At 42.4% G+C, this 72,089-nt stretch overlaps 3 protein-coding genes across 3 annotated transcripts in view; all 3 read right to left on the bottom strand.

The window, feature by feature from the left end:
* LOC310859331 (SERTA domain-containing protein 2-like) overlaps positions 1–8,907 on the bottom strand; it is an 11,579-nt gene extending 2,672 nt beyond the window's left edge. The window contains exons 1-2 of the mRNA XM_083765805.1: positions 8,577–8,907; positions 1–856 (exon numbers count right to left, since the gene is read on the bottom strand). The exon at positions 1–856 is cut by the window's left edge and continues 2,672 nt beyond it. Of these exons, the coding sequence (XP_083621931.1) occupies positions 1–852 (852 nt within the window). The 5' untranslated portion in view covers positions 853–856; positions 8,577–8,907. The remainder of the gene's footprint in view (positions 857–8,576) is intronic.
* An 11,935-nt stretch (positions 8,908–20,842) lies between these two features.
* LOC310859334 (ras-related protein ORAB-1) lies at positions 20,843–25,526 on the bottom strand. The gene is made up of 6 exons (XM_083765809.1): positions 25,347–25,526; positions 24,287–24,359; positions 23,596–23,691; positions 23,335–23,430; positions 22,436–22,567; positions 20,843–22,248 (listed from the first exon to the last, which is right to left on the bottom strand). Exons 1-6 carry the CDS (start codon positions 25,358–25,360, stop codon positions 22,051–22,053), a joined length of 609 nt encoding a protein of 202 aa, XP_083621935.1. The 5' UTR covers positions 25,361–25,526; the 3' UTR covers positions 20,843–22,050.
* Positions 25,527–28,944: 3,418 nt separating this feature from the next.
* Positions 28,945–50,005, bottom strand: LOC310859329 (actin-related protein 2-B-like). The gene is made up of 9 exons (XM_083765803.1): positions 49,882–50,005; positions 45,981–46,091; positions 43,231–43,446; positions 40,859–40,931; positions 39,278–39,414; positions 38,758–38,907; positions 32,950–33,095; positions 32,500–32,632; positions 28,945–31,557 (listed from the first exon to the last, which is right to left on the bottom strand). The coding sequence occupies exons 1-9, from the start codon at positions 49,927–49,929 to the stop codon at positions 31,387–31,389; spliced, it is 1,185 nt and encodes a 394-aa protein (XP_083621929.1). The 5' UTR covers positions 49,930–50,005; the 3' UTR covers positions 28,945–31,386.
* Between the last annotated feature and the right edge of the window lie 22,084 nt (positions 50,006–72,089).

Here is a 72,089-nt window from a genome sequence, read left to right as displayed (position 1 = left end):
GAACAGAATGTCGTCGAGGGCAAAGTCAGTCAGAAAGCCCGCTGGGGAGGAGGGCGTGTCCGTGGTACTGGGAGGAGGAAGAGGAGGAGCATGTTTCTCCATTGTTCTCTCCTCCTCCTCCGCATGTGAGTTCAGTCCAACCTCCTTCATGCTCACATCCTCCGACAGAGCCTGAGGCGATGAGGGGGTCTCGGAGGAGTTGTAGGGGGGAGAGAGCGAAGGGGAGGACAACGACGACGCTGTCACAGCGACGGGGCACAGCTCTTCGATCTCCTCCAGAGCCGTGGAGAAGCTGTCTTTTGGGGGCGAGGGAAGGGGTGCGGGGGGCGGTGGACGTGCGGAGTAATGGTGCATGGGGTGGGGCGAGGATGGAGGCAGGGCAAAGAACAGCGGGGAGTCCTCCTCCAGGAGTGAGGCGGGAGTAAGGCAGGAGTCCAGGGAGGAGAGGATGCTGAAGGAGGGAGGAGGAGGGAGGGGTGCCTGGCGATATCCTTCGTTGTCGCCGTTGACCTCGCGGCCGGCAGTGGAGGCAGAGCGTGGCGCGGCGGGCTGCACGGCGAAGAAGAGGGCGCGCACGCCTCCCCCTCCTTCCTCTTTGAACTCCTCGTGTATGTGGCGGACCATGTTGTTGATGAGGACGCGTCGCTGGAGGCCTGGATCCGGGCCAGCCCGTGGGCCGTACAGCTTCATCAGCGATATGTTGAGGACGGTCTGACGCTGCAGGGCGTACGACGCCCGCGACAGGCCCCCTCCGACCACCGCCACCGTGCCGGCCCCTGGCATGCCCACGATGCCCTCCTCCAGTCCATCCTCGTCCTCGTTCAGTTTCCGCTTCACCCCGTTACCCAACATATATCTGTGGAGCAGAAACAGGAGGGGGAAATATAGATCATTACTGTGTTCCACAGTTCCACATTAGCAACAGATTCACTGGTAGCAAAAATGTTCAGTAAAAGAAGTGACAACAACTCAACAAATTTAGATGTGCCCTTGGGCAAGGCACAAGTTCAACATTCGCTCTAATGAAGCTATTCAACCACAAATTGCAGTGTCACTGGGCTGCTCCCAAATGTGAAAGTTTGTAACTCTGTTAATGTGAATCTCTGAGCTAATATGCTTAGCAAATCTTTCCTGGGAAAGACAAAAGTTGAAATGTTGAAAAGCGAACAAAAGGAACTCATTGGATTTCAGTTTAAATGTAATTTACCACTTGGTGGTGGCAAGTACAGCACCTTAACAGACATTTGAATTGAGAGTTGATGGTGGTGTGTGTGGGGCAGAGTTGTAACATAACTAAGTTAATTTACTCAAGTAGTGTACTGTAATTCTAATTTTGAGGGTTTTTTATATATATTACTGGAGTATTTCCATTTTCAGTACTTTTGCTTCTACTCCACTACATCTCAGAGGCAAATATTAGACTTTTACTCCAATACAATTACTTTGTAGACTTTGATTATTATTACAAAACTCTCAGATCTGCTTTATTTTTATTTTTATATATATATACATTTGGGACATTCTGCATAATGAATACTCTCAACTTTTCGTACTTTAAGTAGCTTTCTACTTTTACTCAATTTAGAATGATGGACTTTTGTAAGAGAGTGCACCAGGAGGACAGGTTCGGGGGGAGGTGGGGGGTTTCTCTGTCAGCTGAATGGTTCCCATGTGAGCAGGAGTCAGCTGACCCTCCTGACTCCCTCACAACACAAGGCAACACGTGTCAACAGGACAGGAAATGGCCAAGCTTCTGTCCTTAAGTTATTATCACCCACAAGCCAGACCCCCCTCCCCCTGTTCAGGCAGCCAACATAGCCCCAAATAGACACTAATTAGCCCCCCATTTGAAAAGATATGCCAGGGACGGCTCAAGCAGTGATTCTCAACCCATTTAATTTCAAGGACCCCCAGTTTGTCATGAATTAGTCTACAGACCCCCATGTAATGGCATTTCTATCTCTGGGACCCCCAATTTATATTGTAAAATCAATGTTAATTTAACTCTGAGAGTGTACAAATGGAACCAAATGGACCCATTTGTACATTCTCAAAGTTACAGACCCATAAGGGTCCATTTGGTTCCAAACTATGATTTAGCTGGGGACCCCCTGGAACTCCATCAAGGACCCCTGGGGGTCCCCAGACCCCACTTTGGGAACCAATTCCCTACATAGACTGGAAACATGTAGGAAAACCACCCAAAATAAATTCTGATCTACACTCATGCTGTCCACATGGAAAATATACCGGTATATACATTTAGTTTAGGAATGCCAATTCATGAATGGCTTCAGACAGTAATTATCTGCTGCACATTTATTTTTATTTGTACAGTTACAGTCCACACCAGGGAGCTCCCCAGTACAACCACAGACGTCTAGAGACTTGTGTACTGCCACAGAAAGTCTTAGCATTTAAGCAACTTTGTTCAAAGACTTTCAAAAAGGATCGATTGCTACCGGAAACAATTTTCTCTGTATAGTAGATTTGTCTCTTGTTTTGTTTAGTTTAGTTTAGTTTTTTGTTTGTTTTCCATGTTTTTTGTATAATATTATTATTGTTATTATGCTTTAACTGTGTTGTATTATATGTATGTGGGTTTGTATGTGGGGAGGGGGGAGGGCTGTGGACGGGTGTTCTGTGTATTTTGTGAAAAATTGAAAATAAAAACAGAATATTAAATTAAAAAAAGAAAACGACTTTCAAAAAGGTTCAAGGTGTAGTTATTTGGAGAATGGGGATTTGCTCCAGCAACTTTCCATTCACAAGTCCATCTGTCTAACTTTTAGAAGAACAGTTTTTTTTAACTGAATTTATTTCATGCTGTATACTGTATTTATATAATCTTCATACCATGGCCAGCAGCCCTCAGCAAGTCAATCACAGTTCTTTCACAACTGTCTTACAACTGACAAAAATAAAATAAAAGTATGCAGCCAATGGCCAAGATAATAAAAACGAAACCTGTGGTAGACAGGGAACACAGCCTTTGAGCTGCTCCAAACTGTCATCTAAGACGGAACACACCTCTCCTAGAGTGCATGGTTTCAGCTCTGTGTGTAACTCTACCCCAGCAGCACGCCAATTGAGCAATCTCTAAAAGCCTCGCCTCTTTCAGGTGGTTCTGCGGTGAGTTGCCATCACCACACACGCAAAAAGAAGGAAAGGATTCCCCTGTAAATGTTTTATTTGGATGACATCAAAACAAAGTGAGAGAACCGTTTGTGAGCAACTCTTGAAAAAAAGAATCAATATGAAACAAATCTGTACAGGTGCATGCTTGCACATACACATGTGCAGAGAACGCACTGCTGCACTGGCTTGTTACTATGACGAATGTGGTCAGCTGGGAATCCAGGGTGAAAGAAAGTAGAATGGGGTTCTCCTGCAGCCAGTGCGGCTGCAGCTGATGCTGCAGTATGAAGATGAAAGGAGAGGTGAGAGGCAGATCCACGTGGTTGACTGCGTGTGCTGTGTGCGCTACACATACGGCCAACCATCCGTTTTGGGTAGTTCTGAAAATTCTTTCAATTTAAGTCCTAATCCTGATTTATACTTCATTGTGCGACATCACATCTGCTGCACATTGTGAACTTGAAGATCGTCTCTTTTGAGCGAGTGACACTGGTGTACGACAGAGCATAAATGAGGCATTACTCAAGGACATGTCCCGTAAGCACATGACAGCTGAGGGACGTATGCATTTGCTGTTGTGTGGAGCAAACCGGTTTTGATTAGGGGACGGGTACGCTAACCACAAGGCCCCAACAAGTCGCCAGTTGCATTTTGTGCTCATGCTAAAACGCTCCCTCCTCCTGCACCCAGTCTTTGTATGTGGGGGCCCTTCGAGGTTGCCATCTGCTGACACCGACTCAAGACTCAGGGGTGACATGGGGAGAGAGATGCACAGAATTATAGTACAGACTGACAATGTTGAAATCAACGGAAAGGAGAGGAGAAACAAAGAAATAGAAAAGAGCCATGGCCAGGTAGAGAGACAGAGAGATCGATGTAGCAATGGATTTGGACAGACTGGGGAAAATCTAAATAGGAATATATAGGGGTGGGAATAAATATGTGTGAATGCTTACTTATAGAGTGCTATTCACAACTTCATCAAAATGTGAATGATTGTATTTGATCCATTTCTTTTTCATTTTTTTTTATTGCTGAATAATCAATAACATCAGTTGATATCTCAAGATACCTGTGTTCAAGTGACGTGTGGTGAGCATTTAACATAATCTTGTCCTTTATTATGTTATTTCACTGTCATTTAACGTCTAAATTATTAAATGTGTATCGATTAATACAATAAGAAATCACACCCGTGTGAAGTGAGGGGTGGTCTTAGTGGATGGTTCTCTTACAGCCCTAATGGGACTTGGACAACATACAAAATCAGGCGCTGAGTGAGAGATTAATGAGGAAGACACTGAGTGGGCCATGGGAGTGCTGGGGGAGGGAGTGGTGCAGTGGACTCAGAAGCCACATACCTTTCCTTTGAGCAAACAATAAGAAACGGTGTCGTGTTACAACACCACTGCAAGCTTTCTTTTCAGCCCTTCACTGAGCACTACTGCTCAGCCAACCACTATCAGTGTTGCCATGTCTGCTTATTATAAGCGGATTTAGACGTGGTATATCCACTTTGAGTCAAATCCTATGCTTACGTAGGGTTATTGAGGAATCACAGCTCTGCAACATCGATCTCGCACTAGTCTTTGTTGATTTCTCAAAGGCTTTTGTCAAAATGTTTGAAATTCTTAAATTATAGGGTATCCCCGACAAAATGATCAATGCCATAAAAGTTCTATATACAAATACCTCAGCGACCATCCTTACCCCTGACAGAGAAACACCATCATTCTCCATCCTTGCTGGCATTCTCCAAGGCGACACACTTGTCCCGTTTCTATTTATTATTGTTGTTGATTATGTTCTTCGTATGTCAGTTGATACTATCAATGATAATGGCTACCAACTAAACCCTAGGAGAAGCTCTCGTCGTCCTGCTAAATACCTAACAGACACTGACTGATTACATCGCGCTTATCAGTCAATCATTGGAATACGCTCAGGCTCTTTTTCAGTCTCTTGAGCAGGCCTCCAACTGTGTTGGTCTTTATCTCAACAAGACGAAAACTGAATACGTAAATATATGCAAATCCAACAATAACCTCATTATAAAAACACTTAACAACACTCCTCTGAAACAGGTATTTGGGTTCATATACATCTTCTTCACAAAAGGACTTTCAAACTAGGAAGGGTATGGCCTGGTCAGCCTGCAATGACATGCATAAGATCTGGTCATCCCAGCTTATTAAGATGTTAAAAGTAAAAAATATTTAGGACGTCCGTTGAGCCGATTTTACTCTATGGCTCCGAGACATGGACACTTTCAAAGAAACTAGAGAAACGGTTGGATGGCAGTTATCCACCCATCGACTAATCTAATATACGGCAACCTTCCCCGTGTTTCTTCACTAGTCCGATCCAGAAGAACACAGTTTGCCACTGCTACAGAGCTGACAATGAGGTTATATCTTCCCTTCTTCTCTGGAGTCCTGCCTCAAAGCAGACAAGAGGTAGAAAACTGTCGTTCCCTGTCATCGCTAGGGACACAGGCATCAGTAAGCAGGAACTGGGGATGGCAATGATGGTCTGGCGTGATATTGTGAAATCCACAATCTCGACCGATATGTGTGTCCCTGTCTGTCTGTCTGTCTGTCTGTCCGAGTACCGAAATAGCGTTTGTTGACCACCAAGTGTCACTGTTGCATAGCCTAAGACACACACACACACACACACACACACACAGGCCAGGGAGGAGGGCTTGTAGAGTACAGTACTACAGCACGAGTACAGTACAGCACCACTCACTTCAGACTGGTCTGATGTTTTTACTTGTTTCTAAAGTGTAGTGGTTCTAAAATATTTTTTATGTCATGGACTCCGAAATGAATAGGCCCATGTATTTGTCCCTAACCTCCATCTGGAAAACAATTGTGCCAGGGAGAGAGCCCCGGACCGTATAGTATAGGTCTCAAGTCGCTTATTTTGGGGCTTGTTTTACTAGACCTGGTTGCTTATTTCTCTCACAAAATCTGGCAACACTGCCAGCCACTATACTACACTCAGCTGGCCCACAGCTTGTTGGCGCTCAAATTACACAGACAACTCCTCTGGACGAGTGCATGAGTCCTTCTGCCCATCTCTGGAGGTGCACGTCCCTGCCTGAACTCTCTGGATCTTCAGGATGCAGTAATTCACAAGAAACACACAGACAGCACTTCTTAATGTGTGCATTCTCCCCTCAGCACTTTGCCTTCAATGGCGTTGATACTGAAAGGTCAGGGTATCATATCATTATACCAGTCTTTTGTGGGGGAAGAGTGGCTGTTTGAAAAAGCAGCTGCCTAGAACATTCAGCAAGGCTTCAGTGTGAGTGGAGGAGTTAAGGAAGCATGTCTAGTGTAGAGGTTCCTCGGTTTTGGGGCATTTCATTCCTGCAATGCCAATTCCCAGGAATGCCTCTCTGGATTCTGTACCTTGCTTCAGTTAATTCTGCATATCCGTAAGAAAGCCAGACATGTTCATGTGTGTTTAACCAAGTCTCAGAAAAAGCACGGTCAGACTCAGGAGAACACATGCCTGGACAATATTCCATGTCCCTCAGTTATCATCTCAGATTTTGCCTTGATGTCCCACAAAACTACCTCCAGATTAAACTACAATGGTGTATTCCTTAAGTTAGCAATATGTCTAATATGCAGATGCAGGATTTTGAGTGTCAAAATTCAGGTTCTATATTAGAAACCAACAACCAAGAGCACTGGCAGCCCCAAGACGCAAGTCAGTAGGTTTAAATTATTGGGCCTTGTTTAAGTCAAATGTTGAGCTATTTTTAAACAGTTGCAGAAGGGACCCCTTCTGCAGCCAACTGGCTGAAATATTTAGGTAAACTTCTGCTCTCTCTTTCAGAAAGAAAAAAGAAAAAGGAACACTGTAGTGTTTACTGGAAACTGGGCCAGTTTGTGAAGAGAGTCAAGGAAGCTACGGTGGACTTTAGTCACTGAAATGGAATGTTGTCTGTTTGGTGCCACTGTGTGCACCTAATCTCTCTCTCTGCAGAGGAGATTGTTGTCTTCACAACACTTCAGTGTATTGGTGTAACTGGTGTTATACTGTGCTGTGGTCTGTGTACACAAGTCACTTCAATATCTACATCCATGCTCACCATTTTTTATATAAAATTAATTAAACAAAACGTTTTACATGACATTTTCATTGGTCAGCCATGCTAACCTTTTTCTTTTTACTGTACAGCAAATATCAAGGTCCCAACAGCATGTATGAATCCTGGTTGTTTGTACTCTCATGAAATATAAACCAGAATGCCGGATTAGGCATTGTTTTAGCTCATTTTAAAACGAATAATTATAAATACAAAAACAACATTGGATCAATGCATTACAGTGTCCTTTTTGTATGTGAGCGTTGTGTGTTTAGCGTATTCTACTTCTCGGAGAGAGACAGGACCTTGTTGCATGCAAGACTTTATGAACATCGTAAAGACCACAAAAGTAATGGTCCTATCATGATGAGGGATCACTGTAAGAACGTGTGTGAGACATTTTAAGACATCCCCTGGCCTTACATAATAATACTCACAAAGTAGCAATTGTACTACGAACACCCCCCCCCCTCCCTCTCTCTCACACACACACACACACACACACACACACACACACGTACGTCAGCTCTCAGTTACATTGCTGAGAGGCCCCGCCCACTCCAACTTTAAAGGTCTGAAATATTCTTGCATGCAGCGACGGCCTGCAATACGTGCTGCTCCACTCTCCCTTTCAGGACCTGCCAGGACCCCCATAACTCAGTGTGCAAATGGACCCGGGTCCATTTGGTTCTCTCAGAGAGTTGGCTACATATAGGCCTACCTGTAAGGGTCCATTTGGAACCCCCTCAATGAAACCAGATGGTCCCTGGACCCCACTTTGAGAACGAGCGCTGCTATAGCATAGTCACATAGTGAGTGACCCCTGTCTAAACCTGTCACAACAGCTGCCCCGACCTCCAGAGCAGCAGAATGCTCCAACAACATTAAGGCTGTGAATGTGATGGGGGCGGGGGGCGCCATCATGTCCCACTACTAACCGCCACCTGCCACCAAGTACTCAAACCAAACGGTTATGCCTGGGATACAACTGACTGCCTGGACAATGTTGAAATGTTATTCATTCTGTCTATAATAAAGGCGAGCGGCGCGCCACTTAGCAGAATGACTCGTTACAATGTTGTAACAATGTCACGACGGCGCGCTGCAGTGGAACAACTCGACAACTGACTTTGACTCTGATCTGATCAGCCCAATCGGCGACAATCTGCGACAAAAAACAAACAAACACATACGGTATAGGCTACTGTCTTATTTTCTATGCATGCCCGTGTGTGTGTGTGTGTGTGTGTGTGTGTTTTCGACGCCAGAGGGGCACGTGAAATAAGTCATGTTGTTGCATGTATAGCGGGGATATATAGGAGCCATAACTTACCACATGTACTTCGATCTTACAATCCCGCATCGGTGTCACCGAGACGCCGTCGGCAGCAGACGGGCTGAAGAGGGACATCGATTATTCCAAATGTTCACGTTTCTTCTCTCCCCCACGTTTCTTCCATTATTCCCTTATTTCCCCCTCAGCCAGAGAGAGAGCGAGAGTGAGCAGAGAGGTAGTGTAGTGTAGTGTAGTCGCAGTCGTCTCGCAGATCTGCACGCACAGTCACACACTCACGGCGCACGCACACATACAAATGGCGAGCGAGTGAACTGAAGAAGAGGCCGAGGAGAGGACAGAGATGACTGTGTCACCGCTCGGCTCGACGACGAGCAGCAGCAACCACCGATATGACGTCGGGTGGATCCTGGAGAGTTTCACTGGGACTGGATCTGCTGCTCCGCCTCGACAAGACCCGCCTCCTCTTCATTTACAATCCACAATACGAAAATATCCGATCTACAAATACAGTGATCAGCTGTAGATATAGGCTATACCAAATCAACTCAAGCCACCATAACCCACTTTTGCACTGAATATAGCGAATAATAAGCTAATATTCTTATTTCCCTAAATGTTCCCTGATCACAAACGTTCAATTTATAGAAGGCTATAATTAGGCTATTTGCATACAGTCGGCCTGGCAAAATAGGCTACAGTGCTCTCTCACTATACAGTAGGCCTACACCACTCTATCCGTATTACGTTATCGAGTACGAGTATATAACTGTACTTCTCCCGCTGAGAGTGAACAACCGCAACTATGCAAAGTATTCAAGCTATTCAACACTGGACATGGTAATTGCCAGAGAGAGAGAGAGAGAGAGAGAGAGAGAGAGAGATTCATTATTCTGAATACTTAACTGTACATTTATTATTGTTTATTTTATTTCACAGTGTGGAATAAACTTTTAGTTTTCCCATGCCAATAAAGACTGGAAAAAAAATCGGAGAACTAATTTATCCTACTTCCAAAGATATATCTTGGCAAGTAAATTGCAAAGTTTGTATAGCCTTATTGTTGTATAATGTTATGTTTTATCATTTTTATATGTTTTGACCCCCAGGAGGGGGGGGGGATCATTAAGCAACAATAGATAACTAGAAAAAGTGCCCTTCTGGGCACAGGTCTCCACCAGGATTTCTTCCTCAGCCTAGTGGGAATATGCGTGCACATGTGTCATCGCAATCGGACGCTGCGTTGAGGAGTTGTGGCGATTTGTACAAAGCGGGCTACTCCTGAAAACTGTAGGAGCCAATCGTGGCCAATCAGGATGGAATATGAGAAATCAAACAAACCTGCCTTGATCACATGACTATGGAGATCATGTGTACCGATTTGCGTGAAATTTGGATAAAATCTGAAGGAGTAATAATAGAAAATGTGTTTTACATATGTCGGCCTCCTGGTGGCGCTATAAAGAGCAGATGTGAAAAATTCCAGGCAAAGGTTTTTCCATGGCCTCTAGGGAGTTGGCATACAAAGTTATCCACAGATCCGTGCAGTTAGAGGTAAAAACACTTTTCAGGCCAGTTATAGCGCCACCTTGAGGCTGAGTTGAAATTGTTGATGTGGCATTTTGTCCTCGGCCTAGTGGCAATGTGGGTGCACAATTTCACGCAAATCACGCGATGTGTTCATGATTTGCAGCATTTTGTTTGAAACTGAGCACTCCTGTGAACTTTGGAAGCCAATCTTAACCAATCAGGATGGAGTGTGAGAAATCTGAAAGACCGGTTTCGTTGAATGGCTCTAGAGGGACTGTGTACCAATTTGCGTGATGTTTGGACAGAATCTGTAGGTGTACTGTGCAAAAACTTGTTTTGCACAAAGCGGCCTCCTGGTGGCGCTATAACAGGCCGTTGTGGAAAGTTTGGGGCAGAGGTTCATCGTTGGCATCCAGGGAGTGTGTGTGCAAAATTTGGCATCGACCGGGTTAACGGTGGCCGAGATTAGCTGCTCACGGACACACGGACACACGGACGGACGGACGGACACACGGACGGACGGAGTGCAAAACATACTCTCCCCACATGCCTTCGGCCTGGTGGAGACAACTAATAGATGTATGCAAAATCATTGGGAGAAGATAACTGGATAACTGGTGGCACTGAACGGTAGGCTATATAGCTGGTGTCTGTCTTCTTCTCCCAGAAAGCAAACAGGATGGATCATGAGCGGCTCGGCTTCTTGGTGCTCGGATTTCATAAAACGTTCATAAGCACATCATACACAAAGGATACGGCATCATCAGCAGTGTACACTTTCTACTGCTCTGCCACCATCCATTAAAGGATGTGTAACACTGGTGTCTTTCAAAATTGTCCTTGGAAATCAGGAGACCAAAAGGGGAGGGAAATGTAATTTTCCCACCTCTTTTGTAGGCCCGGTGTTTGTATTTGTTGTATTATTATTGTGTTAATTTATGCTACAGTATGTTGATGAATTCAATAGAACCACAATGGAAACAAGACATTTTTGTGTTATCCCTTTAGCTTTGATGTCATATAGGCTATAACTATATAATTGTGCTGTTTACATGATGAATAAAGTATTCAATCAATCAATCAATCATGTCACACGCACGCACACACACACACACACACACACACACACACACACACACACACACACACACACACACACACGCATGCACGCACGCACGCACGCACGCACGCACGCACGCACACACACACACACACACACACACACACACACACACCTGTGTCTAAAAGTGTGTGCGTTTTAGACACATGCTGATGCTTGCGTGTGCACATGTTTGTGTGCTGGGACGCTTATATGCTGGAAAGAGTGATGTGCCACTCTGAGGCATCTGTTTCGTAATGTGCTGGTTAGCCCCGAGTCAGGCAGAGCGTGACATAATTGCTACCAGATGGTCAGAATAAAAAGCAGTGGACTTTCCAACACTATAGCAGCTGATCCCTTTCAGATGAACATAGGACATAAAAGATATGGCACATCCCATCTGTGGCTGGATGGCTGAATGTGTCATATATACTACTAGACAACAGTAACCCCCTTTAAAGGGACGTTTCATGTCAGTATTCTGTATTATCTACCCGCACACTGCCTATGAGTTACAGTATATCATCAATATGTCCACCTCAAAACCTCAGGTCAACTTAGTATACAGACATTCAATAAACATAGACCACTTCTTTTCTGGCTGAAGAGTGGGTTCAGGATCCTTATATGCCTTTTCAACTTTAACCATATATTCCTGCAGTTATTATTAGTTACAGAAATGTGGGCACTTGCGTCCTGTTCTTCATGGGAGCATTTCTACAGTTTGTTCTCTCAGACCTATGTTACTTAATTCCCTCAGCCTTATGTTCCATCCCTATAAGCTTTACTCTCAGGGACCTCCATATTTTATTATGGCTGTAAAACCCAGACAGAGAAGTGCAGAGATTTGTTTGCCCAAATCATCCATGAACGGTGGTCCCTAGCTGAAGACCCTGACAAAGTATTTTTTTAGGGGTGCTAGCCCCTCCAATCACGCATGGCTTTCTGAAATTAGGTAATGTGGCAACAACATCTATGGACCTTTTATATTTGTTTTGGGCTATCAATCATGCTGTAATTTTTTGCCAGCCAAGTCTATGGACTTCATTGTTTATTTAGGGCAGTAATGACAGATAGACGTCATCTCACTGATATAAATACATCTTGTAATACGTATATTTCATTTTAGATTTTTCACGGACATGAAAAGATCAACATGCGCTCCTCACTTCAGACGAGTGTGATTTTGGTATGTGGTCAGGTTTAGGCCTGGCTCAGGGAGGAGGACACCCCTGCCATGCAGTCCACCATGGGCACTGTTGGAGGTGCGACAGGACCAAGGCCTAGTGGGAAGTCCACCCCTCTGTATGAAATAGTGGATTTTTGAGGGGCTAGCGCGTGCCAGAGCCATCTAATAGAAGAGTTGAGGGGGCAGAAAACAGCCTGGTCACGTGGTTCATGTACTCGCGTGAGCCCATAGACTCCAATGCATTCCGTAAACTTCCGGTTGTCCCTATGTGGAGCCTTCAATTAGGGACGAACTAATAGAAGTCTATGTAGGAGAGCCGCCATTGGACTGGCCCCATGAAGTGAACGGAGTTCGCGTAACTCTGTATGGCATTAAGACAAAATGGCTATCAGCCAACACAGGGAGGCTTGCAGAACCTTCACTAAAACAGCCGGGACAACGCTCCACCCACATGTTCCAGACTCTTCTCCCTTCTGGCTACAAAACTTGGAATGAACTTCCCATTGCATCAGAACTGACTAACAATCTTCCGCCGTAGTCTGAAAATTCACCTCTTCAGACTTCATCGTAGCCCATAGCACTTGCCATAGAACTTTCCCTAGACTCGATGACCATATACAGGCTATATGCAAAGGCTCAACTTATGTAATTTATTTATACATTTTATGTATAGAGCGTCGCAGTCCCGCCCCCTACCAGGGCCCAGGAAATGATTCCCTGTTCATTTTCCTCATAGACATTTCAAAAAGTATTTATTTAAAGACCTTTTAAGCCTCGTACAAAGCCAACTGGAGTTGTGAGAAATCATGACAACAAACAAAAACTTTCGGGCCGAACAAATAATTAGAAAGAAGAAGAAAACGGCAGGTTACACTTCTTTTCTTGTTTTTCTTCTTTGTAATTATTTGTTTGGTCCAAAACAATGTTTATTGTCATGATTTGTCACAACTCGAGTTGGCTTTGTACAACGCTTAAAAGGTCTTTAAAGAAATACGTTTGGAAATGTCTATGAGGAATGCATTGGGAACTAGAAAAAGTGCCCTTCCGGGCACAGGTCTCCACCAGGTTATCCACAGATCCGTGCAGTTAGAGGTAAAAACACTTTTCGGCCAGTTATAGCGCCACCTTGAGGCTGAGTTGAAATTGTTCATGTGGCATTTCGTCCTCGGCCTAGTGGGAATGTGGGTGCACAATTTCACGGAAATCACGCGATGTGTTCATGATTTGCAGCATTTTGTTTGAAACTGAGCACTCCTGTGAACTTTGGAAGGCAATCTTAACCAATCAGGATGGAGTCTGATAAATCTGAAAGACCCGTTTCGTTGAATGGCTCTAGAGAGACTGTGTACCAATTTGCGTGATGTTTGGACAAAATCTGTAGGTGTACTGTGCAAAAACTTGTTTTGCACAAAGCGGCCTCCTGGTGGCGCTATAACAGGCCGTTCTGGAAAGTTTGGGGCAGAGGTTCATGGTTGGCATCCAGGGAGTGTGTGTGCAAAATATGGCATCGACCGGGTTAACGGTGGCCGAGATTAGCTGTTCACGGACACACGGACACACGGACGGACGGACGGACACGCGGACGGACGGAGTGCAAAACATACTCTCCCCACATGCCTTCGGCCTGGTGGAGACAATTATTTCCTGGGCCTGGCGTCGTCATGATAGGGGGCGGGACTGTGACGCTGTACAGTTTTTATACTGTTAGACAGATGCTAGGTTCTGAGCTTCTTGATGAATATCTTTATGTATTTATTTATGTATCTCCCGTCTTCTGGGAACCCAGATTACAATGTGCATTACATTCACCCATTCTCTCACAGACAGCCAAGGAAACCATGCAAGGTGCATGGTTCTGCTCATCGGGTGCAGTTAAAGTATCTTGCTCAAGGACACTTTAGCACAAAGCGAGGAGAAGCTAGGGATTGAACCAGGAATGTTCCGATTCCAAGACGGCCACTGTACCTCCTGAGCAAAGAATAAATAGAATAAAAAGGAAAATCTGAAAGATGAAGGCCAACACAGCATTGAACACTCCTTCCCCACTCTCCCACCACAAATAACGTACATAGTTTTGTATGAATTGTATCTGATTGGCTATGCTAAAGAGGTCTGACTCTGATTGTGATTGAAACCAGACATGGGGACTTTACAAGACAGTTTGATGCCTGTTCTGTTTCATAATAAGACATGACTGACACGCAGTATTATTTACATTTACGCTGTTGTCCAGAGAAGGACCACCAAGATTGACAATTCACTTTTTGCAGACCCCTTTCTTACGCTTTCAAGAGCACAAGAAGTCAAGATGGCCGCACTGGGATAAGGAGTTGACTGGATGTGTTTCAAAGATTGACTCATCCACACTGGGCATCCATCCATCACTGTACTGTATTTTCCCTTCTCATTTGTATCTTCTGCCTGGTGTACCCTTGGAACAGCATTCGGTATAGTATAGGCCTATTGCAATTCCCTTTATTAAAAACTATAACAGTGCCCGTTGGGGGTGATCAGGTGTGATCAATTGACTAATAGAGGGCGAGGTCGCACATCATTGTGGTGATGTGGAACGTGCACGTGTCAAATGCAAGCCCCAGCCAGTTATTACGTCTGTGTCCCTTTTATGCCCATATATGGAGTTCTTTGTCATGCATGCCCAAATATGGAGTCTATGCAGATGTCAGACAGCATCGTGATGTCAGAACAGACCAGCCTGGGAAGGGGCTGTGTCCAGAGCCTGGGCAGATGCCTTTTGTGGCGTTTCTGGTCAACCGTGGGTCCGACCGGCCGACAAGGCCGGGCACTGCACTCCCTGTGGTGGTGTGGAACGCGTGTGTCGAATTTCAAGTCGGTGAGACGTTGATCAGGTGTGATCAATTGGCTAATATTGGGCGATGTCGTGCAGGGGCATATTGCATATGTACATATGTGGATGACGTAACCAATTTGAGTTTCAAACTTATAGGACACTTAAAAGATTTAGAACCCGTTGTAGTGGATATCTGGAATGGGATTTTTATATAGACAACTCAGATGTTTCAATAACTTGGTTGAGGTAAGTTGCACGCTCTGCTCACGCACAAGTAGGCCATTCATGGACAACTTGTGTGCAAAGCGCAAGTTGGCAGCTCGACAGAGTGCATTTCTACTAGTTAGTGCAGCCGGGAAAAACTACAGTTCTCAACAGGCCCACCTGTCCATTCAAACTCTAGATGGGCCTGCCCCAAAGTTATTAGTGCAGCCGTGCCCAGCAGCCGGTGAAAACTAGAGTTCTCAACAGGCCCGGAAATTAAGGCCTGGCCCTACCTGGGCCCTCATCAAACCCTGTACACTCAAGAGAATGTCCCCGCTACCACCCTTAGTAGATCCCCATATACTGTATGGAGCTGACCTGTTCTGACTTTCCATATGTTGATCTGACCTCATCAAACCCTGTACAGTCAAGACATGTTCCTTATATGGCCAGTACAGAATTCATTCCATGTTGATCTGACCCCCCATGCCAAAGAAAGAACCAGTGCTCGCCCAGCAGTCTGCCGTCAACGAAGCGGATGCGTGCACGCAAGGTTGCTTCTCGCCCTCAGGCGTCTTACTGGTATATAATATAATAATATATGAAATTGTTAATTCAGTGTTGCAACTATGTGTTTATTATTATTATGATATAAGAACAGATTAACTGTGATTTGTGACACGTTTATGATCACACAGCAGGCAGGCAAGCATCTTGACTGACAGTGACCATGCTCAGTTCAGGTGGTTGATTTGTTTCATTTGAAATGTGTTCATCCATCCAGTGTATTGGTGCACCAGGGCACAGCCCTTTCATTATCAAGTTTGTTGACACAGATCAAATGAAATGAGCATATCCAGATTCCAGTCTCTGTGTGATGTCCTGTCGACAGGTTTGAGAAACCCGAGAACCAGAGCAGAGATGTATCATCATCATGTCATATCAATACATGAAGCTTCCCCTAGACGTTATACAATTACACCCAAATTAACGTAGTATATAGTTTACGATGTTTGTGCTTCTTTTTACTACAGTAAGTTAAATGTTTTATCAAACTGAATCTTCTATTGCCACAGACAACAGTTTCCTTCAAACCTCAACATTCTTGTTATGACGAGTTAAGTAGGCTACTACAGGTCAAGCTGCTGTACGCCAGTCGCCATGTGGATAAATTGGTTATTTCAACGCTGAAAGGTTGAGATATTTCCTTTTATGACCAATGAGGTGAATCACTTTTAGTTGACCGGAGTGATCAGGACTCTCCTGTTTTCACTCACTAAAACATATTGTTAGGGCGCAGTCACACAGAACTTTGATTCTGCCTATGAGGGCGGATTTGTGGATTTCTGAAAGCAGAAGAAGAAAAAAAAGGTAAATTTTTCTCTAACTCCTTAGAAAGGAGGTGAGAGAGAGAGAGAGAGAGAGAGAGAGAGAGAGAGAGAGAGAGAGAGATAGGCCAGTCAATGATAGAATCATGATAGTCAGATCAGTAATATCGGTACTAAAGAGGAAATAATAGGAAACATCTGAGTCCGAACCACACAAGTAAGACTCAAAGACCTAATAGACTCAACTGACTCAACACTGTTCCAACATTGGTTACTCGGGCAACCAATAATCTGCTGTATTTTAAATGGACTCTCCTTTACATACCCTACACATTAATGATGTGATATGATATCCTATACATTCACATTGTTATCTATTTTCCATGTAGTAGTATTTTGAAACAGCTAAACAAATTATTTATTTTTCCTTATTCCAGACTTTACAGACCTGTAAAATCCTGTCTTGCAAACATTCAAAACTCATTATGATGAAATCAAAGAAGGTAATATTGCATGGTGCTAACAAAGTACTGATAATAGAACTAAAAGGCTGCCATGGACATCCTTAAACTGAAAACAGCATCCTCTTTTGGGGCAGTAAGGAATTGCCATTGTTTATGAGCTGAGTAAATACTCTGGGGGAATGTATAAAAATGTAGATTACATAAACACTTGAGTCAGCTGTAAAAAGGGCTTCCCCTGCTATTCTAACTGTAAAGTCATTGCCAACCACACATAATGAGATGTCTTTTGTTTGTGCTAGTTTTGCCCTAGATAACCTCACTGAAGAAAACAGGTGTCAATTTAGTTCAAAAATAGTTTGTAAAAAGGGGTTAGGTTCAATTCATGTTTGGAGTGAAGGAAGCAGAGTACATCATCAAAAAGGTAATATTCTGCTGCAGCAAATGACACAAGAAAGTGTTATTAGCAGTAAAAGTATGTTGCTTTGTGGAATTAAACAAACTTGAAGACAAACGTACACTATATTACCCTTGAACAGATACAGAACAATGTAGTAATAATAGTTATTTACTATGCAAGTACACAGCTTTGAAAAATGTTGTAGCTCATAGTAGAGATGTAGGTAAAATGGACCACTGCAGTACTGCCAATTGCTGCAGTTTAAGCAGGCGGTTCATTCTGCTGTGTGCAGTCCACACTGATTCAACTGTGTGCGCTAGCTGCTGCACACTTGGCTATTGTGCACCAGGCTAAATGGGACCCGTCGTCGTTAACCAGGCTCATTGCACCCACTGACACCCCTCAGGCTATTTGACATTGTTGAAAATGTAAGCAACATACACATAACATATGTGTAGCATATTCCCAGGGCAAAGAGTTACAGTCCCCATGAGTCCTGAGACTCAACCGGTTTCTGTAGGATCTGTGTCCATCTTACACCAGTCAAATCAACGTGCCTATTTGTGAAGTGTGCTGCACACTATTGTCTGGGTGAACTTCACACATGGACTAATAAACCCCCTTTCTCTTCTTGCTCCCGTAATTCCCCCTCCCCTGCCTCCCACCTCTAGGGCTTCTTCAGCAGAGCGGGGGAAAGGCTACAGCTTCTACAGCTGTCACAGATGCTTTCCCCCTGCCATTGCCCGGCAACCAAGAACAAATAAAGCCAGCAAACAGGCCTGTCTCCCCCCCCCCATTGCGACATCATCACCACCTCCCACTCCTCAAAAAACTCACATCTAACTAGCTGTCCCCTGCCCAGTGCCCACTGACTCAATGTGTTTTGTTTTCACTTAAGCAAATTGGGGTTATGCCTTGAGAGAGAAGGCTGCTGCTGTTAAACAAAAGGCCAACGCAACCTCACACTGCCCTTTTAATGTTTTTTCCTTTTTTTTCTAAGCTTGACATAATTAGAGAGGGCTAGTAAAAGGGTGGATGGGTGCAAAAGTGAGTTCTTTATTTTGCCCAGGCCTAATCTGTTGGTCTCTGTTGGGTTAGGCTGGGGCCGATTTATAGCAGCAAGCGCCCTGCATCTACACATGGCTGCTGACAGGGCCAGATGTTAAAACAAGCTGACACACCACAACCTCAGGCTGATCTAGTAGTGAAGGTATAACAGATTCTACAATTGAGGTCACAGACAGTGCTCATATGTCGACCAACCAGGTGAACTTTAGTTGATTATCCATACTATGGAACAAAATGGCAAACTAAAGAGGGGACTCCCTCTTTCATGGTGTTTCACCTTGATTGCGTCTAAACAGTGGCATGGGTTCTTTGAATGAAAGGGGCCGCGTCACCCGCGTGTGCGGAAATCCGTTATTTGTCAGTAATTTGGACTATTTGGGACGGTTCTGGCACGGTTCTATAGTTACTTTGGCCAAATATATATATACCTACTACAAGCTCATTCATCAGCAGCATCACATGTGCTGCAGTGCAGAATGTGAAAGAAAACTTTCATAATGGTTACAGTCAGAGCACGGTAAATATGTTTTGGCCTAAAGTCTTGTGTATATTCCTTATGTCCAGGTTGGTGGTGTGGTGTTGTTATATTTTTCACATAGTACGTACGGTTTTGAGGCAGTTTGAGGGGGCTCCCGACGGCCGGCCGGCGCTTTCTTCTTCCATCACTGACGGGAGGATGAAACGACGGCCGGCTGCCAGGGGGACCTGTGGGTTTACAAAACCCACGAACCCTATGCAAAGTATGCGTCTAAACACTAACATTTCACTTCACTAAAAGTCTAAAACAATGCCTAAACCTAACCCTAACCTCACAAACACTATGCCTAACCCTAAAGGCCAGACCGCACCAATGCAACTAGTCGCAAAAAACCATTTTAAGGCCAGTCCACACCAATGTAACTCCTTACAACTGCCATTGGGGATTCCAGGTAGTTACATTTAAGACTGGCCTTAACCTAAACCTCACAGAAATTATGCTTAAACCTAACCTCAAGGCCCTACAACACAGGAAAAAGAGACTCTCCCAAACTAAGAGCTTTCATTTCTTGTAAAAAAATGAATAAAAATTCAAAACATTCTGCATGGTCTTGAAGGGAACGTTTAATCATATACTGCCACACACAGCAGTTGCATCAGGACTGAGGAAGTCAATGCTGACCTCTACTGGCAGATAGCTTATCAAATGTATTTTTGGCGATAGCTTTTGGTGTGTGTAACACAAATTTAGTCCTAACACAAACATTAAATGCCATTGAAAATGAATGGACACTGGGGGCACGGTAGTGCTGTTGCCTCACAGCTAGAAGGTCCTGGGTTCGATTCCCGCTGGGGACGCTGTGGGCGAGTTCTCTCCTCCATCAGTGACAATACCCGAGGTGGGGTTGGCGAAAGGGCCTTTCTGTGTGGAGTGTGCATGTTCTCCCCGTGTCCCCTAGGGTAGGTACCCTCACAAAAAACATACAGTAATCCTGGTCTCTGAACTACCTCCCCCTGGCCAGCCGGGGCACCCAATGGAGGGGAAAGTAACTGGTCAGAATAACATGTTCCTTCCACGTGCTTCGTCCGGCCGGGGAGACTCCCGTCAGGTGATAAGAAGCAGCTTGGCATAGAAGGAAGTCTACTGCCCCCCCAGGTTGGCAGAGGAAGTGTAGCACCCAGGATTACATTCGATAATTGGGTGACACAGTGGGTGCAAAAATGGGTTCACAAAATCGTGGGACAAAAATTAGATTAAAAAAAAGACAGTTTTGAGTGTTTGCCACTCAGAAATTTCAATGTTTTGCATAACACAAATATTGAAGACGAAGGTGAGGACGCAAATTCTGATTGATGTACGATGATAAGAGCACCCCTCACTTCACACAGGTGTGATTTGTTTTCTTTTTTGCTACACTTTAACTTCACTGCTCTACTGTGAATTACACTGCATACAGCCATAAAATATGCTATGCAGCTTATCAGGCTGATTAAACAATTAGAGGGAGAACGTTTTCATTAGTCTAGATGGCCACGTTGTATAAAAGGTCAAAGGCCCAGTGTAACTAGTTTTGTGCAATAGCACCCTTTACCGGAGGCATGAGAATCTAGGGCAAAGATCATCATTCCTCACAGCTTATGGACGTAGAACACAAAAAAGGTGGCTTTGTGAAAACAAGGGCCATACTGAAGACTGTAAAGCAAAATGTGCAAAGCCGAAAAGAATGCCAATACAACTAATGGTTATCAAAGATCTCCTTCATTGTTTAATAGTAGACATTGTGCCACAAAAATGTCATGTCTGCAGCCACAATTCATGTGCCAAGGTTAAGAATTCCAGCTATATATCATGTCATTCGTGTCACTTCTCTACAGAATTAGCAAATTCTTACATTTATGTATAAATATATACAGTTTCTAGATTATTCTGATAGCATGGATGGCGATATTTTTTTCCCCTGCTGTGCTGTTGGTTGAGAAATATTCACAGAGGAATACACATGACCGACATCGCGCCTTCTAATGTAGCACATGCTTACGTCGTATCATTTATGCCAGCAGAGCACACACGTAACCTAATATATACAGAAATTATGACTAATACTATCATACAAGGTCAATCCTATGAGACATAAGAGATATTCAATATTGTGGGCATATAGGGGATATGCCAACAACAGTGCACCAAAAGGCATAATATTTAAAAGTCCTGCCAACAAGGCACTGGCAATTGATCAGTTTTTAAGGGGCAATGGGGGGTACCATTGTGAAATTGGACCACATGACATAAAAGGACATTTGTGAAGTTTTTCGCGGTCTTACAGTGTGCAATATTCACTCGCTTAACGACTGCATTCCAGATGCATTAAGAGAGCATGTAATCGGTTCTGCTAACATGCATGATGCTGGTTAAGCATGTGCTTCATTTGAAGTCCTTAACTAATTCATCTGAGGAGATTCAGGCTGAAGTCATGCTGTTACACACAGCAAAATAAAGAAAAAGACAACCATGTTTAGAAAAGTGACTCATCTACTAAACCTGAAGGAAAAGAAAATGAAGAAAAGCTGTATACTTGAGATTTATCTTGATTAGTTAACATCACACTAGGCTGTTAAAAATTGCTGTATACATTTTGAGCCTTGTTTCCAGTATGTGTGTGTGTTTCAGTAAAGTATGCACAAAAATAGCCCAGTGGGTTCTGTGAATGTAGATGGGCTCACTATTGCTGATCCTGTCTGGAACAGTCTTTTTTTTTGGGGGGGGGGGGGGGGGGCTGCACACACAATTACAACTGGACCCACTCAAAAGTCTTCCCTCAGTTCTTCTGTGTTTCATTCTCTCACTTTCTCTTTTCATTTCTTACTGTTGGTTTCTCTATCCTTGTGGATCATGGATAACGTTTGAGATCGGTTATTGGGCGGGTGGGAGTGTGGAGTGTGGGGTTGCCTCAGCAGCAGCCGCCGGAAGAAGTGTTGACCGGCTTGCTCTGGATCTTGATGTTGGACTTCTCTGACGCGCCGGCCGTGGCTCCGGGCCCCATTCTCTTCTTGATCTCAGCCGCCATGGTCATGAAGGCTTGCTCAACATTGGTGGCGCTTTTGGCGCTGGTCTCCAAAAAGGGGATCCCCAAGTTGTCAGCAAATTCCTTATTAAAGAGAGGAAGGAGGCGATGCTGATCGAAATGTTTTAAAGCCAGAGTTATACTTTGTCGTGTTCCGGTGTCGCACAGCGAAAATGGCAGGCCATTGTGAAGCAATGGAGTGAATCTACAGAGAAAGTGTACAGGAAACTAGTGAAATATTAACCAACCCACTGATGTGGTGTCCACTTACCTTAGCTGTAGTATAATCCACAACTTTCTTTGTTGTAAGGTCACACTTGTTTCCTACTAACAGCTTGTTGACATTCTCGCTGGCGTAACGGTCGATCTCCTGTAGCCACTGTTTCACATTGTTGAACGACTCCTGAGTAAATAAAAAAGTTGGAAGACAATCATCTGTACAGTTGTATTGAACGTGCTTTCAACCAAACATTTAACAGCAATGTCCTAACCTATGTCCCTATGTCCTGATGTTTAGAGTACCAATAGGGGGTGCTGTTGCACCACTCGCTTCAGACTGGTCTGATATTTTTAACCCATTCTGACCGGGCACCCATTTTGGTGTCGGCATCATGTTATGCTTTAGCTATTGTAAAATAGCAGATCTACAAGCTCGTATCGCGCCACCGAGTGGCGCGATACGAGCTTGTAGGTCTGCTATTTTTTTTAAATCGAAGAGCGACTGACATTTCTAGAATCTGATCTCAGGTCAGAATGGGTTCATCAGACCAGTGTGTGTCCGGCGGAAACCTCGTATGAATCTGATCTCAGGTCAGAATGGGTTAAGGGGATATTCACTTGAAGTCACGGACAGCAACTATAGGTTTGTTTTTCTTTTAAGAACTTCATCTTCAAAATAGACGTCTAACTAAAGTTATATACTGAAGCACTCAGTTTTATGCTTGTATTAATTATAAATGTGATGTGCTCAACTAAAAAAAGAAACCTAGAAAGATTACTGGTTGATGTCTGAAGGTTAGTTCAATTAAATTAATGCATTATTCCAGTTAGGGAATTTCTAGGGGTTTCTAGTATATAAGTCAAACAGGATCAGAATCTAAGACAAATACATCCACATTTTTGAGTAAGAAGTTACAATCAGGGAACGAGGACAGAGGAAGAAGCACTGACCTGATCTGTGACATCATAAACTACAATAATGCCATGAGCTCCTCTGTAGTAACTAGATGTGATCGTCCTGAACCGTTCCTGACCGGCTGTATCCCACTGTGAAACAAAAGTTCAAATGCAGAAAATGCAATCGCAAAATTACAAATAGAAGAATTACAAGAAATGACAAGAAAATTAAAGTCCAGAATCAACTTATTTTGTAAATATACGGCTGGTTTTCTTTGATTTAACTATAGGACCATTTCACTGGAGTGTACTTACTATCTGAAGTTTGATGGTCTTTCCATCTAACTCTATGGTCCTGATCTTGAAGTCCACACCAATTGTACTAATATAGCTTTCTGTATACGTGTCATCCTACAGAGGGAGAGAAAAAGAAACATAGTTCAGTGGTAGGCCTGGGCGGTATCAAGGTATTATGATATACCATAATCAATGGTTTTTCAATACCTTGATAAATTCAGACACTCCTGGATATGTAATCACTAAAATATTGCCACATAGCTTTATCTTGAGATTACTCCAATTACAGTATTATTAGCCAAATCCACCATCACTGTTCAATATCCGTCTGGTAACAAGTGTCATCGGGACAACCAACCAAGATATGCTCAATCTATGGAAGAAGGGTGCTTATCTATTCATCCATAAGTATTTAAAACCAGCAAGAATTGTCCAAATAGGTCCGCATATGTGAAATATCAGAGAGGTAAAGTAGAACATGACCTGTACTTTCCCTGACCGGCAAGTGTCCCTGTCAACCCCTGACTTATTATGTGAAGTGGTAGATAATAATCTTGAGTACTTGAGTACTATCTGTCTGACATGGTAGATATGATATGTACAGGGAGTGTTATCAACTATCTGTTGTTGATGTAACCTTATAGCGCATTATGCAATAGTGACATTTCTACCATGATGCTTATTGCTTACATTACATACTAGTACTTACTGCAAACCGGAGAAGGAGACAAGACTTTCCAACACCAGAATCGCCAATCAGGAGCAGTTTGAATAAATAGTCACTGTAAAGATGGGAGTAAATACCTCAGGTTGGTGTTACACAGATATTCTGCAGTACTTCTGCTATATCATAAGCACTAGTCACTAATTTGATTTTTATAAGCAGCTTCACATAACTCGTTTCTCTGTATGTATGCATGTATGCGCGCGCGCGCGCACACACACACACACACACACACACACACACACACACACACACACACACACACACACACACACACATGTGATAGATGGAGTTTTTGATGAATTGAACAATGTGGACCCTGTTGTAAACAAGTGTAATGCTTAATTGGGTCGTCCACTCACAGTTGACAGTCTTTGTATTGAGTTTGTGCTTAAAATGTACTGTAAATTCTACAAACTGTTAATAAATATTTCAATCAATCAATCAAAACACACAATGCTCAAGTGTAACTAGCTCTGGTCTATAGCCTTACTGCCGTTGCGACGGCATTAGAGCTATGGATCAGGGCTAAAGTGTAACCAACCTACACTCTCAGTCTGTAACACACTACCTTCAAATAAGTTATTAAGTTTTCTTAATTAATAGATATCAAAATGAAACAGTGGCATTCAATGTAGGGGACCACCAAACTATGACTGTTAACTTTGATGATGGCTGAAAAGTTGTACTACTGATTTTAGCTCTTCGCTGGGTGACATGGTAAATAAGAAACCCTGACACGTCCTTAGCCAGAAAGTTTGATACCAAAATATAGCCAGTGCCACTTAATTCATTATAATAATAACACATGCTGGTCAAATAAGATATATGACGCTCACTCACTGTCATGACAGTGTACTGTACACAGTCACAGCCCTACCCAGCCCATTGCCCAGCTAGCTAGCACAGGAGACAAAGCAGCTGATGTTCATTTTACAGTAAACTGATGCTAGCTCAACTGGCTAAAGGCTACCAAAATGCTAGCTGAGCTAAGCTGACAGCTCCTCAACCTGTCATCGTCGCATACAATAAATGTGCCACTTACTATTCGGGATTCATCGTTGACTACACACGATAAACGGCAACTATTTTTTAGAGACAGCTATTTTCCTCGTAGAATAACCTTTAAAGCTCGTTGTGTAATCAAGAAAAGCTATCGTGTTCTTTATGTAGTTTTTTAGTTTTGGTCAGGAACTAGCTAAACTAGCTGTCGCGTCGCAGCCAGAACAGCATAATCGAATCAAATATGGCTGCCTGTCCTACCAGGAAATACCAACAAGACTTCTGGCTGGTGGGTATTGTAGTCCAGTGGTTATCAGTACAGTCAGAGCATTCAGTGTACACTGTACAGTATAAAGAAGTGGTTTTCAACCAGTGGTCCGTGGAACACCAGTGGTCCTTGAGGGGGTGCACGGTGCAGGTGGTCCCCAGCTAATAGATGGAGTTTTAAAAGTGTAAAATGAAACGAAATTTTACACTCTCATGAGTTGACTATTGTTAAACTATTGTTATTAATGCTCTGTGGCTCAAATGCTGAATAATTAATGGAACTTGGTATGAAAAGGGTTGAAACCACTGGTATAGATTATTCACATTTGTAAAGTATCAATACTGCATTGTAGAAGTCCTGAATTAAAATCAGATTATCACCACGGCATGTCATGATGTAGTTTTCGGTGGTCACCTTATCATCTATGAATTGGCCTTTAGTAGGCTATCAAAATGTAGGCTACTTAATGTACCCAAAGTATAGAAAGTATACTCATGCAGAATATCCCATTCCCGTCCCAAGTTTGTATCAAATTATTATTATAATAGCAGATCTAGACTAAAGATTACTACTCACAATTTAATTGTCGCATTGTGGTGCATTTAGCTTGTAGTCAATTATGTGCCTAAATATTTTAAATTGGTTATTTATTGGTTATTGGTTCATTATTGCAGAAGTGTAAAAACAGTACCAGTATATCACCAGTAGGTGGCGAAGTATCACCAGGGGAACAGAGTCGTGGCCAAAAGAACCCTGAGTCCAGCATGTGAGTATATATACTCACATGCTGGACTCAGGTTTCTTTTGGCCACGACTCTGCAGGCCTACATTTACAACTCAATACAAAAGCTGTTAACTGTGGAAGACACCATAAAGCATTACACTTGTTTACAATAGGGTCCACCCTTTTCAATTCATCAGAACATATAGAGACGTACAAATATACACTTTATCATCATAAAAGGGAAAATCTGGGAAAATAACATAAACAGTGAGCGGAAAAGGGTGGGGGAATTCAGATTTTACGGGTGCCAGTTTTGAATTGCAACCGTCCGTAGGTGCCCTAGAGAGTGGTTTTGAAGGAGTCAAGGGATTCACATGTCTTAACGACTGTTGGTAGGGCGTTCCACATTTTGGTGGCATAGGAGCGAAAATAATTTAGTCCCTTGTTTGTGCCGAATCTCACACATGGTTTGTGGGTGTGGACTTCGTTGACATTAAGGAAGTATTTAGACGGGTATATCTTAGTGGTGTAGCGAATCTTGTGGACCAGACCCATTGCAAGATGCTGTACTCTGTCAACCCTAAGCCATTCCAGCCTGTCAAAATGGTCAGGGGTGAGGTGGGTTCGGGGAGTGAGGCCAAGTAGTAGCCTGACCAGTTTGTTTTGGGAAGTCTGGAGCCTTGTTTTAAGGGCCTTTTCAGTCAATATTGACCTCAGAGCTCAGACCCTTCTTTGAACTTGTTTTTAATTCTGCCTTTGTTCTTTCCATTTCATAGGCATGCCCTGCTACAGCTTCTTGTCACTGCACATTTGAGAAAATAGATTAGGCCTTGGTGTAAGCCCTCTATCTCTATAGCTTGTACACCCATGTCAAAATACTTTCTTAATGTCAACAAATAATCACAACCAGAGGGAGTTCATCAACCCCATGCAACCCAGATTCAGCTCAATTTAAACAAGGGGTTACATTTATTTCGCTCCTATGCCACTAAAATGTGTAACGCCCTACCAACAGCCATTAAGAAATGTTAATCCCTAGACTCCTTCAAAACCGCTCTCAAAGAGCAACCTATGGGTGGCTGCGATAGGCATCCCTATTCAGGATGTTTGTACAGCAGCAAGCTGGTCGCCCCTTTCCACTACTATAACTGGATGTGGTGCAGTCTGAAATGGCTCATGCAGTTTTAGACGTCGCTTCCAGGTAAAGGGTGGGTTGGGTTGGTCGTCACAGGTGGAAAACTGTGACATATAGGGCGATTCACTGAGTGAAAGAGTTTAGAATAGCTATAGGTTACTTCAGTAGCCCCAGTTATTTAAACGAATGAGCGAGTTGATTTGCCTGAAAGACTACCCTTCTGAACTAAGCAGAAGCCAATCTGGTTGACATGGAATGACCCGCCTGGCATGAATGGGGCTTTTATCACCTCGGGGGAGGGGTGAACAGCATGCCAGGGCGGGCAGAAGTCCCGACCAATCTGTGTTTGTGCACCTCGCTTATACGTTTAAATAACTGGGGTTACTGAAGTAACTAGAGTTTCATTGTTATATAGCCTACATACAGAGTGCAGACAGTGAAGGGACTCTAGACCAAATGACAGACCAGTAGTCACCATATAGAAAAGCAAAACCATACGAAATACATCACGACAACCCCTAAAGAAAATCTGAGAATTTGACCTCCGTTACAAGGAACCTTTTTGCCTGCTGTTTAAATGCCCTCAAATTTCTTGCCAAGTTGGGTTTAGTTTCCAGGCAGTTCACTGAGTAGCACCTAGCACCTACTGTAGCCTACTTTCCAAAGTTATACTTTTTTTTTTTTTTTTTTATAAATTTTATTTAAAATGTCTCTTTCTCTGCATTGGTTAACTTCCTCTCAACCTATCTGAAATAAAGGCAATAAGGCAACAACAACAAAAAATTTAGTTCCATGGCCTAACGCAGTATCAACTTGGGGATTATTGATATTAAAAAGGTTCCACTGCTCTAGTCACTATTCTTTGACTTTTATTACTATGAATATTGCACTGCGTTGGATTATGTCCCAGTCAGTGAATAACCACATGCAGTGGTGGAAAAAGTACTCAATTAGTACTCAATTATTTACCCTGAGTAAAAGTATCAATATTGCAATATAGAAGTATACTGTACTGGCATCAAAATATACCAAAAGTAAAAGTTCTTATCATGCAGAATGTGAGTTTTCAAAATGCATAGAAAATATTTTATGTGACGCAAATTGTGAGTTTTATATTTCAAATAAAAAAGCCAAAGTGTAGGGCTGAAGTGGAGCAATGTTTTGTAATAAACAAAATCTATAAATTAACTATTAAATAAACGTTTTCAAATAGTTTAGTAAAAACTACAATATTTGCCTTTGCGATGTAGTGGAGTTTATAAGTAGTATTGAAAATAGTCCAGTAAAGTAAAAGTACTGTACCGTAAGTGACTTTACACCACTGACCACATGTGAATGAATCATCTTTCTAAACTCTAAACTGTCTTTCGAACAGTCCCAAGCGGTCAGTTTTTATAGCAGCTCTGTTAAACCTCAAAGATGGACACACCCCTGAAGTTAATGAAATGTTTTGTATGTGGAGATGTATCTGTATAACTTACCTGTGATTGAATATCACAGACTGGAATACGAGATATTTATAAATCACTTTGCTTTATTTAAATCAGCAGTCGGCAGGTATGCTATATGAAAAACCAAAACAAAAGGACAACCACAAATAAGATCAAGCTATAATATCTGTACTTGGCACTGGATGACCATCTTGTCGAGAGGAACACACACACACACACTCCAAAATACATGAGCCAAAAAACAGAAACCGCAAATACCAGCTTACATGGTCTCCATGACACAACATTATCACAATTATACACCAAACATTTGTAATTCCAAAACTTCAAATTCACCTTCACTAGAGCCAGTGAGTGAAAATTCATGAGAACGAGAAAGAAAAAGTGGCATGTTCCAAACAGAGAAAAAAAAAAGATTGACCGCATCATTGACCACATTCACACGGCAGCCATTTATGACATCAGAGCATTCGATTTTAAGAGCAAAATGTCCATCCGTTAATATGGTCAATTACATTCTGTAAGAGCATCTGTGATGACACTAATCCTAGCACCATGCAATCAACTCCTTCACTTTCCAAACAAACAAAAGTATTAAGAGATCCTTTTAGTCTAAAGATTACTTCCATTTGAAACATGGGGGTTGTTTCTTTAACATCTGACCTAGGGCCATCAAAATCAACCTCCCCAAGAGTAGGTTGTGAGCGGAACAGCTGTCCCTAAATCAGTTATTACGGGCAGAAACATAATGTGCATCCAATGGCTGTGGCGATGCTTGATTTGTTGACAACTCTTTTCTCAGGGTGCATAGAACAATACACTACAAAAACAAACATACAAGACAGTAAGACATGAATAACAGTCGCTCACAGAAAGGCATAAACTGGTCTCCTTTAAAACAGAAAATCAACAACACATCAGCCAATTATTAGGAACAAAGGGGTAGGCGGTTGCCACTAGAATCTCATTGGAATTAACTCATGGCCTATAGCTAAGCCCCTCCCCAAACTGCTATGGTCCAATCACAGCTAAGCATAACATGGGCCAGACATACCTCTCCACCAATAGTTTTCCTATATGATAAAACATTATTTAAAAAAATAAACGTCACGCACATATTTTCCATTGAATATGGCAGGCCTTGTTGACGGATTTGGAAGAGATTTTGAAGGTCTGGTTCCAAAAATGAACCACGTGTAAAATCCATATTTACATTGGAATGAATGAGCCCAGCTGGAAGGTGTCCAAGTGGGAGTGTCTAAGTGGGAGAGGGCGGGGCTTAGCTAAAGGTGAATTGTGAGGGAATGGCAAGTGTTCTGTTAATCAAGTCCACCATGAGCCATGGTTCATATATTTGAAACTCAATGCAGTGGAGTACTCTCCTTCCATTATTCAAAAAAAGGCACCCTAAACCAAAACATTAAACATCTTCAACCTTAACCCATAATAGGTTTTCTTGGTCGAGTTAACACATACATACCCTTCATTAACAAAAAAATGAATCACAAAATCAAGAAAATTCTAGAGCATCTGCCCTCAAAGTTTGAATTGCATCTTTGAGTTGAAACATTTCCAAACTCTGCGGTGAGACAAGCATGTACCCATCCATAACAGAAATACAAAAAAAAGGTGCAAGCAAGGAGCCCAACAAAGAAAACCTAGGGCAGTAGGGGGAATTCAAAAAATCTGCCTGTCAAAACCAGATTTTAGGTCAATGATAGGCTACACAGCGACTGTCACTACAGTATGTATAAACACATCACTGGTAATCATAATTATTGACTTCACAGTGAAATCCCAGGATGACATTTTAGACAAATTAGAAGGCCAGACAGAAACATTTCCCATGCAAGGTGCATTTAAAAAAAAAAAAGGGCAAGAAGAAAAAAAAACAGTGTAAAACACTGTTATACAATACTGCAATACTTTTCTTCACAATATACCGTTATTTTCTTTGCTTGTAGAAAAAATATTTTAAGTTTTAACAGGTTGATGTTTTATTGCCCTACATGATGATTTGATCTTTTATTATATATCTTTTTACTTCATGAGTCATAACACAACAGTTGGCAACTTGGCATATATATTGTAGTACTAAACTGCAATACCATTCTTTCGTGTTCAAGAAATGTAATAATTAAATCGGCAGCACATCTGCAATATGCACTCCTGAGGACATGAAAACCTGGTGGTCGACGGTCGTAGCATTTAAATCTTCCCTCCCAAGCCCAACACTATCTATCCAAACTATTCCACCCGCAATCCTGATTTACGCTCAGCTGTGCCCCCTCATTCCTCTACACACAGCTGGGTAGAATCTAAGAATAGAGTGAGGTACAGATGAATGTCCGCCAACCATAGTGCCGTTGAGCGATGTCTAAATGATTATCAAGACAGAGAGTTTGGAATTGTGAATGGAGACATAGATGGGAGGCAGGGCAGGATGAAGAATGGCAGGGTGTGTGTCTCTGCATTTGGGAGGGGTGCGGGGGGACGGGGGGGGCTTTATCTAACAGTCACCCCCAGCTTTTCCAGCACACGAATCCCCTTCTCCTGGTACTCCTCTCGCGTCAGCCAGAAGTTGTCCTTGTCTTTCATGATGTCGGCCAGCACAGCCCCGCCCAGGAAAACCATGTGCTTACGTCGTGGGGGGTCTTCAATCCGAATCTTGAATTTCTGCAGATAAGGAGAGAGAAAGCGCAGCATTATAGGAGGAGATAAGAAGCGTTAGACTCTCTCCCCGTATCCAAGAAGCAAATATATTATTGCTTTATTTATATATATATATATATATATATATATAAGGTTCTGTGTCATATATAAGGTTCTGTGTCAGTTCTCCATCAGATACTTCATCTTCTCTTTTATCATGTCTTACAGTAATTATATATTTTTGTATTATCTTTTCTTTTCTCTAATCATGTCTTACAGTAGATAACCAAGTATTCTAAACATGTTGTATTTATTTTATTTTTTGCAATCATATATTTTGATTCTTATTTCTTTCTTGTTGTTCTGGATGTTTTATTTGTGTCTTACATAGGTAGAGGCCTCGTATACGCCCCTTGGGCTTTTTGCCTCATCCTAGAACCTTCCATTTTCTATATTTGTATGTTTATTGCATTAATTTTTATACTGTGCTAAATAGATAAATACAAAAATGGCTTCAAATGAAGTACACAGCCTCATAGGGATTGGCCTTTCAGAACAATTAGATATTTGTTAGTCCAGTTGACAATTAAAAGATGTGGTCATATTGACACAGCTGTTAAATCACAGATTAAATTATAAGCAACAAGCCATCTAGTGGCTAATACAGCTACTACACCATAGAACAGGGGTTCTCAACCTTTTTGACTGGGGACCCCCGGGAATGCTTTGACCATGCTTCGCGGTTAGAACTGAACTTAAAGACATGCATTTTGGGTGAGCTGATTCAAAATTCGGATTCCTGGAAGGCCTCTCTCTGCCTCAGCGGCCAATTTTACACACAAAACAGGAACATGTGATGAAAACGTGCAGGGGGAAATTAGTGGAAACAAACCTAAAATCCAGAATTAAATAAATACTGAACAGATTCAATTTAAATGTGTAATGTATGAGGATCCCTGAGCCTACTGAAAGTTTGTCGACATCTCCCTTCAGGACACGCTCCAGGTAGAGCTGTTTGAGCTCCCTTTCCAGTCGAGATGGCAGACCAGGGTACATGGTGGAACCTCCGGACAGCACTATGTGTTTGTAGAACTCAGACCTGGCCACAGACAAAGGCTGGTGTTAACTTTACACACAATAAGGAAGAGGGAAGTGTCTCCTCGATGGAAGGTTTAATTCCAAATACAATAAAGTACCGGTATATCCATTTAATAAAATACAAAAGTGGGTTCAAATAAAATAAATTGACTTCAAAATTCAAACAGTGTTTTTGAAATACTAGTCTTTCCTTCCAGCATTCATAGCACTTTTAATTTTGTCGACTAAGACGCCTCATAGCATACCTGATACTCATCCATAGAGCGTCCCTCAGCATACTGTACCTGGTATAAATATATTTGACCCCTCATAGCCTACCTGGTATCAATGTCTGCAGCATGGATGGTGTTGAAGAGCAGCTCAGCCACGCCCACCCCCTCCACGTTGATGAGATGGGGCTGGAACAGAGCCTCGGGAGCTTCGAACCTCTCCCCACCAAGTTTAATCACTCTGCCGTCGGGAAGCTGAGCACACACGCACGCGCACACACAGCCCCACACACCCACACACATCCAAAGATTCTTAGGTTAACACAAATGAACTATTTTGATCAATGCAGGTGAAACCTGTGGAGGCCTGGTCGAATAAAACTACATTTCAGTGGTAGGATGCATCTATATGAACATTTTCATGTCAAGGAAGGACAGACACCCAAATCTATATGTATTTGTCTGCAGACCCCACATCTGAATACCGTATATTACCAAATAGTAGCCCGGGCCGTTAATATGCAAAATCGATTCGGACCCCGGGCTGTTATAAGGAGCCGGGCCGTTATTTGCCATAGGCTGTTATTTATTTTTGCACCGGCCTGCACAAGGCCATTATTTGGTTTCAGTATATACATACAGTAACATGTAGTGCAAATATTGTTTGGAACTGGTATTACCGTATTAATAATAAAAAAACAAAGCTACAGTAGGCTACATACAGTAAAGCGTTTACAAGTATACTGTACAAAACAACATACTATTACTAATACTGTACAGGGTTCCTACCGCCATGAAATTCAGTGAATTATTTTTTATTTTAAAATACAGGCATAGAAAAGCTAATTTGGAATTAAAATGTTTAGGTATCATTTCATAAATAACAACCTAACAATATAGTTACTTTATTGTCTCCACCAGGCCGAAGGCATGTGGGGAGAGTATGTTTTGCACTCCGTCCGTCCGTGTGTCCGTCCGTCCGTCCGTCCGTCCGTCCGTGTGTGTGTGTGTGTGTGTGTGTGTGTGTGTGTGTGTGTGTGTGTGTGTGTGTGTGTGTGTGTCCGTCCGTGAGCAGCTAATCTCGGCCACCGTTACCCCGGTCGATGCCAAATTTTGCACACACACTCCCTGGATGCCAACGATGAACCTCTGCCCCAAACTTTCCAGAACGGCCTGTTATAGCGCCACCAGGAGGCCGCTTTGTGCAAAACAAGTTTTTGCACAGTACACCTACAGATTTTGTCCAAACATCACGCAAATTGGTACACAGTCTCTCTAGAGCCATTTAACGAAACCGGTCTTTCACATTTCTCAGACTCCATCCTGATTGGTTAAGATTGGCTTCCAAATTTCACAGGAGTGCTCAGTTTCAAACAAAATGCTGCAAATCATGAACACATCGCGTGATTTCCGTGAAATTGTGCACCCACATTCCCACTAGGCCGAGGACGAAATGCCACATGAACAATTTCAACTCAGCCTCAAGGTGGCGCTATAACTGGCCGGAAAGTGTTTTTACCTCTAACTGCACGGATCTGTGGATAACTTTGTATGCCAACTCCCTAGAGGCCAAGGAAAAACCTTTGCCTGGAATTTTTCACATCTGCTCTTTATAGCGCCACCAGGAGGCCGACATATGTAAAACACATTTTCTATTATTACTCCTTCAGATTTTCTCCAAATTTCACGCAAATCGCTATACACTATCTCCATAGTCATGTGATCAACACGGAGCGGCACCATTTCCCATCTTCCATCCTGATTGGCTAAGATTGGCTTCCAAAGCTCACACGATTCGTCCATTTCGAAAAAAGCCCACAAATCACAAACACAGTGTGCAATTTCCGTTAAAGTATACACGCACATTTTCACTAGGCCGAGGACGGCATGCCACAATTTATTCCTCAAAATCAGCCTCACGGTGGCGCTATAACAGGCCAATTCCTGTTTTTAGCTATAACTGCATCGATCTGTATACAACTTATGTATGCACACATGGAAAAACATTGTACCTGCATCCCTCCAACACGAACCTCCGGCCCAAATCTTCCTCAACAGCCTGTTATAGCGCCACCATGAGGCCACAACCTGACCTGCCCTGGTGGAGACCTGTGCCGATTGGCACTTTGTCTAGTTACATCTGTTCTTTTTTCCATGTTGTCTTGCTTGGGGGGATTGATAGCATACAATATCCTAATTAATGCATAGGCCTGGAAATGGGGTAAAAATACATTTGGAAATGTTGTAGAATATGAATTGTTACAAAAATTATTGTGGGAACTAAACTTGTGGGACTGTAGCAATCTCAATGCTACCAATACTCATCATCCTCCTCCAATTTGTGCATCAATATTGTACAAGACCTACAAGCTCACAACGCACCGAGGCTCGACGCATTGTGAGCTTGTAGATCAGCTATTTCTTTGCACACCGGCCACGGCTTTTTGCACCGGTCTGCACCTGGCCATCATTTGGTTACATACAGTTCCATGCAGTCATCTTTTTTTAGTATGGTAAACAATAAACATTGCATGCAATGCATTTTGATTTAATTGTAAGAGGGAGCGTATCAACACACAGGTGTAACCACTACATGTTCTGATTGAGCATGGGGAAGCAGCGGACAAACACATGATTTCATTATAAACTGTAGGCCTACGTACCGGTAGATTTTCACCCAATGAAAATTTACACTTCACGGATTATAAGCCATTTGGAATTAGAACAATCGGTTGAAAATTGACCGAGAATAACACGATTTAAATATCAACTTTTTTGTTGCGCCGAGGACTTGTTGCGCCGAGGTGTTTTATAGTACTATACTTGTGAGGACCTGGCTGGCGCACGCCGCGCACCGAAAAGGGTTCATCTGCACGCTCACAAAGCGCTGTCATGCAACACTTGGAGCTTGTAGATAGTGATAGGCAGTGTTGGGCATCGTTACTTTCTAAAGTAACGTCGTTAGGTTACTGGATTACTGCCCATGAAAATAATCCCTTACCGTTACAGATTACCTTCTGAGAAAAGTAACAAGTTAGATTATTTTCCGTTATTTTCCGTTACCCGACAATTAAAACCCATTTTTAATGCTTGCGCAGGTTGTTTACATTGTAGGCTATTAGGCTACTGCCTACCGTCATTGCGCCGCATTATTACGGCCCTAATTAACTCTATGGTTAAAAACGAGAATGATACACACCATGAACTGACCATAGAGTAGACAATATCCCCTTTACAGCTCTCTCTTTATTAACGACTATAATTCGCCACAATCGCCAGTCTATACACGTAGGACTGGACAGAAAGGCTGTTGCGCTGCGCTCCAACCAGCCAACAGCGCACATGATGCCCTCTCCACGGCGCGCACCGCGGCGCATGAACAACACCACCACCACCACCACCGTGGACCCACGTATGAACTAGATAGTTTATAAGAAATGGCACGGCGGCCATCCTTGCAGGCAGTGACAGACAGTAACGGAATGAGAATCCTGTAACCTGTTATTTGGGGGGGGGGGGGGGGGGGGGGCATTGATGATGAATGTTACTATGAAACTTAAACAATTCATTAAACTAGTACTCACCTAATGACGCAGCCACGGAGGATCTACCATGTATAACGTAATTCCAAAGTGTTTAGCCTACATTGTTTAAGTCAAAGACGCATGCGGTTTTAACTTTGGCTTAAAGCATGTTGTTATTATTATTCCGCATAGAGTATATTCCACCACCACCACCGGCACTGTCATAGTAGCTGGCTACAACCGAAACAACTTCCTCTTCCTCTTCAAAATAAAAGCTACTTGTAACAATACTTTTATTTCTTAAGTGAACTTACAGGATGTAGTAGACGCAGGATGTATAGTAGGCTATACTGCTGCGCATTGGGGCTTGGGAAGATAAATCACACAGATATGAAGGCAGGAGAAATAGACTCCGGGCAGTTGGGGCTTTATTATTTTTAAATCTTGCACACAAAATGAACAGGGACACATTATAGTAACGGGACTACTGTTTTGGAAAAGTAACTAAGTAACTAACTACTAAATTGCAAAACCAACTAGTTAGTTTATTCCGTTACCAATAAAAGTAGTCCCTTACATAACGCCGTTATTAATAGCGCCGTTACACCCAACACTGGTGATAGGCTACACGGATGACAATAAACATTACACAGAATATACACCACTTTGCATTAAAACAATTGGTTGTGCATAGGAGGCACTTGTGAAACTATAGCCTAGATTTAGTTTATGGAGGACTGGTGTTGCGCTGTTGTGAAATGATCGAGTGGCGTGCGGAGATTTGCAAACTCAACACGGTGAACACGCATATAATAATATAAATGAGGGCTGAGGCTGATTAAGTTAGCAAATAACGGCCCATGGGCCGTTATATAGAGGAGGGCGGTTATTTGATGGAGGCGGTTATTACACAAAATGGTGTCGGAACCTGGGCCGTTATTTGGTGCTGGGCGGTTATTTGAGCATGGGCTGTTATTTGGTAATATACGGTACATATGAGAAGATATGTGTTAAACGTTTTAAAGATTATTCCACATTCTTCTAAATATTTAATTGCGCACCATGTCACAGCTTCCACAGCTTGTGGATCGGCTAGTATAAAATAGGGTTAACGTGATAAACCCAAGTAATTTGTGTAAATGGCACATCATAACCATCAACTGTCCACTTTACTTCAGCACTGCATACGACCGGATGCTAAAATAGTCCATTTCAGTTCAATAAATAATACCGCCACTACTCCGTTTCCCCCTCTCTCGTAGTTAAATGACGACGACAACGCAGCTTCAAGTATTGGCTGAAGGCTCTATGATTTGCATGTTAACAACACAGTGATGGACACACCAACTGCATCATTACGTTGTGGTATGTACTTGACAAAGGGTTGGTCAATCGATGGACATAGAGTCTACAAGACAAACCGTGTTCCAAGTCAAATTAAAGTTTCCCTTTTTACCTCCTTTATGATGAATCCCTGTTCTGTTCTTTGGCTATATAGAAGTGTATATTTGTACGTCTCTAAATGTTTTGATGAATTGAACAAGGTGGACCCTCTTGTAAACAAGTGTAACGCTTTATTGGGTTTTATTGGGCGCTTGAAATGTACTGTAATTCTGCAAACTGTTAATAAATATTTCAATCAACCAATCTTTCTGGAAATGCTTTGCACTGCCTTGTGGTTTCAGATGGATACTTGGATAGGCCTGCTTACAGATGGATAGGCCTTCAAAATTAAAAGTAACACACAACTTGCATTAATAATTGTTCTTTGCTTCAGCACTGCAACCAGTTTTCTATGCAGTGCCAATGTTTTCATTTCTATGTATATTTAAACTAGGACCTAAGGATGTCATGTTTTCTTCGACTACAACCATAAGGGCTGTTCTGTGGCCATCTAGAAGCAGACAATGTATTTTGACACGGTCAGCTGCATTAAGTGTTTCTGTGTTGGAGGCAGGGGCCTGACAGTGCGTCTTTCATACAGACCAATGGGACAGTATGTGGCAGACAGCATAAAGGCTCCACTGATGGCTCCAGTTTGCACTCCGTAGAGGAAATCCCGAAAACGCCACGTCAGCATGTGAGGCTAGGACTCTGGCCCACACAGGAAATTATGTTACGGCTAGACGTAAAGCAGTGAGGGGCTTGGAACTTGGATCCTTCCCATCCGTCACCTTCCAAACTTAATTGGGCTTTATGTATAGAATACCAAACTACTCACTGCTCCATCGTGTTCCGTTTTTAAGCTTTCTAGTGAGCAACATTGGATACAACCCTAACTCTACTTCTGCTCTGGTCTAATGTAATGCATACGCTGGATAACTCCAATACATTCCAAGCACACGGCAAGTACCCCCCCCTCACTGTGACCACTGTAGGATGAGAATACTGACCGTGTAGGACTCTACCAGCACCGTGGTCTCCAGTGCCAACTTCTGCTCCTGCTCAATGTTGTAGCCCACGTAGCAGAGCTTCTCCTTCATCATACGCACCGTCTCGAAGTCTGCCGAGTGGTTGAATGCGTAGCCTCGCAACAACAGCAACTAACGCACAATGCACAACAGGAATGCAGTTGTGAAAAGTACTTTGTACTTTGACAACAAATGTTATACTGTAGTTAGTAGTAGTAGGTCGGTTCCGTTAATTGAAAGCAAATCAAGAAGTACAATGCATATATTTGATAGAATCAGTAGAACAGACCAAAAATGTGTAGGCTGAAGCCATGCCTTATTGTTCCTAACCGTTAATGATCAAAGGCAGTGCAAGTGCAATTATTGTACCATGAGTCCCAGTATGTAGGGTACAATGTGTGTCAATGGGCTTCCTGCATTTATGTTCTTAGATTTATGTGGCTGAAACAAGAGATGTTGGCAAGATATGTTGAGACTGTGAGGGGTATCAGACTATCAGTACCTTGATGAGGTAGCGAGTGATGTCCCTTCCTGCGATGTCTAGGCGTCGTGTCAAGTGAGGGAGAGAGAAGCCCTCGTACACGGGGCAGATGTGGGTGACGCCATCTCCGGAGTCCACCACAACACCAGTTAGTAGACCTAAAAACAACAAAATTATGTCAGAACAGAAACATGAATGGTGCATGTATTCAGCACCTTTATCCAAGGTACATTACTTCACACACATGCCGTCGGAGGAATCGATGCAAGGAAACAACCTGATCATCAGGAACAGTTAGGGGTTCAGTGACTTGCTCAAGGACAGTTCCGACACTAACCCAGGGGGAGGGGGAGCATGGAATCTGGAGCCCAAGTGGCCGCTCTTCCACCTGAGCCACTGCTGCCCCTGTGAGTGGTTCGCCACTTTCCATACAGCTTAAGCTATCACTTAACCCATTTTGGGCAGGAAACCCTTTTGGTGTTTTAAACATCATGTTATAATTTAGCTATTGAAAAATAGCAGATCTACAAGCTCATAGCACACCACCGAGTGGCGCTCTACGAGCTTGTAGGTCTGCTATTTTTGAAAAATCGTAAAAATTTGGCACAAATCTTTGAATATATATTCTTTCAAAGTGAATGTTTTTTAACTCGGGTCTAAATGGGTTCCTTCATGTATATCAATCTGAGATAAACATGCATGCAAACATGTCACCAGGATGTTCTCACTTGCAAAGTATGCTTAATTTACAGTTGTGAGATTGGCTATTTTCTGTGAGCGAAATACAATTAGAGTCAGAGTAGAGCACAGCTGCACATCTAGTGGTTTGCTGTGTTGCTCAAGGGCAGTTTGCCCATACATAACTGAAACCACCAATTCATTCTCCTGATTAAAGGCTCGTGAATTGAAGAGAATCATATCTGTGTTCCTCTTCCAAACCATTACACAGCTGTGTTTACCGTTTAGTATAATACCAAAACACTGAAACCCTTTATCTCATAAAGACCGCTATAGAACAAATCATTGTACTATTGAGCAGAAATCTCAAATAGATGCCCCATCTGTTCAACTGGGAATGCGGTTAAACTGGAGAAGCACCATCAGGGTTAAAGGTTACACTGCCTGCGACACTGGAATTGAAACATCCACTAATTATTTAATTATTTAGTCACAAGCTCTTGTTGCTTGCTTTTCATTGATGAAATATTCATAAAACTCACTGGCCATGCACTTTCAACCTGGTGTCCCTATTTTGGGTTTTTATAGGCGAAGATTTTAGTTTGCAGATCGGCTATTTGAGCTACCTTTGTGTCACACACAAAAGTAAAAAATAGGGCATTCATTTATTTTAAATAAATAAGAAGCAAGCAACAATATGCTTTTTTTGCTGTCAACTTCCCAAAGGGACAAGGTTAAAGGCAATAAATTGTGGTTATTGTTTTCGTTATCGTTTTTATGTAAAATATGTATCTCTTATCTGCAATAACCTTCTCTACTTTTACAAAAATGTGATTAGGAAAACAATAATAATTCTAAAGTAATGTCCCATACTCCCATTACAAGTAGCATGTCTAAAGGTGCACAATGAGTTAGTGAACATACCTTGAGCGTAGAGAGTAAGGACTGCCTGGATGGCAATATACACGCCTTGGAATTGGTAGGTTTCAAACATCACCTGACACATTGGAAGAAAAATAAATATGGATCACAACTCAGCGCCACCTGGTGGTCACCAGTTTAGGCTTTGAGTGCCAATTCTCCCATTATAAAGAAAGAAAGAATTTGTAATTATATTATGCATGTAATGTGCACGTCATCACCTGTACACCAGATTAGAGGAATTTTCAAAATATGGATAAAAAAAAAAAAAGAGAATATAAAATATTGAATTCCCACGGGAGCACGTCTTGTCCTCCGTGGCATCCGGTCCATAATTGGCAATTAGACGTCTTGACGTTTTTGGCTCTTAAAACTGTTTTAAGCATGGTTCATTATTGTTTATTTATTCTATTGTGTATGAATTCTGTAGTTCAATCAACATGTTCAAGGGAAGGAAATGCTATGATAAAACTAATAGTATAAAAAATATGAAAGTATATATAAACAAATATACTGCAGTAACTTATCTAGATGAAAAAATAGTATCAGCATTAACAAAGATATCTCCGTCATTAGACTTAAAGGGATATTTCACTTTATTTATTTATTTTAGCTGCCCCGGTGCATGGTTTCCTATAGAAACCCATTGTAGCTTCAAACTCCATTTTAACCATGATAGATTCATCGAAAACACCTGTCCTTTTTCATGGTGACATGGTGATACTGCCCTCCTAATATGGGAGTTTTTTGAGTGGTGCAACCACTCCAAGGAACAGCAATGTCCGTGTTCACCTATGTATGTGACGTTCACCTATGTGTGTGACGTTAACACACCAGTATGAGTACCAGTAGGGGCGCTGTTGTGCCATGCAGAAACAGAGAGAGAGAGACAGTGCTGCACTGTTGCCTGAGAGAGAGAGAGAGAGAGAGAGAGAGAGAGAGGAGAGGAGGGGGGGGGGGGGGGGGGGGGGGGGAGAGAGAGGGGAGTTGCACCACTCGGTTCACACGGGTGTGATTTTTTATTGTCCTCCGACCTCCTCCTGCTCCTTATTCTTTTCCAAAACAATTATTAAAAATAAATGAAAACAGTAAATGAAAAAACATGGCCCCTCACGTATTAGGAGGACACTATGAGTCAGCAGAAAAAAGGTTTTCGATCTATCATGGTTAAAATAGAGTGTGAAGTTACAATGGGTTTGTATAGGAAGGGGGCGGGCAGTTCAAATGCATATCAAATATCTAAATAAATACTGAATCAAGCAACTTAAAAGCCAGAGTACATGATGAAATGACCAAACGGTTTTTTGAAAGTGAAATATCCCTTTAATATAAGTTAATATTTATATGCAAGAGTTACTGCAGACTCTTTAATAGTGCAAATGTTGATAGGACTGGTACAGTATGAATCATTAAAACGTGACCTCCCTCCAGTGAGGTGGCTGCTTCCACACTGCATTAGTCAAAGTGAATCGTGGTTCCTTGGCACTGAACTAAGCAGCAGCAGAAGTGCTAGTGGGGACTGAGGCACTTTGGAAAGGAATCACCCATGATAGCAGAGATGCGAGACATATGGCATTGCTGTGTGGATTTATGAATTTGAAGAGACTTTATATTAGAAAAGTGGTGTGATCTTTTTTTATTTTATTTTTTAAGGGAGAGATTCACACCCCGTATTGTAAATGCTGTGGTTTAATGGCACAGTTTAATAGACATAAGCTCTAAAAGACTACCCGATTATAGGTTTCATGATCTAGACACTTTAAAAAGGTAGTATCAGGCCATCATTCATACAAGAAAGCGACGCTAGGCTGGGAAGCGAGTCACGCTTGATAGTTCACATAATATGATTTCTTGCCACTTTCTGAGTGGCAGCCAGTGGGTGTCGTGAGTGGAATCATTTTTCTGGGTAAACAGTTCCATGCAGAGTTCAGTATGCTGTGAACTACAATGCATAGAAAGTGGAAGCGGATGTTAAAGCATATCGTGTTGAGTCATCAATCCTCTTATCTTTTGTCTTACAGTCAGACACCCTGTATGGCGTAAGTCTTACGCCATACTAAGGCACTTACCATCTCTTACGCCATAAGAGATGGTAAGTGCCTTAAAAGGTGTTTCTGTTGAAAAGAATCACGGCCGTGTGAAGTGAGGGGCGCTATATATATATATATATATATCTTTTATGACGTAATTATCAGACAAAACAAACATTAAACTCTGTCCATGTCAATGGCGTTTTTAATGTTTAAGGAAAAACAAACCTATACCTCAAATACTTGCAATAAGTGTTGACATCCATCTCCACTATTCATCCAGACTATGTCAAATTAAAGTTATAACATATAATATTAACAATTATTAACAATATTAACACAAACCTCAATGATCTTTTCCCTGTTTTTGGTGGGGTTCATGGGTGGCTCAGTGAGCAGGATCTTACAGTTGGGCGACTCGATGTTGAGTTTCCCAGGACCGAAGGTGTAGTCCCACAAGTGCTTCATGTCGTCCCAGTTCCTGACAATGCCGTTCTCCATGGGGTAGTTCACCTCTAGCATGGAGCGCAGCTCGCTGGCCTCATCCCCGACCATCAGGTCCTGGTAATAAGATCAAGAGACCGTCAGCCGTGGAGCCACCTCAGACTCTTAAATCTGTCCTGATGCTACGGTTTCTTAATTTTGCACTTCACTCAGATACCTGCTCAGTCTAGTCAGGACAATTTGAGAACCCATCGTCAAAAGTTAAATAAAAAACAATTCCTTTGAATTTTTCTGGAAAGGAGAGACCCCTTTTGTGATCCCTCCTGAGGTTTCTTACTTTTTTTTAATTTATAATTTCACCCCAAATGTTTTTCCTGGGGACAAGGGAAGTTGTGTTTCCTTTGGGCCTGTGAAGTCCGTTTAAACTGGTAAACAGTGATTAAAGGCTATACAAATAAACTTTAGTTGATTAAGATCTAACAGAGTGAACATTAACAACACTCATTCAAAGCAGAAACAAGACAAATTCCATGCCATGACAGAGGCAAGAGTTGTTTAAAAGTCAAAAGTATCACGTTATATTTTCTGACTGAAATTAGTCAATAATAATGATGCATTATTAACACATCTGCATCTAGCATAAATTGTTATAGAGAAACCAAACTCTTGAGATGTAAAACTACAAATTTGTGTACCAAACGGAAACATAACGTATTTCTATTTTGCACATGTGCAAAGGAGGGAGATTAGAGTACGCAATTATTTTGTACCCTACCCCTTCTTCTCATTAGGCCATTGGTTGGAACTGGTTCAGTTTCAGTATATTGGGTTATTGAATAATGGACTTCAGCATGACAGTGAAATCCAGTCTATCTTAGGACCAGGCTACACGTATATGGTTCCTTAAAACGGATATTTTCGTCCTCCGTTTTAGAAAAATCCCTGACCATACGACAGAGATATCCAAGTCTACACACAAACGCAGAAACGCATTGAACACAGGATAAAATCACTGCAGTAGCAGATTTCAATTGTAGGCTATAAATGATAGACACTTTACCATTGCTCTGGCGACTTGGCAAGTCCTGCACAGAAAATAGCAGAGTCAGACCTATAGAAGAAGTGTCCACAACCAACTTGTGAGCTTGTAGAGTGGCTATATTTTCGAGGTGTATAATAAATGTCACGTTATAATGTAGGCTAATAAAAGTTCACACGCGCGCATTGTTGGCATGCAGGCGCAGTGACAAATGCAGTCAAGGGTGCGCCCTTTATTACCTAAACAGGAGAGAGCCATATGCACACGGCGACCCACTGTATACTTTCTTCTCACCATTCACACCTCTCTCTCTCTCTCTGCACCCCATCTCTCTCCCCCCATGACCATTGACCATAGTTTCACATGGCTATGCAGCACACCTATATATTGTTCAAGCTTCGCACTCTGCACCAATACAAATGAAATCACCAGTCTGCACTGGACTAGTAGGCTGATATATTTATTATTGGATGCAGCAAAGCAGACCCTTTGCTCGCTGCAGTTGATGCAACGTTTTAAAGTTGTTAACAGTGATATATAAACATGAACAATTGGATAGAGTCTGTGTAGTTTCCATGCAGGCACAAGCTGCATTTCTCACCTAATTATAGTAAAAATGATATGCGCTAATAAGCGGTGACATCATTGTTTCTCAAAAACTCTGTTTCGCATGACTACACAGATCCACTGATCGGGATATTTTTGAAAATCTTCACTTATTTATCCGTTTCCAAAAACCTGTGTTTGAGTGGCCGAAAACGCTGTTTGCATGTGGCTGAAAGGCCCAAACGCAATTTTTTTTTTAAGCAAAAGATCCATATACGTAGCCTGGGCCTTAATGGGTTAATGATTCCAGTCAGAGCCTAACCGATAATTACGAGATCACAAATTAATCCCTGCAAAAGAAAATATACTAATACTCAACTCAAAAGGTAATTGCTAAAGAAGTAATTGCTACTCATGACACCGACTGCCATTTAAGTACCCAAATGTTAGAATATGTTAAGAAAAAGGCAGATTGACACAAGACAATTTACACAACACATGTTCTCTTTGATAGGCAAAATCCTTCCTCTTATGTATGCACACACCAAAATTTTAAACACAAACATGTTGTCACTTACCATTTTCCTGTTATTCTATAGATTTTTGTAGGGTGAGAGATGAGTGCAGGAGGGCAGATTAATAGGCATGTAATAGGCATAATGAAGAACAGTTTACAATTGAACACATCACTTCCACTCAAGTGGAATTGTGCCATAGTACACATATATAGCATAGTAGTAAAGATGTATAGTTTATATGTATAGTGTATGTATAGTTTCACTATATAAATATTCCACTGTTACTTTCTTAGCTTACGCATGTTTCATGATAAATGCTTTTTATGTGATGTATTCCCATGCTTTGTTCTTGCTTAAATGTAAGTCGCTCTGGATTAAGAGCGTCTGCTAAATGCCTAAATTGTAAATTGTAAATTGTAATTTGGTTGCCGGCTCCGACGCACCTGTCCTTGTAGGTGTGCACAAGGCCTTTTCGCTACAAAATATATCAAATAAATGAAGAAAAAAAAATGCATTACATGACACCAGGCTGGGATAGGTAGGCTTACCTTGATTTCGATGTTGCCAACTTTGGCTGTGGAGCGAATGATTGGCCTGCCAACCAATGCAGGGAAGATGTGCTCTGGGAAGTTGGAGCCTGCATAGCCACACTTGACAAACTAGGAATTGACAAAATATGACGTAACGTAAGTAACTCTAGAATACCACAAACATTCTGTTGATTAAAATAATTATAATAATTTAGGGTTGCATGCAGATATCCAACATTCATCTGCATGCGAGAATATTAAAAGGCACCATCACCAAGGAAAATCTGCAGAAATAGGTTAAGAAAAAAAAAAGAACGTCAACAGATAAGGTCACAAGACAAGACACCGTACACTACAGTAGGCATTATAAACAGCAAATAATGGGTCACAGCACCACCTTTCACCCTACTATAATAGGTATCAAAAACTAAACAGCAACATCCTATTGCTATCACACATCAATATATTGTGCTCGTCAGGGTGAAGGGTCCCCACTCCACATATGCTCATTTTGGGGGGCCGTGGCCTGAAGGGTTTGGGATCCCTTGCACGACGACACTACACTCCGGGACATTACAGATTAAAAAGGAAAAGAACATTACACTCTCATCCCAATGGGCAAGGCAAGTTTGGACTAATTTGTACATCCCTCAAAATAATTAAATCAACATATTTAACAATAATGCCTACACTGATCAGTAATAGCGAAATTGTGAACGGTAAAGCGTGCATTTATAGAGATAGCACTTTTATCCAAGGTGCTTTACAGTGTGCATTACATTCACCAGCAACAACCTGCACATCGGGAGCTCCAATTAGGAGCTCAAGGACACTTCGACACCAACTATGGGGGAGCCTGGGATCGAACTAGGAACCTTGCAGTTCTTCAATTGAGCACTCTACCAGTACCGGCCACTCTACCCCTGAGCCACTGCCACGGTTAAATAGTGTTGCTGTGTGCCCACGGTAAATATACAAATAACCCAAAAAGTCAACTCTTATCAACGCCCGCCCCTCTGATGTCTTATTTCAGCAGGCAGAGACCCATTTAGGAATATTTCGTTCATATAAACTTTATAGTTTATATGAGAGAACAGTCAATAATAAAACAAAATCACACCCGTGTGAACAGAGTGGTGCAACTCCCCTCTCTCTCTCTCTCTCTCTACCCCCCCCTACCCCCCCTCCTCTCTCTCTCTCTCATTAGCAGGCAACCGTGCAGCACTGTCTCTCTCTCTCTCGGTTTCTGGCAAACAGCGCCCCTACTGGTACTCATAATATGATGCTCATACTCAGTCACATAGGTGAAGGGTGAACACATAGGTGAACACGGACAAAGCTGTTCCTTGGAGTGGTTGCACCACTAAAAAATTACCACACTGACATTGTTCTGTGCCTTCACTTATGCCTTCAGAAGTGAGGACTGCAGCAGCTGACCATGAAAAGTGCAAGCACTCTGTGAAGGCCTTATGTGCCACAACAAGGCACCACGAAGATGATCAGTAATGGGTAACTTATAACAAAAGCTTCAATACAGAGCACAGCACGCCCATGCTGGGAAATCTCTACTTGCATTCATATTCTTGACGAAAATATTTATTCTAGGAGTGTTGACTGTTGAGTGTACTGGTCGGGCAGTTGAGTGGGATGCTGCTGCTGCATCAACTAAATGTTTGAAACTTGCATAATGTTTCCCCTCAGTGCCCACAGCTTCCTCCTGTCTCTGTAAACTGTAAACTTTTAATCTAACTGCAAAGACTACATCAATTATAAGAAACATTCTAAATGTTCTTTCAGGGAACTTTCATTTGACAGTAGCAGAGCTCCTTGTTTGGAGATGTACCACATACAACTCAGTGAATGAATAGAGAAAACACTAACGCAAAATAATGGGGGAAAAAGCAGGTCTTCAACATTCAATACCTTGTAATCTCTTGCAGCAGAGGTGGCAACGTTCCTTACATGGAAGAATAGTTTCTGACTTCCTCACTGACAAGTAAAAGACTGTTTACTTACTTCACCATGTCTAATGGTCTAATACAACTTGGTTTTATATACTTTGTTTATTGGTTTTATTTAATGTTAAAAGGATCCCTGGCTAATAAGACAAATATGCCTTAACACATTATACTTGCCCTCTATAACTAAAATGACAGAGGGCAAGTATAATGTTTTAAGGCATATTTGTCTTATTAGCCAGGGATCCTTTTAAGAACTTAGGCATCAGGCAATATAGTCCAGACAATTACTTAATTAATTCCCTTGAAATGTTAAAGTCAAACACAAGGCCAGTCTGAGGATAAGTCGTCGTTTATAATAAAGTGATTGAGAAGAATGACATATGAGACAGACAGCAGCTAGTCTCTCATATCTCCTTCTATTAAACAGTAAACACCTTACACTTGTATGTTATTAGGGCTGCATGCTGTGATTATTGTGTGTGTGTGTGTGTGTGTGTGTGAGAGAGAGAGAGAGAGAGAGAGAGTGTGTGTGTGTGTGTGTGTGTGTGTGTGTGTGTGTGTGTGTCATGAAAAGTGGAATGTGCAAACAGCAGCAAGATTCGTGAGCTGCTGTGATAGGATATCAAATGGAACACAACCACCCTAAAGACTAGCCGCAATTTGCAACTCTAGATTTTTTTACAATGGGTTGAATCTAGAGTTGCAATAAGCTCCATCCACTTCCTATTCATGATTTTCGGTTTCTGATCTGCTGGTCTTAAATGACGTTAAACTCACCAACATTGCAGCTGTAGTCCAAGCTTGAATTATCCTCTTTCAATCTGCCGAGCTTGTTTTTCATAAAAATCCCCCGTAGACATGTTATGAGTTACTTTCTGTCCAAAATATTCCAAGAGTGACATTTCCGAGCCGCCATTTGTATTTTTGCAACGTGCCGTAAAACAAGATGTGAGGGGGAGCGCTTGTTTAATAGAAGGCTGTGTGTGATGGGGCGTCGCACTGTGTCTGCCTCTTCTTTGGGTGTCTTACCTGCGCAGGTAAGATTCTATTAAACAAGCGCTCCCCCTCACATCTTGTTTTACGGCACGTTGCAAAAATACAAATGGCGGCTCGGAAATGTCACTCTTGGAATATTTTGGACAGAAAGTAACTCATAACATGTCTACGGGGGATTTTTATGAAAAACAAGCTCGGCAGATTGAAAGAGGATAATTCAAGCTTGGACTACAGCTGCAATGTTGGTGAGTTTAACGTCATTTAAGACCAGCAGATCAGAAACCGAAAATGATGAATAGGAAGTGGATGGAGCTTATTGCAACTCTAGATTCAACCCATTGTAAAAAAAATCTAGAGTTGCAAATTGCGGCTACCTAAAGACTAATCATCGTGTGTATTCCTGCAGATCACTGCATCGAGTGATTGTGGTACATAGAAATTTATTGGAGATTCTGATTTTCAATTGTACATACATTTTGCTTTGATTGTTCCACTTTTTGCTTTGGCAATTATGTAAGCATATGTTTAAGTTTTCTCATGTCAATAAAGCCCATTGAATTGATTGAGTGCCACTGCCACCATTGTTTTTTTAATACAGTTAAATAATTATGTCAGTCATGTCTTTGTATATTTAGGTTATTTGCCCTGTCCAACTTCAAAGCCTAAAAGCTAAATAGAAATGTATTTTGTATTCATAATGTACTCCAATGTTCAACAGAAACACAAATAGATAGTTCATCGCAATGTATTCAGTGACAATCGTCAGGCAAGATGTCATAATCGTGACAGCCCTACAGCTGACACACACATTCCTTTTAACTAAACCCGGTCAGTCGATGCTAACGGCGGTTAGCCGGGCTTGCTAACGACAATACTTCCTGTTTGTGTGATACTGATTATCCCCAAAAAGAAGCGGGCTCTGTGAGATATATCGTAGCAATGCAGTCGGTTGTTAAACTTACCCCTGTTCCATTGTCACAAACCACTACTTTCCGTCCCTGACTGTCCATGTTTGGATCCTGGAACTGAAACAAGCAGCAGCTTCCCCTCAACCCCTGCCTGCCTGGCTGCCTGACCTGCACTAGTACTTTCTTGAAGGCGGAAGTCAGTCACACCACACCACCAGTCCAGAGCTTAGAGTATAGAGCCTAGACAGAGTTACGACATTGAGGGGGCAGAAAACTGAGCGCCCGAGCGCTGTTCATGCAGCCTGGAGGCAGTGCCGGTTCTAATAGTTAGTGGCCCTAAACAAGATTATTTTCTGTCAGCACCCCAGTGGCTCCAGAAAAAAAATGAAAATTTGAGATGAAAATCCTTCAATCTGGTGCACTTTGAAATCAAAATTAAGAGGTTAAAGAACTACAAACATATTAGATTATCATCTTTACTGTGCTATTGCCATTGATGCGCCATCCTGTGAGAGGGTTATCTAATTGTCCAATAAACAGGCTGTACACTTAAAATTATGGATTCACAAGATCTGGCATTTATTGATTGCCCACAATTATCCCAAATTGAATGGTCATGTGATATACATATGAACAGCAAAGACATATATGAAAGCAAATACGACCTGTTACATCACGAATTCAGATTCGATCATATCAGTCCACAGATTTGGGGGCCCCGCAAAGCGCAGGCCAGAGGGTTAGTCTGTCCCAGGGGGGCAGTCAGCCAGATATTTCGTGAAGCCTCATTTGAAATCGGTAGTTCATATAATGGCCTGTTGTGGCGCTGGACTGGACCCAAAAAGCCCCATAGCTCCATAGAGGCCCATGTATTTTGGCCCAACTTCACCTAGACTGTATTACCTTAATAAACATGGTCATGAATACTTTCTTCTTCCAGTCACTAGTTTAAAGTCTCATTTATAATGTCATAATATTCTTTTTGGAAAATTATGGTCCCATTAATTAAAAAAATGACCATAAAGAAAAAAAAACATCGCGTATGTTCTGAGGGGCGTGGCTACCGTTACAGTCTATGATCGGGATTCCCCTCCCACTCGAGTCAAAATAAAAACCAACGGAGAAGAAGGGGGGAAGTCCCGCCTCGTTGTCTGGGCAGCCAATGGCCAGCTGGTCCAAAACGGAGCCAGCCAATGGCCAGCTGGTACCAAACGGATCTAGAAAGATGGCGACTTACAGTGCAGGAATAACAGGCTTCATTTTACGTCCATGTTAGACCCGGCGAACGCTTTGTCCATATTTTTTACAGTCTATGGTCTGTCCTGGAGAATTCTGACGTGTCACTCTGCTCTCAGACGCTATATAGGAATCTCACTGAGTGACCTTGCATGCAGCTCGGCTGCACACTCATAAAAGTAATGGTAACTGCTTAAAGGGTCTACTTTCCCCCATCACCATCAATTCAATCAACCAACTGCAATCAACTGCAAACCATTTCACCTGTGGGCAGTGGGCCACAAGTGTATTGATTGCATAATGCAATTTGCAACTTGCATTTGAAGTATATTTTATACCATACACTAACTACAACTAGACTAAATAGAGACAAAAAGGCTGAATGAGTTTCTCTATTCTAAATAGCAAACTGTAGGCCCTGTACCAAGGCAATGGCATCAAAGCCTCAGCTGATCAGACGATCGGATGAAGGAACACGCAGGCAGAGATGAGCTGAAGTGTAGAGTTGACCATTTATTCAATCAAAAGACAGAGTCCAGAGTGACGGAATAGCATCAGCAGCTTCCCCGTGGCCATGCTGTGCCACGGGAGCACACGGACAGACTAACCACCCCTTGTGGCTAGCCTGCTATAAGACTCCCTATTTCATTTACAGCCGGACCTTATATCCAGTTTTCCATCAAACACTTGGGTTTCTGGGTGTTGGTTGATTTTACATACATAGGAATAGCAGATGCATACATAATCAAGTGGCCTCTTGTTGAACAATAGTATGCTAACTTCCTCTCACACCTGACCAGCCAAGGTACTTGACTATGCGTGATTGCTTTCAGATTTGCAGACATACAGACTCCAACATTTTACTTAGCACAGAATGTAGTTGATTATAGCATGATATAGTATAGAATTATTGTCCAGATACGACACATTCAACTGCATGTGGCATATTATTAAAATTATTCTGTTATGTCTTGTGTGAGGGCAGTGGTGGGCAACTTTGATGATGGAGAGGGCCACTATGGGTGGGTTCGGAAATGCGCCCTGAACGCACTGGTGTGCTCTCTTGTCGTTTATTCAGTGCACTCTGTGCATTGCCGTTCGAAAATCCAGTGCGCTGCGCACCGAGTGTGCCGACTCAGTGCTCGTACCGAGCAACCCTACCCTGAAGCTGGGGTTGTCCGGTGTCGGCGGTGTGAATGCGTCACAGCTGTGGTCGTTCGTAAATAAGGCACACTGTGACGTCACCGCCCACCACACTCAACAAACTGACCACATTCCCGGTGCGCATTTCCGAACGCACCCTATGTCACACTCACTCCAGAGGGCCACAATGCATATAGTCAAAAATAGCTGATAGAAGCTCAAACTGCGACGTGTTTTGAGCTATTTTTAGCTACTGGTATTTCTGAATTGGAATCCTGAAAAGTTAAAAATTTATTTAATTTGAAATACATTTATATGTTCTTATGTTAACTTTATGAACTTAAATGCAAATAAATTGGACATGTTTGGAATTGTAACAGCTGAAATCAATAATATATCAGTATTCAGATATTAACCTGCGGGCCGCATTAAGTGAAGGTGGCGGACACATGTGGCCCCCAGGCCGCCAGTTGATATTAACCTGTGGGTCGCATTAAGACTGTTGCAGACCCCTGCAGTAAGTGAAGGTCAGGGCCAAATGTGGCTCTTAGGCTGACAGTTGATATTAACCTGTGGGCTGCATTAAGTGAAGGTGGTGGCCACATGAGTGTCGCAAATATCAGCAATTTAAATTGTAGGCATGTGTGCAGCATGACAGCTGTTTTAAAATATAGATTTATAAAGGGATTTATTTAAGATAATTAAAGATGGGCTGTTGCCTGAGTCGAGTGCATTCAATTTCAGGACATTGTAAGAGCCCTCCCAGGGACTGGCCCCATGAAGTGAACAGAGTTGTCGTAACTCTGTCTTACTCTATGGCTCTGCCCCAAGCCCCCAGAAAGCAGAGCAATAAAGTATAGACAAAGTTGCAACATTGAGGGGGAACTGGGGAATAAAACTTTAGAGTATAGAGACGTCACCGGTTTTCTCCTCCCATCCACTTGCATTGAGTTGCTCACCCAGTGCATGAGGCATTCTTCCGGGTTGGAACAGAGTGCATTCTGGGATTGCTTATGGGCCAGATACGTGAACGTGCTGGGCCGTTGAATATCATTGCGCGTTCATGTATGGAGCATATAGCACGTTCAAGTATGGCCCATAGTGCCATGCATAGTGCCGCTCGAAGCGGCAATACCACTTTCGGCCACCATGTCCATTTCGCTTCAGTACGTGTTTCCACATAGACGTTTCAAAATTTATTTATTTAAAGATCTGTAGGCCTCGCACAAAGCCAACAGCCGAGTTGGGGGTCCCTGGGGGTCCCCGGAACATCCAGACCAGCAGGAACGTGCCCAGGGGGCTGGCCCGGTTCCGGCGAGCCGTGCCACGTCCAAAACGGTCGAGAAATGACAGAGTTACCGTGTGGGGGTCCCTCTACTGTACTGTACTGTACTGTGACACCCGAAATCATCATATATACAGTTAATATGTGCGTGTGTGTGTTAAGTGTTTGTGTGTGTATTAGGTTGCACAACAGTGAGACTTGGTGGTGTAAACAAACCATGCTATTTTCGTGCTTGGACAGACGGACACAGGCAGCACGCAGCCAGGGATGGACCCAGAGAGACACATAGCTTCGTAAGGGAGTTGTTCAAAAAGGGCAGGGTACAACAGAAAATAAAATAAAATAAAAGTCCTATCTAATTATATTAAACAACGTCAAAATCACCAACATTGCAGCTGTAGGGAAATCTTGAATTATCCACTTTATGAGCTACTTCCTGTCAAGAAATGTCAAGAATGTGCACATAGTGCAGCAGGAGGTTGCTTTACAGATAACGAACGAGTGCTTCCATACTCTGATACTAATCATCTGCAAGGAATTTCTTGACAGGAAGTAGCTCATAACAACAAGTCTACGGTGGTTTTTATAAACAAAAACTTTACAGATTGAAAGAGGATAATTCAAGCTTTCCCTACAGCTGCAATGTTGGTGATGTTGACGTTGTTTAATATAATTAGACGGGACTTTCCTGTTTGGAAGAATGGGCTGTCTATAGACAAATTCACAGAGGCTTGCCTGGGTGTGGCCATTACTGAGGTGTACCATTAAGTGCAGCAGCACTGATTAGCTACACCTGGCCTACGGAGCAGGCCTGCTCCATGGATTACACCTCAGTAATGTCCGCGCCCAGGGCACCCCTCTCTGAATTCGTCTATATGGGAAGTAGCACCTAGGTATCAACCTTGCTGGCACGATGGCTGCAGTCTGAATATGGCCAATAGACAGCTCTATGTGTGTCCCTGGGTCTGTCCCTGGGTCCCTGGGTCTGTCCGAGCACGGAAATAGCGTTATAGCGTTTGTTCACAGTCTCTGTTGTACAGCCAAGGAGGTCTTGTACAGTGTGGTGCTGTACTGGTGGTGTAAAGTAACAAAGTACAATTACTTCGTTACTGTACTTAAGTACAAGTTTTGAGAATGTGTACTTTTATTGAGTATTTTTCTTTTTCTGTACTTTAACTTTTTCTTTACAAGGAAAAAAATCATACTTTTAATCCGCTACATTAAAATTGGACACCTTTCGTTACTCGCTACACATATTTCAGTGCAAAATATGCAAAATATGCAGGCTTGCTTGATTTCACAATTTCCGCATAAAGTTTATAAAGTCATCGCCTAACTCATTCGTTCACATGAAAAAGGTGAAAAAGCTGGACAGAAGCGCCCGTCTCGTTGGTCGTTAAAGTTGATTGCGGTTTCAACTTTCTCCCTCAATAATGTCATCCACATTTGTCCACTGTTTAGCCCTACTGCAGGCTTTGTTGACTAGATTTAGAAGACATTTTCAAGCTCTTGCTACTGAAATGATCCATTATTTTTATGGAGAAATCATTTAACATGCATCTCAATGGGTGACAGAAGGGCAGAGTGGAGTGGGTGGGGCTTAATTAGTGAAGGGCTAATTATAATGTATGTAAACACAAACATTGTGCTAACACACACATTGAACGCCATTGATAATGAATGGCCAGTTTTGAGTGTTGAAAGCCACTTTTGGACTTACTTTTAGTACTTAAGTAAATTTTAAAACCAGGTATACTTTTGATACTTAAGTACATTTAATGAGAGCTACTTTTATACTTTTACTTAAGTCATTTTCTTATTGGTTACTTTTACTTTTACTTAAGTAACTTTCAAGTAGAATAACTGTACTTTTACTTAAGTAAAATATCTTAGTACTTCTTCCACCAAGTGTACTGTACTGTACTGTACTGTACTGTACTGTACTGTACAAGCCCTCCTCCCTGGCCTTTTTTTATTACTTGCACAAGCAGAGCACGCAAGTATAGGCTACTGTGGTCGTGCTCATACGAATGTGCGTATGCTTGGAGGTATATATACTGATGTTGATGGTGACATAATTAGGATATGTTTCAGTGTCGAGGGGAATTAAAGGAGATGTCTGTATGTAATCAGAAACCCCACTACATCCCTGTCGAGCAAATCATATAATTTACTTATTGGGATATCTAAAGGTCAGAGGTCCTTTGACGAATGACTGTTAATTTCAGTTTTTGAGCAATTCTCACAATCCTCTAACCATATTGGAAAACGACAGCACAAAGTCCATATTTGGCCAACGCATTGTGCTGCATCTGTTATGTCATACATACATATAACATTTATGCATAAAACTTGGCAGAGTTATTTGTACATGATGAACTCAACAATATTTCTGTTTGACCATTTCACCCTCCAGTGTAGACGATAAGAGAGTCAAGATGAGAGAGCCAGCAGAAGATAGGCTTGGGAACGGCCACTCGGACCATGAAAGGGCATCAAGATCAAATTGCTTCTTGATGAAACAGGAATTGGACCGCCTCAGAAAAAAGATTTTTCGACAGCAGCAGAACTGGCATGAGGAGAAAAGGCAACTGATTGAAGAGATGATGGGACTGAACAACGTATTCACGACAGCTGTGAATAAAATTGAAAACATAGAGGAGAGCACAATGAAAGAGAACAACAAAAAAACAGGACCTGTCCAAAAGCTGTTGGAGGAGTTGGCAAAAGAGATCACCACACTTAAAGAGGGTCTCTGCATTCAGATAGAGGACTGTAAAAGGAGCCTCTCTGAAAAAGATAAAGACTGGAAAGAGGAATGGACAAAGTTTGACAAATTATGGAAAAGTATGGAAGATGAGTATCCGGTGAAACACATGAGGATGATCGATGAGAAATTGGGGAAGAAGAAAAAGGAACAATTTGCTGAAGAAAGGGAGGCATTGGATAAGAAGATTAGCAGGGCGATGACAGATAATGTTTTTTGTCAAATAGGCCTATTTGACAAAAGGCAAAGCAAGAAGAGCCAGATACAAATTTCAGGCAATATGAGAGGCATACCAATCACAGAACTTGTAAAGAAGTCTATGTCAAATTGCAAACAAATAGATTATGAATTAAAGAATTTAAGGATTAAGATGGATCTCTGCAAGAAGGACCTGTCTGAGAAAGACAATGCCTGGAAGGAGAAATGTGAGCAGTTGGAAGACCAGGGGAAAATCAGGGAACAAATGTATCAGGAGTTACAAGTAGAGATGATCAGTGACAGATCGCAGAAAGACACACTCATCAGAGAGAATGGGCTACTGCAGTACCAGCTGGGCCAATTCCAAGACGAAATGACAACCAAAGAGAGTCTTTGGTTCACAGAGAAGGAGAAATGGGAGAAGCAGAGAGAAGGACTACTTGGAGAAAATGAGGCCTTGGTTAAGAATAATGAACAATTCCAGAACAAACGGAAAAGCAAAGATGCGCTTTGGTGCACAGAGGAAGAGAAATGGAGGGAGGAGAGACAAGAACTAGCTAGAGAAAAGGAGGCTCTGGCTGAGAAGCATGAAAAACTCCAGGACCAATTGTACCTCACCCATGAAGAACTTACAACCAAAGGTAATCTTTGGTTAATGGAAGAGAAGAAATTGGGAAAGGCACTACAGAGAATATCTGGAGAAAGGGAGGCTTTGACTGAGAAGAATAGGCAACTCCAGAACCAACTGCACCTTATCCAGGAAGAACTGAAAACCAAAGAAACTATAATGTCCAGAGAGCAGGACATGTGGGGAAAGGAGAGAAAGGATCTATCTAGAGAAAAAGAGGATTTGGTTGAGAAGAATGTGCAACTCCAGGATCAACTGGATCTCCTCCAGCAAGAACTAAGTACCAACTGTACTTTTTGGCGCACAGAGCAGGAGAAATGGGACAACGAGAAACAGAAACTAATTGGAGAAAAGGAGATATTGGCTAAGAAGAATGCTAAACTCAACCAACTGGACCTCTCCCAGGAAAAAGATGCTCTTAGATTAATTGAAGAGGGAAAATGGGGGAAGAAGCTACAGCAACTAGCTGAAGAAATGAAGGCTTTGGCTGAGAATAATGGACAACTCCAGAACCAACTGGACCGTATCCAAGAAGAACGGATAACCAAAGATACTCTTTGGTTTTCAGAAGAGGAGCGATTGGGAAAAGAGCTACGACAACTAGCTGAAGAAATGAAGGCTTTGGCTGAGAATAATGGGCAACTCCAGAACCAACTGAGTCTTATCCAGGAAGAACTGAGCACCAAAGAAACTCTTTGGTTCAAAGAGAAGGAGATATGGGTGAAGGAGAGAAAAGAACTATCTAGACCAAATGAAGATTTGCGATCAAAACATACTCATTGGTTAGTTGAGCAAGAGAAATTGTGTAACGAGAGGCAGGAACTTGCTGGAGAAAAGGCATCTTTAGCTGAGATAAATGGAAAACTCCAGAACCAACTGGACCTCACCCAGGAAGAACTGAGAACCAAAGATACTATTTGGTTAACTGAGCAAGAGAAATGGTGTAAGGAAAGACAAGATCTAGGTGAGGAAAAGGAGGTTTTGGTTCAGCAACTGGACCTGATCCACGAAGAAGTGAGAAAATGGAGCATGGAGAAGGGAAAATGGGGAAAGGACAGAAAGGAAGTACCTGGGGAAAAGGAGCCTTTGTTTAAGAATCCGAAACTCCAGAACAAACTGGAACTCATCCAGGAAGGACTGAGAGCAAAGGATTCGCTTTGGTCCATGGAAGTACAGAAATGGGAGAAGGAGCGGCGAGACATAGCTGGAAAAAATGAGCAACTCCATAACCAACTGTACATCGCCCAGGAAGGACTGAGAACCAAAGACAGTATTTGGTTAATTGAGCAAGATAAATGGCATAAGGAGAGACAGGAACTAGGTGGAGAAAAGGAGGTTTTGGTTCAGAAACTGGACTTGATCCAGGAAGAAGTGAGAACATGGAGCATGGAGAAGGGAAAATGGGAGAAGGAGAGGCAGGACCTAGCTGGAAAGAATAAATATTGGGCAGAGACAAATGAGTGTCTCCAGGAAGAACTGAAAACCAAAGTTTCTCTTTGCCTGGAACTGAAGAAATGGGGGGAAGAGCAAAGGGAACTAGCTGAAAAAACCCTCCAGAACCAACTGAACAAGGATTGTATATCGGGAAATAAGAGCCAGGATCAAGCTCAACAAAAAGAAGATTTGGCTAAGAAGAATGAGATACTCCAGGACCAATTGAACCTCATCCAGAAAGAACTGAAAACCAACCATGTGCTTTGGTCCACAGAGAAGGATAAATGGCAGAATGAAAGACAGGAATTTTCTGGAGAAAGAGAGGTTTTGACTAAGAAGAATGAGCAACTCCAGAGCCAAATGATAACGGACCAAGATAAATGGGTGAAAGAGAGGTCTGAATTAGAACTGAGAAACAAAGGCACCAAAGATCCTTCTTCGTGCACAGAGCAAGAGAAATTGGCGAAGGAACTACAGAGACTAGCTGGGGAAAATGTGGAACTACAAAATAAACTACACCACAGCCATGAAGAACTGAAAAGCAAAGATATATTTTGGTGCACAGAGCAGACGAAATGGTCAGAGGAGAAGGAGAAATTGTTGAAGGAAATAGAGGAACTAGCTGGAAAAAAGGAGGCTTTGGCTGAGAAGATTGAACATCTCGAGACCCAACTGTACCTCATCGAAAACGTACTAGGCGAAAAAGATCCTCCTTCAAGCACAGTGCAAAAGAAATGGGCAAAGGATCTACAGGGACTCGCTGGAGAAAATGTGGCCCTGGCTGAGAAAAATGGTCAACTCCAAAATCAACTAATCTATATCCAGACAGAGCTGAGAACAAAAGATGCTCTTTGGTGCACGGAGAAGGAGAAATGGGGGAAAGACAGGCAGGAATTAGTTCAAGAAAAGGAGTTGTTGGTTGAAAGGGATAGGGAATTAAGGGGTCAACTGGACCACACCCATGACGAAATGAGAACCATAGATAAACGTTGGTGCATTAATAAGGAAAAATGGGACATGGAGAGAAAGGAACTATCAGGAGAAAAGGAGACTTTGGCTGAGAAGAATGGGCAACTCCAGGACCGTCTGGTCATCATCCAGGAAGAACTGAGAACAAAAGATACTCATAGGTTCACAGAGCACGAGATATGGTGCAAAGACAGGCAGGAATTAGCTGAAAAAAATGAGTCTTTAGTTGCAAGTAATAGGGAATTAAGGAATCAACTGGACCACAAGGAGGCTTTGGCTAAGGAGAATGAGAAACGACTGGACCAAATCCAGAAAGTAGTAGGAACCGAGGGTACTCTTAGGTACACAGAGCAGGAGGAGTGGGAGAAGGAACTGCATGGAGAAAAGGAGATTTGGCAACTCCGGAACGAATTGGACCGAACTCGGGAAGAACTGAGAACTAAAGACATGGAGCATGAGAAATGGGAGAATGAGAGAAATGAACTGGCTGTGAAGAACAGGCAACTCCAGAATGAACTGGAACTCATCCAGGAACAATTGAGGACCGAAAATAATCTTTGCACAGAGCAGGAACAATGGGGGAAGGAAAGACAGGTATTAGTTGATGAAAATAAGGATTTGGCTGAGATGAATGGTAAACTCCAAGAAGAGCTGAAAATTAAAGATACTCGGTGCATGGAGGCAGAGAAATTGGAGAAGGAGAGAAACGAGGTAGCTGGGGAAAGGGACACTTTGGCTAAGGTCAATGGAACACTCCATAAAGAAATTGAGCTCACCAAGGAAGAGCTGGCAACCAAGACAACATTTTGGTGCATTGAGGTAGAGAAATGGGAGAAGGAGAGGAAGGAATTAATTGATGAAAAGGAGTCACTCATTGAGAAGAATGAGCAAATGGAGAACCAACTGGCCTTCATGCAAGAAGTGAAAACTAAAAAGGTAGATAAATGGGAGAAGGAGATGAACGAAGTAGCTGGGGAAAAAGAGACTTTGGCTAAGAAGAAGATGGAACTCCAGAAACAACTGGATCTCAGAAAGGAAGAGCTGATAACCAAGACTAGTCTTTGGTACACGGAGCAGGAGAAATGGGCTAAGGAGAGACAGGGACTATTTGGAGAAAAGGAGGCTTTGGCAGGGCAACTCCAGAAACTGAATACCAATGACACTCTTTGGTTAATGGAACAGGAGAAATGGGCAAAGGAGAGACAGGAACTAGCTATAGAAATGGAAGCTTTGACTGAGAATAATTCAAATCTACAGAAACAAGCGAAGCTCATGTCGAATGTACTGCACACCAAAGATCCTTCGTGCACAGAGCAAAATAAATGGGCAAGTGATCTACAGAAACTATTTGGAGAAAAAGAAGATCTGGCACAGAAATATGGGCAACTCAAACTTGTCCATGAAGATCTGAGAACCAAAGATCAACTTTGGCGCACTGAACAGGAGAAATGGGGAAAGGAGAGAGAGGGACTAGTACGAGAAAAGGAGGCTTCGGCAGAGAAATTCCAGAAACATCTTGACCTCTCTCAGGAAGAACTGAGGAGGAAAGATACTCTTTGGTTCATAGATCAAGAGAAATGGGAGAAGGAGAGACAGAGACTAACAGAAGGAAATGAGGCTTTGACAGAGACGAATGGGAAACTGCAAGAACAACTGTACCTGAAAATGGAAGAACTGACAACCAAAAATACTATTTGCAGCATGGAGAAGGAGAAACTGGTGAAGGAAAGACAGGAACAAATTGTAGAAATGGAGGCTTTGACCGAGAAGCTTTGTAATATACAGAATGTACTGGACACCAAAGATCCTCCATGCACGAAGCAAGATAAATCGGCGGATGATCTACATAAACTATCTGGAGAAAAGAAGGTTTTGTTGGAGAAAATTGGGCGATTTCAAGACCATCTTAACCTCATCCAGGGTGTACTAGACACCAAAGATCCTTCTTTGTGCAGTGAGCAAGAGAAATGGGCAAAGAATCTACACAAACTATTTGGGGAAAAGGAGATTCTTTCACAGAAATATGAGCAACTCCAACGTCAATTGGAACTCAGCCTTGAAGAACTGAGAACGGAGAAGGGGAAATTGGGGATGGAGATACAGGGACAAATAGGAGAAAAGGAATCTTTGGCTAAGAAACTGGACTTCGAGAAACTGGAGGTAGAGAAATTGAGAAAGGAGAGACAGGAAATTGATAGACAAAACAAGGCTTTGGCTGAGAATAATAGCCATCACCAGAAACAACTGGACCTCACCCAGGAAGAACTGAAAACTATAGATACTTTTTGGTGCATGGAGCAGGATAAATGGGAGAAGGAAAAAGACCAACTTATTAGAGAAAAGGAGGTTCTCAATAATCAGTTGGAAGATATCAAGAATGTACTAGCCAAAGATGCTGCTTTGGACACAGAGCAAGAGAAGAGAGACACCGAGGCTTTGGTTGAGAGGAATCGACAAGTCCAGAACAAATTGGAGCTTGCTCAGGGAAAACTGTTAGAGCATGAGAAATGGGGGATGGAGAGACAGGAACTAGCTTTAGAAATTGAGGCTTTGACTGAGAAGAATTTGAATCTACAGAAACAAGTTGATTTCACCCAGATAGAATTGAAAAACAAAGAAGGTATGTTGTGTATGGAGCAGGAGGAATGGGGTAAGAAAATACAAGAACTAACTGAGAACAATAAGCATCTCCAGAACCAATTGGAAAGTATCCAGAAAATACTAGACACCAAACATCCTTCGGAGGAAGCAAGAGAAATTGAGCAAGATAAATTGGAGAAGGATCTACAGGAAATGGCTAAAGAGAAGTTGGTTCTGGTTGAGAAGAATTTGCAACTCCAAAAAGAACTGGGCCTAATCCAGGATTATCTTTGCACTGAACAGGAAAAAATTGGAAAGGAGAGACATAGACTTATTGAAGAAAATGAGGCTTTGGCTAACAAAAATGAGAACCTCCAAAATCAACTAGACTGCAGCGGTAAAGAAATGGAAACAAAATACATTCTTTGGCACACAGAGCAGGATAAATGGGGGAAGGAGAGACTGGGGCTAGTTGGAGAAAATGAGGATCTGGCTGAGAAGAATGGACAACTAAAGAACCAACTGGGCCTCATCCAGGAAGAACTGAAAAACAAAGATACTCTTTGGCTTATGGAGCAGGAGAAATGGTGGAATGAGAGACTTGAATTAACTCAAGAAAAAGAGTCTTTGGCTGAGAAGAATGGACAACTCCAAAATCAATTGGACCACATCCAGGAAGAACTGAGAACCAAATATGATCTTTGGTGGAGAGAGCAGGATAAACTGTTGAAGGATCTTCAGGGACTAGTTGCAGAAAGGGATGGGTTGGGAAACAAGAATAGAGAAATTCAAATTGAACTAGAACTTGTCCAGGAAGAACTGACATCCAAAGATACTATTTTGTGTATGGAGCAGGAGAAATTGAGGCAGGAGAGACAGGTACTAGCTAGAAAAATAGAGGCATTGACTCAGAAGAATGAGAATATCCGAATTGAACTGAACCGCATCAAGGAAGTACCAGACAACACAGACACTGCTTCCGGCACAGAGCGAGAGAAATGGGCAAAGGATCTACACACACTAGCTGAGATGAATGAGAAACTCTTAACTCGGCTGGACACTGAGGAGGAGAAATGGGAAAGCCAAACACGGGCACTAGCATTAGAAAGGGACGATTTGACTAAAAAGAAACGGCAACTTCAAAACCATCTGGACCTCACAAATAAAGATAAACAGGAACTAGCTTTAGAAAAGGAGACACTGGCTCAGAAATATGGGCAACTTAAAAGTCACCTGGAACTCGTCCAGGAAGAACTGAAGACAGAGCAAGAGAAATGGTGGAAGGAGAGACAGGGACTAGTTGGAGAAAAGGAGGCTTTGACAAATGAGAAAGGGCAACTCCAGGACCAATTGCACCTTACCCTGGAAGACATGAGAACAAAATACTCTATTTGGTGTACAGAGAAGGAGAAATGGTGGAAGGAGATACAAGAAGTAATCAGGGATAAAGAGTTTTTGGCTGATAACAATCTGCAACTCCAGAAGCAACTGGACCTCACCCAGGAAGAACTGAGGACCAAAGAACATCTTTGCATGGATGTAGAGAAATTGGAAAAGGAGAGACAGGAAATATATGGGGAAAAGAAGGCTTTGTCTAAGAGTAATGGCCAACTCCTGAAACAGCTGGAAGAACTCAGAAACAAAGATAGTATTTCACACATGGAACAGGAGAAATGGGCAAAGCAGAAACATGAACTAGCTGAAGAAAATAAGGCTTTAGCTGAGAGGAATGTGGGTCTCAAATATGAATTGGACCAATTTCAGGAAATATTTGAGACCAACGATGATGCTTTGGAAACGGTACGAAGAAAATGCCAGCAACTTGTTGGAAAAAAGGAGTCTCTGGCTGAGAAGAATTGTAAACTCCAAAATCAACTGGACCTCATCAAAGAGGAACTGAGAACCAAACAGGAAAAATGGGGAGAGGAGACACAGAGACTAGCTGGAGAAAAAGAGGCCTTGACTGAGAAAGTCCAGCAACTCCAGAGCCAACTGGACGTCACCCAAGATGAGAGACAGGGACTTGTTGGAAAAAAAGAGGCTTTGGCTGAGATTAATGAGAAACTCCAAAACCATCTGGACCTCACCAAGGAAGAACTGAGAACCAAAGACACACTTAGGCGCACAGAACAGGGAAAATGGGAGACAGATAGACAGGGACTTCTTCAAGAAAAGGAGGCTTTGGCTGAGAAGAATGAGGAACTGAAGAAACAACTGGCCCACAGCCAAGAAGAAACGAGAACCAAAGATACTCTTTGGTGCACAGAAGAGGCAAAATGGGGGGAGGAGAAACAGAGACTCGTTTTAGAAAGGGAGTCATTGGCTGACAAGAATGGGGAACTCCAGACCAAATTGGACCTCACCCAGAAAGAACTGAGAAACAAAGAAAGTGCTTGGTGTAAGGAGCAGGAGAAATTGGGTAAGGAGAGACAGGAATTAGTAGAAAACAATGAGGCTTTAAATCAGAAAAATAGTCATCTCCGGAACCTAGTGGACCTCATCCAGGCAGTACTAGGCACTGGAAGTCCTCCTTCAGAAGATGCAAGAGATATGGACCAAGAGAAGTGGGAGAAGCATCTACAGGGACTAGCTGGAGAGAAGTTGGGTCTGGCTGAGAAGAACGCGCAACTCCAAAACGAATTGGACATAATCCACTCTCTTTGGTGTATGGAACAGGAAAAATTGGGGAAGGAAAGACAGGGACTCATTGAAGAAAATGAGGCTGTGTCTGAGAGGAACGGGAAACTCGGGAACCAACTTGAACTAATGGAAGAAGAATTGAGAATAAAATGCTCTCTTTGGTACAAGGACGAGGAGAAATGGGGAACGGAGAGACGAGGACTAGTTGAAGAGAATGAGGCTTTAACTGAGAACAATGTGAAACTTCTGAACCAAGTACAAATCATAGAAGAAGAACTGAAAACAAAATACAGTCTTTGGTGCTTTGAGCAGGAGAAATGGGGAAAGGAGAGACAGGCACTGTTTGGAGAAAAGATGTGTTTAGCTGAGAAGAATGGGAAACTTCAAAACCAACTAGACATCACAGAGGAAGAACTGAAAAACGAGCAGGATAAATGGGGGAAGGAGATACTAAAACTAGCTGGAGAAAAGCAGGCTTTGACTGAAGAGATGAGGCATCTGCAGAACCAACTGGACCTCTCCCAAGAAGAAATGAAAAACAAATGTACTCTTTGGGAGAAGGAAAAACATCGACTAGTTGAGATTAATCAGAATATCAAGAATGACTTGAAATGTATCAATGATGTACGAGCAACCAACGACACTGGTTTGGGCACAGAGCAAGAGAAATGGGCAAGAGATCTACAGCGTCTAGCAGGAGAAAAGGAGTGTCTGGCTGAGAAGAATGAGAAACTCCAAAATGAACTGGAGTTCATCCACAAGGAACTGAAATACAAAGATACAATTCGGTGCACAGAACAGTTAAAATGGGTTAAGGAGAGGCAGGGTCTAGCTGGGGATAATGAGGCTTTGGCTGGGAAGAATGAGAAACTTCAGAATCAACTACAAATCACAGAAGAAGAACTGAGAACATGGTGCTTGGAGCAGGAGAAATGGGGAAAGGAGAGACAGGCACTGGTTGGAGAAAAAGTGTGTTTAGCTGAGAAGAATGGGAAACTTCAGAACCAACTAGACATCACAGAGGAAGAACTGAAAAACAAGCAGGAGAAATGGGGAAAGGAGAGACAGGCACTGGTTGGAGAAAAAGTGTGTTTAGCTGAAAAGAATGGGAAACTTCAGAACCAACTAGACATCACAGAGGAAGAACTGAAAAACAAGCAGGAGAAATGGGGAAAGGAGAGACAGGCACTGGTTGGAGAAAAAGTGTGTTTAGCTGAAAAGAATGGGAAACTTCAGAACCAACTAGACATCACAGAGGAAGAACTGAAAAACAAGCAGGAGAAATGGGGAAAGGAGAGACAGGCACTGGTTGGAGAAAAAGTGTGTTTAGCTGAGAAGAATGGGAAACTTCAGAACCAACTAGACATCACAGAGGAAGAACTGAAAAACAAGCAGGAGAAATGGGGAAAGGAGAGACAGGCACTGGTTGGAGAAAAAGTGTGTTTAGCTGAAAATAATGGGAAACTTCAGAACCAACTAGACATCACAGAGGAAGAACTGAAAAACAAGCAGAATAAATGGGGAAAGGAGAGACTGAAACTAGTTGGAGAAAAGGAAGCTTTGACTGAGAAGATGAGGCACCTGCAGAACCAACTAGACTTCACCCAAGACGAAATGAAAAACAAATGTACTCTTTGGGAGAAGGAAAAACATAGACTAGTTGAGATTAATCAGAATCTCAAGAAAGACTTGAAATTTGTTCAGGATGTACGAGAAACCAATGACACTGGTTTGGGCACACAGCAAGAGAAATGGGCAAAAGAACTACAGTGTCTAGCTGGGGAAAAGATGGCTTTGGCTGAGAGCAATGGACAACTCGAGAATAAACTTGAGGCCGCTCAGGGAGAACTGAAAACCAAACATACTCTTTGGTGCATGGAGCAGGAGAAATTGAGTAATGAGATACAGGAACTAGCTGGAGTAAACCAGGCTTTGGCTCAGCAGCTGGACCTCATCCAGGAAGATATGAGAACCAAAGAGTCTCTTTGGTTCACAGAGCTAGATGATTTGAGGAAGGAGACACAAGGACTAGCTGGAGAAAAGGAGGCTTTGACTGAGAAGAATGTGGAACTGCAGAACCAACTTGATCGCATTCAGAAAGAACTGACAACCAAAGTTGCTCGTTGGTGCACAGAGGTAGAGAAATGGGGGAATGAGAGACTTGAATTAGTTCAAGCAAATCAGTCTATGGCTGAAGAGAATGAGAAACTCCAAAATGAAATGCACCTCATCCAGGAAGAAGGGAGAAACAACAATACTCTTTGGCGGGAGAAACTCGAGAAGGAGAGACAGGGACTGGTTAACGACATAGACACTCCAGAACTCCAGATCCAACTAGACCTCATTCAGAGAGAACTGACAACCAAAGATACTTTTTGGTGCAAGGAGGCAGAGAAATGGGCTACTCAGAGACTTGAATTAGCTCAAGAAATGGACTCTTATGCTGAGAAGAATGGGCAACTCCAAAAGCAAGTGGACCTGATCCAGAAAGAAATTGTAACCAAAGATACTCTATGGAGTATAGAACAGAAGAAATGGGAGAAGGAAAAATATCAACTAGCTGAAGAAAATGAGTCTCTGGCTGAGAAGAATGGGAAACTCCAAAATCAACTGGACCTCATCCAAGAGGAACTGAGAACCAAAGATACCATTTTGTGCACAGAACAGGATAAATGGAGGAAGGAGAGACAGGTACTACTTAGAGAAAAGGAGGTGTTGACTAAGAAGAATGAGCATCTCCAAAATGAACTAAACCTCACCCAGGACATCACCACCGGCACAGAGCGAAAGACATGGCTAAAGGATCTACAGTCAATAGCTGGAGAAAGGGCTGTTCTAGCTGAGATGAATGGGCATCTTGAAGAAAAACTGGATCTCATCCAGGAAGAACTGAACACCAAAGACACTTTTTGGTGCAAGGAGCAAGAGAAATTCGGGAAGGAGAGACAGGCACTAGCAAAAGAAAAGGAGACTTTGATCAAAAGGAACGGGGAAGTCCATAAACAACTGGACCTCACCCAGGAAGACATGAGATCCAAAGTCTCTCTTTGGTGCACAGAACAGGATAAATGGGGCAAGGAGCGACTGGAACTAGCTGGAGAAAGAGACGTTCTGGCTAAGGAGAAAGAGTCTTTGGCTACTAAGAGTGAGCAACTCCAAAATCAACTAGACCTCATCCAGGAAGATCTGAAAACCCAAGCTACTCTTTGGTGTACAGAGAAGGAGAAATGGGGGATGGAGAGACAGGCACTAGTTGGAGAAAAAGAGGTGTTGGCTAATAAGAATGAGAAGCTACAGAAACAACTATATCTGGGGGCCAAAGATGTAGAAACAACTTTGAAAAGGGAGGCTTTTACTGAAACAAATGGGGAAAATGAAAAACAAATTGATTTTATCGAGGAAGAAAAGACAACCAAAGATCCTCCTTTACGCAAATGGGAGGAGGAAAGACCGGAAGTAAAGGAGACTAATGAGAATAATGTGCAACTCAAAGATGAACTGGACCTCATCCAGGAAAAACTAAATCTCACTCAGGAAGAATTGGAAGTAAAGGAGACTAATGAGAATAATCTGAAACTCAAAGATGAACTGGACCTCATCCAGGAAAAACTAAATCTCACTCAGGAAGAATTTAAAACCAAATATGCTCTTTGGTTCATGGAGCAGGAGAAATTGCAGAAGGAGAGACAGAGACTGTATGAAGAAAATGAGACTTTGAAAGAGGAGAATGGGCATCTACAGAAACAACTATACCGTATCGAGGAAGTACTAGATCCTCCAGCATTCACACAGCAAGGAACATTGGTGGGTGATCAGGCACAGGCACTAGCTGGAGAAAAGATGGCTCTGGCTGAAGAGAATGAGAAACTCCAAAATCATTGGAACCTCATCCAGGAAGAATTGAATCACACTCAGGAAGAATTGAAAACCAAAGGCGTGGAACAGGGGAAATGGCAGAAAGAGAGATGGGAACTAGCCAGAGAAAATGAGACATTGACAGAGAAGGTTCGACATCTACAGAAACAATTAGACTTTAAGGAAGGCCCCAAAGAACAGGGGAAATGGCAGAAAGAGAGATGGGAACTAGCCAGAGAAAATGAGACATTGACAGAGAAGGTTCGACATCTACAGAAACAATTAGACTTTAAGGAAGGCCCCAAAGATCCTCCGTCGCGCACAGAGCAAGAGAAAATGGCAAAGGATATACTTGCACTAGCTGAGGAAAATGTGGCCCTGGTTGAGAAGAATGGGGTACTCAAAAATCAACTGGACCACCTCCAAGATAAATGGCGCAATGAGAAACAGGGACTTGCTGAGGAAAAGGAGTCTTTGACTGAGAAGAATATGCAACTCCAGAACCAAATCAATGTCACTCAGGATGAACTAAAAAACAAAGATATTCTTCATTGTATGGAGCAAGACAAATGGTCGAATGAGAGACGGGGACTAGTTGGAGTAACAGAGGTAGTGAAATGGGGGAAGGAGAGACAGGAACTAGCTGAGAAGAATGAGCAACTACAGAAACTATTGGACCAAGCAGAGGAAGAACTCCGCGTGCAGCAGAATAAATGGGGGAAGGAGAACGAGGTCATCAAGAATGTAATAGAAAGATATCCTCCTTTATCCATAGAGCAAGATGAATGGGAAAATAAACTATCTGGAGAAAAAAATACTAATAGGCAACTGCAAAATCAACTGGCCCTCATCCAAGAGGAACTTAGAACCAAGCAGAAAAAATGGGAAAGGAATTGCCAGGGACTAGTTGGAGAAAAGGATGCTTTGACTCAGAAGAATGTGCAACTCCAGAATCAACTGTATTCCATTCAGGAAGAACTGGAAACCAAAGATACTCTCCAGCGCATAGAGCAGGAGAAATTGTTGAATGAGAGACAGGAACTACTTCGAGAAAATGAGACTTTGGCTAAGATGAACGGGAAACTCCAGAAGGAAGTCAATCTCATCCAGGACAAACTCCTGAAGCAAGTTAATCTCATCCAGGACGAACTACAAGCTAAATGTTCACTTTTGTCCATGGAGGTAGAGAAATGGGGGAAGGAGAGACAGGAACTAGCTGGAGAAAATACATCTTTGGCAGAGAAAAATGAGCAACTCCAGAATCAAGTATACCTCAACCAGGAAGAACTGAGAAACGAGCAGGATAAATGGGCGAAGGAGAAAAATCAACTAGCTGGAGAAAAGGAAGCTTTGACTATGAAGAATGAGCATTTAAAGAACCATCTGGCCCACCTCCAGGACTTAGTAGACGCCAAAGATCCTTCTTTGTCCATGGAGCAAGGTAAATGGGCAAAGGTTATACAACAAATATCTGGAGAAAAGTTGGCTCTGGCTGAGAAAAATGGTCAGCTCCAAAATCAACTCAACCTCATCCAGGGGGAGCAGTGCGTGGAGCAGGAGAAATGGGGGAAGGAGAGACAGAGACTAATTGGAAAACAGGAGGCTTTGGCAGAAAAGAATAGGCAACTCCAGAACCAACTGAATCTCACGCAGGAAGAGCATGTAGCAAAATATACTTGTTGGTGCATGGAGCAGGAGAAATGGGTGAAGGCAAGAAAGGAACTAGCTGAGAAGAATATCCATCTCCAGATTAAACTCGAAGAACTAAGCACAAAAGAAGCCAAATATGCTCTTTCATGCACAGAGCAAGAGAAATGTGTAAAGGATCTACAGAGATTAACTCAGAAAATGGAGGAAGTACTTGGAGAAAAGAAAGCTTTGGTCAAGACAAATGAGCAACTCCAGAATCAACTTTACCTCACCCAGGGAGAACTGAGAAACGAGCAGGAGAAATGGTGGAAGGAGCAACAGGGACTAGCTGAAGAAAATGAGGATTTGGCTAAGAAGAATGTTCAACTCCATTATCAATTGAAATTCATCCAGGAAGAACTGACAACGAAAGAGCTTCTGTTCGTTGACTTTAGCAAATTGATGAGCAGCCATGCAGAGGATCTGCGTATTGCAGTATTGCAGATTGAGAAATGGGGGGAGGAGAGACAGGATAAGGAGAGTCCGGCTGACAAGAATGGGCAATTCAAGAACCAAGTGGTATTCCAGGAAAAACTAGACACCAAAGATCCTCTTTCATGCACAGAGCAAGAGAAATATGTGAAGCATCTGCAAGGTCTAGCTGGAGAAATGGCAGCTCTTTCTGAGAAGAATGGGCTACTCCTAAATCAACTGGACCTCATCCAGCAAGAACTCAGAACCAAAGATGTTTTTTGGTCTACAGAGCAAGAGAAATGGGGGAAGGAGAGACAGGGACTAGTTGGAGAAAAGGAGGCTTTTGGCAAGGAAAATAGGAAACTCCAGAATCAACTATACCTCATCCAAGAAGAACTGAGAAACAAAGATGATCATTGGTGCATGGAGCAGGAGAAATGGGGAAAGGAGAGACAGGGAATAGCTGTAGAAATGGATGCTTTGGCTAAGAAAAACGAGCAACTCCATAGCCAGCTTTACCTCATCCAAGAAGAACTGAGAAATGAGCAGGAGAAATGGGGGAGGGGGCAGCAGGAACTAGCTGGAGAAAATGAGGATTTGGCCAAGAAAAACGGCCAACTCCAGAATCAACTATACCTCATCCAAGAAGAACTGAGAAACCGACATGATCATTGGTGCATGGAGCAGGAGAAATTGGGGAAGGAGACTCAAAGACTAGCTGGAGAAAATGAGAATTTGGTTAAGAAGACTGTACAACTCCAGTATCAACTGAAGTTTATCCAGGAAGAATTGTCAAAAAAAGAGCTACTGTTTGTTGACTTTAGCAAGGTGATGAGCAGCCATGCAGAGGACCTGCGTATTGCAGTATTGCAAATTGAGAAATGGGAGGATGGGAGACAGGGACTAGCTGGTGAAAAGGAGACTCTGGCTGACAAGAATGAGCTCGACAAGAACCAACTGGACCTCTTCCAGGAAGAACTATGCACCAACGGCCCTCTTTCATACACAGAGCAAGATAAATGTGTGAAGCATCTTCAGGGACTAGCTGGAGAAATGGCAGCTCTGTCTGAGAGGAACGGGCTACTCCTAAATCAACTGGACCTTATCCAGAAAGAACTCAGAACCAAAGATCATTTTTGGTTTACAGAGCAGGAGAAATGGAGGAAGGAGAGACAGGGACTAGTTGCAGAAAAGGAGGCTTTGGCTAAGAAAAATAGGCAACTCCAGAACCAATCAGACCTCATCCAGGAAGAATTGAGAAACAACCATGCTCTTAGGTGCATGGAGCAGGATAAATGGGGGAAGGACAGACAGGGACTAGTTGGAGAAAAGGAGGTTCTGGCCGAGAAAAATGGGAAACTCCAGAATCGACTTGACCTTACCAATAAAGAGCTGGGAAACAAAGATACTATTTTGTGCATGGA

This window comes from Protomyctophum parallelum (assembly GCF_964188405.1).
Source record: "Protomyctophum parallelum genome assembly, chromosome: 5".
NCBI lineage: Eukaryota > Metazoa > Chordata > Actinopteri > Myctophiformes > Myctophidae > Protomyctophum > Protomyctophum parallelum.
Note: the sequence above shows the minus strand (reverse complement) of the source record. Positions and strands in the feature narration are given on the sequence as shown.

Excerpts from the sequence above, each read along its gene's own strand:
- LOC310859334 (XM_083765809.1), bottom strand. Across the intron at positions 23,431-23,595 it reads AGACCATCAAACTTCAGATA|TGGGATACAGCCGGTCAGGA; the intron begins GTAAGTACACTC and ends TTTGTTTCACAG. Across the intron at positions 22,568-23,334 it reads TTTATGATGTCACAGATCAG|GAGTCGTTCAACAATGTGAA; the intron begins GTCAGTGCTTCT and ends TTATTTACTCAG.
- LOC310859329 (XM_083765803.1), bottom strand. The coding sequence starts at position 49,929 with ATGGACAGTCAGGGACGGAAAGTAGTGGTTTGTGACAATGGAACAGGG. Across the intron at positions 43,447-45,980 it reads TTGGCAACATCGAAATCAAG|GACCTGATGGTCGGGGATGA; the intron begins GTAAGCCTACCT and ends TCTTATTACCAG. Across the intron at positions 39,415-40,858 it reads CCTTACTCTCTACGCTCAAG|GTCTACTAACTGGTGTTGTG; the intron begins GTATGTTCACTA and ends TGTTGTTTTTAG.